Source organism: Megalops cyprinoides, chromosome 4, assembly GCF_013368585.1.
Source record: "Megalops cyprinoides isolate fMegCyp1 chromosome 4, fMegCyp1.pri, whole genome shotgun sequence".
Classification (NCBI taxonomy): Eukaryota; Metazoa; Chordata; class Actinopteri; order Elopiformes; family Megalopidae; genus Megalops; species Megalops cyprinoides.
Window position 1 is genome coordinate 22,366,104 of NC_050586.1, and position 71,147 is coordinate 22,437,250.

The following is a 71,147-nucleotide window of genomic DNA, read 5'->3' on the forward strand; positions in this document are numbered from 1 at the left end:
GCAAAGTATGTATTACAAACACAGTGTGGTCCATTTTCATTTGTCTGAGTAGCAGTTGTTAGAATAATGTAATTTAGCAACAATCATACTGAGGGCCAAATACAAAGAAAGTCTATGGCATTTTGGTGATCGCATAAGGTATGCCACTGTCTCTTATTGACATGTGTAAAACCATTCAAAGAAATGTATATTGTTGGTTTAATTTGCTCATTTAACTTGTATACCCTTCTCTATAACTGTATGGATGTATATGTACCTGAAGCATGCCAGTGGTAACCCACACATCTCTGACTATACCGCTCACTCATGGATTTTTATATTCATTACATACACTTACTAGCACTAATAAATATTTGTTTGAAATTCTTCCTCTTATTTCCTAAGAGCTCTGACTGTAATTACTGTTATGCCTTTCATGGTCTTCCTTTTAATTTCTCCATGGTTATAGTTGCCTACTGACATGTAATTATTAGCTAATCATGTTAGGAATCTAGAGCTTAAAATGAACATAAAATTATGTCCAGCTGAGAAATAGCCAAGGGGACGAGGAGGTTATAACAATTTAATAGCACGTGTACATACTCTTGCAGTAAATATAATAGAATAATTAACAATATTTGTACTGGAATTACTAGAAAAAAATTCACTGAAAAATGTTCTTAATATGAACAAGAATACTAAGAAGGTTACAGAAAATATAAAACTTGGGCACTTTCACAACTAGTTCTTTGACCATTTGGTATGAACTGAAGCATTATTTCTTCCATTGTGGCTATACATGAAAACTGTCACCCTGATGACATTAGTCCAGGATACAAAGTGAAACATTTGACATGAGACCACCGGAGAGGGGTGGTCTCTGACATTTTGGAAGTGAACTAGGTGCATTTGGTACATTTGGTCACCAAAAATGAACACAGCATGGAAGTTAACACATTCAGTTTCACTTGGAAACAAACAGCTCAAAAAGAGCACTCACTTGTGGACCAGCTGCCATATTCTTTCAGATGTTGCTTATGAACTGTTTCAAGAAAGACGGAGATGCAACATTCTGCTGCAGTTACTTTCCAAAAGCATCAGGTAGCACACAGGAATGCAGGAACACAGCATTTAGGGCATCTGTGTTCTCCATCACACCGGTATATTCTCCAGTCAACTCCCAACGCAAGTGAACCAAGTGCAACTGAAAAGCTGCAGTGCAAAACCAGCAGAATTCTAGACTGCATGTAGCAACATTGTTCAGAAATTAATCGTTTGAATTGTACTGGTCTGACATTAACTTTTTAGAGCCACATATCAATATTTAGCATGGAATCAGGTTAAACTGGCTGCAATCATATTTAAGATATTAATAAATGTGTATATGGTTTTGATATTTTGGGTACTTTTTATTTTAACTCATGGCAAAAATCATGACTGTATTTTCTCAGTGTTTTCAAGTTTAAAGATGCAGTACTAGTCTATTTGACAGACTGACTGACTTCTGTTGGCTGTTCCCCAGAATGAAGCAATACAAAATTCACACTGCTTTTCTCTCTACATCAATGGTAGCAAAGCATCCAGTGAACATTTTTGGCTTGTTCCTTCTTACCAATTATCTCCAAGAAAGCATTTTGTTATGTGTTTTCTTTATTGATAGGTAGGTCCTTAACTGCTGTCCAGGCAAGGTACACTGTTGCAATACAGTAATTACAGTTTAAAGCCAGGGGTCTCCTTGTGTATATACACATAGATATCCATCAACATGTATTTTGTTACATTCTTGGCATTCCCTGCAGCACAGACGTACTCGCACTCACTAGAGGAATGTTGCTTAACTTCAAGAAAAGAGTGTCGGTGCACTGATGTTTCTGCCCCCTCCTCCATATCCCAACAGCACATACACACGCAGACCATGAATGCCTTTTAAAGCATCTGGGACTGAACTTCCAGATGACCACCACAGGTGAAATGCACTTGGAGATGAAAACATCTGTCCATTTCTTCAAAGGTGACTCATAAGCATGTAACGCAGAGTTCCTCCAATGTGGTGATCATTATGTCAGGGGTTGTGGCTATGTTGCAATGTGGACACCTTGAAGGTCTGGATCTCCAGACTCCAGCCCAATGAGAAATTCCTTAATATCACTGTGCAAATGGGAAATGCCAAGTGGTCTAGACATTAACCACAGAGATGCGATTCTGGGTCCGTTGCAGTCAGACGATAGCTTTGAAGTCTCCCAGGCTGGGACCGTTGCAGTGTTGTGAGGTCGGGTCTGTTTGGCACATGTTCAGTCAATGCTAATATCTGATGGATGTAACTATTACTATCGTAACAGCTATTAACTATTTCTTGCAATGAATTATTTTAACCATATGTTTAAAATGACATTGTACAGAATTCATATTGGAGAACTGTACTAAAAAAACATGCACATTGATCTTCTCTTCATTCCATTTATTTGGGAGGGGAAAGTGATGAAAGCTGCAACAGTGGATTTAGAAATATTTATAAATGAGTGCATTTAGAATGTGGTGTCCTGGTTAACATAAAGCGCATGGCTGGTAATCCATAACTACATGGACTACCCCATTTCTGGTAAATTATTTATTATAATTATATAAATTATATATAAAGTATTTCTCTTCTGTTGATAAAAGTTGCAATTTCTTGGTAATATCCATTTTTTTAGCTGGCATTCCAGATTTCTCTGTGCAGATTTAGTGATTTGGGTCATTCTGATCTGTGTAATAGACTTCAAATTATTGATATGCCGTCTGTTAGACAGCACTCATTTATTGTGCACAGTTGTACTTAATTACTGTAATTGTTGTAAAGGCTAATAAAGCATTATATAATCATTTCAGACAGCAGTCTGTACCTCCTGCAACCTCCCACTGATGAGATGTACTTGAAGTTTCTTGTTCATTTAACCGCATAAGTATGTTTCATTAGCTACCAAAGGTATTACATCAGACACGGATGCTGCTCTACTACGTCTGCTTCAAGTTGATTTATCAATATGGTAAGGCTGTGCTTTCCTTCACCTTTTACTGTCTGGAGTACATACACATCCCTGTGAAAGGAGCTGTGCTTGTAGCAATGGAGCAAACCTGCTGGCAGATACCTTCTGTGAATACCCCAATTACATGCCATCCCACACACACACGCACACGTACACACACACACACACACTGGCACTGGACTACACCCCCCACCAACCCCCTCCCTCATCTCTACCAAGTCAGCGCAACTCTTTATTTTCCCAATATACAACAGTGGCAATAGATTTGTGTCAGCCATCACCTCTGAACCTGGCTTACCCTTTGTCGGCTCTGGGCAGGGTTTCCAAAAGGCAGGAAGGCCTGTCTTTGGCCCTACGCCTGATGGTCCCTGACAGCAGTCGTTTCTGGGATTATCCAGCCTGAAAAGCAGGGCATTCCTACCCGGCAGGGCCTTTGTCGTGGCTGGGGCACTGTTTGCTTACATGAAGACAGCTGTTCAAAGCGGTGTTCCACAGGATTCCAAAAACCAACAGGGGTACTTCCGATTGCTGTTTGCACCCCCAGTTGATAAAAACCATGTGGTGGTGGTTGTGGTTGTGGGGGGGTGGAGTTATTTGGGACGAATCAAAGTTAGGTGGTAGGACCTCAGCGGCCATGCAGCAGATCAGCACAGGGTCACCGGGGTGGCCCTGCCGCTGGAAGACTGAACGGTTGCTCCGCCCGCCACCCCCCCGTCCTCCCTGGACCAGCGCTGGGCAATGGGGAGAAAAGGGCCCCTGGGCCCTTTGTTCTCGTGAGCAGAGTAAATGACTCAGTGCTGAGAAAAGCTGCCCGTGGATTTGCACAGAATATTGCCCCAGCGCGCAGCGCACTGGGAGTTGATTTAGTGTGTGTGGGATGGAGGGCTCGAGCTGCAGTAATGCACGTCTGTGTAAACTTCGTACATGTGTATGCTTTGGGATAGGGGCCAGGGACTGGTCCCACCCACACCAGCTTTTAACGACATAAACCTTCTTGGTCTTCCCCTCCCACAAGAAAAAAGAATCATACAACTTGCTCTAATCTCCACATTGGATACATCTGCTCTTGCTATACCAAACTACAACTGCTGCAAACTACCTTTTTAGTCTTTTACTCACCTCAGCACCATGATTTTATTGGTGCTCAGTCACAGTGCACTTCATACCTCAAATATCGAAGGTAGAAAGTGTCACTGGCGGAAGCATGGAGAAGTGAGAAATCCAGGGTTCACAGCTGAAAAGCTTCCCAGGTTCACAGCATCTGACTGCTCTGCTGGCTGTCTCAAAGCGCTGCAGAGGCACTTTAAGGGTTGATAAGACAGAAAGCAGGACAGAAGAACATGTGAAGTTTGTAGAGACTTCTGGGCTTGCATGGGATGCCTCACCAGTAGCAAGACTGCCATCTATGTTGCGTACTTTTTAGGATTCAGATGCATGGAGGCCCTCACAGGTTAAAGAATATTGACAAAAGTTTGGTATGGTGAAAATGACAGATAACATACACAAATATCTCTTCTAACTGCAGTTTGTCTGAGACCAAGTTTGATCAACACCTGATTTTTTAAGTCATATATTAGCACATTAGAGAGCAGCAGTGTGGTGTAGTGGTAAGGAGCAGGACTTGTAACCGAAAGATTGCTGGTTTGATTCCCTGCTGGGGCACTGCTGTTGTGTCCTTAGGCAAGGTGCTTAAACCAGAACAGCCTCAGTAAATATCTAGCTGTATAAATGGATACCATGTAAAATTGTTACCTATGTAAGTCTCTCTGGATAAGAGTGACTGCTAAATGACACTCACATAACGTAACATAAAATAAAAGGAGCAACTCTTGGCCATATGGCTTTGTACTATCATGAACTCTACTCTTATAAGTATGGCACTGCTTAACAAAACAGTCTTTTCAATGGTACCGCATCCAGCACACCAAATTCTTACTAAACTACCCCCAGCATTCTGACTGTGCAACCCACAACTCAAACAAAAACATTCTGACGTGCCACGTGCCACCCACCCCTTAGAGCTGGCCAGAACCAGCTGTTGCGCGGTTCGCTCTTCGTGCCTCGCGCCTCCGTACGCAGTCTGCCGCAGCAGCTAATGAGAGCTTGAGCCATCCCAGTGAGCAGCTGGCCCGAGGTGGAAGAATGATAATGATAGCAGCCAGCCTCTCGGGAGCTGTCTGTCATCCTCTGAGAGAAAACCACATCTGTTACACAAGAATAAATAGTAAACATATACACAGAGCTTGAAGGGATACACATTACAATGCATAAGATTTCAAATGTAAATGATGAATAGCAAGCCATCTCAGATTGTTTTTCATTCAGTTTTGAAGAAAGAACTGAATGTTGCTACCAGTTGTTCCATTAAAGAGAACTGTTATGTGAAGGCAATTAAAGCAAACAAGACTGTTGACTGTATTTTTCACAAAATGTTTGTATAAATTTTATTTTGTTCATTCAGCTCATTAATTGGTTAGATTAACTATGACAAAGGGAACCATTTTTTCAATGAGTTTACTTCATTATGTGTTGAGCAGTTAGATTAGAGTTCAGGCCAGATTTTACACCATCCAATTTTCCTTCAGAGCGTTCTTCAACTGACTCCTGGCATAATTACGCCATCTAGTGGTATAGCCCAACGGCTCAGTCACTACTTTATCATGCAGATTGAACAAGGCACCAAGCGGACCGTGACGTTCGGGTGATTAGTTCATGAGCTATCAGAGGATTTCCGCACTAATTATCCAAAAGTACAGTTAAATACAGGGAATCCATTCCTATTTCTAACCTACTTTGGATTTGATAACAGAAACACATTTACACAAACAAGACTCTTTAACTGAGTTTATTTCCAACATATTCCAACTTATCCACTGAACAGATCTAGGTGATCTTATTTCTTTTCCTAACTCATTAGTGTTTGATGGCCATTGCAGAGATCAGCTATTCTACTATGAAAATGATCTCACTTTACAGGACTATACAGAGACAACCCTACTGACAATGTGGCAACATTGTCACAACACTAAAGCAATGGTGCACAGATATTGTGTTTACTGAGAAGGAAGAAGCTGATCTTTCTTAACCGCTGTGCTGGAATGGGGAATGGGGCACTGAAACCCATCTTTGTGACAAAACAGTCCACATGACCTGCTCATCCACAGACGTCTCTCCATTCCCAAAACTCAGTTGGCAGGTAATCGGTAACTGCAAAACTTTTCTATAATTCACAGTCACACCCACATCTCACATCCCAATCTCAAAACCAGCAATTAAGGAAATAAAACATAGGTGGCAATAGTCCGCAACATGTTCAACAAAAGAATGAGACATAAAGGCCAGGCAAGACACATGGGAACATCTGTCGCTGCTGTAAGTATTTCATTGGTCAAATCTGTGTCCATATACTTCCTGTGCTTGAAACAAAACCAACACATTTATCATGGCTTCCCATATTTTGTTCCATTTTAAACTCTAAACAACATAGTATGGATCCTCTTTTTCAGATAAAATGCAAGAATAATCAATGGCAGCAATTCTCCATGTAGTTTTCAACTATGCAGCTGTTTACAAAGTCACACTTTGAAGACAATTCTTGGTATCAGCACCAGAGGAGCCATCTACTTAATAGTGATACATATGCATAATAAAACGATGTGAAAATGCTATACAACACACATAAACTGGTCATGTCATGGAAACCGGGTATCACCATCTTTGTCCTCTGAATTTTGGCTCTGTGGGAAATGTCCTTGGGGAGCTTTTTTGTTTGGAGAGCTGCAGAAAAAAAAACCCATCAAAATAAATGCCAAACATGCTCTAAGTAAACAGGACACTTCAATATAGGCACCAGGAGTGGTCAGCACTACAAACCCTGGCTTCTTTCAGATGGCGTCTTATGTTGCAGTGACTTCACTGTGGAAACGCCACAAACTGTAACTTCACCTGTCTCTCAATGGGACCTGACAGAAGTATACTTGACAGATGACAAATGTGGGTCCTTCCTTCAGAGGGTGTGGGAATATAGTTGGTATAGTTCGACGCTGAGCGTGTGCACATCAATATACATTTCAAAACTTTATTAAAAGTATAAGGCTCTTGGAGGATATTCGGCACCGCATTCCAAAATGCGGCATGAACTACAGGCGGACCGCCATTTATTTGAGTTTCTTGAGCTGCTGATTTGTGCTGTTGATCTTCATGTCCATCCTGTCCACTTTGCCCAGGAGGTTGTCGATGGAGGCATCCTGGTCTTCGATCTCAGACTGCAGGCCCAGGCCCAGGTTCTTCAGTCGACTCAGCCCCGAGCACATTTCATCTGAACATCAAGAATAGTGCGAAGGACCAGTTACTAACCAGCTGTGGATATTTTACATATTAGAGCAAATACATGTACAGTTTCTGCAAGGCAGTTTCTTGAAAATTAGCTTTGCTCTTTTTTCCCCATCAATCTACCCCAAGACAGTGGTTTTCTCTACTGCTAAATGGCAAAAGTGGACAACCTTGCATTTAAAATGCACAATTACAATTAACAATGTTTAGCACTGTCTTATAGATGACGTTCCTTTAAAATGCATTAAGTCTGTATATCCCTCCAAACTATCACTGCATTTGAAATGTAGATTATGATTACAAACACCATTTACAAACACTACTTTTTAACATTCCCTTTGAACTGCAGGTTCTCACCCAAGTTGTCATCCAGTTGTTTGTGAGCAGTTCTAAGGTATTTGTTTTGGGAGTAGCCATTCTGACTGGATGGAAGGTCGTCTGGTGTTGACCCCAAAGCTCCAAATCCTATGGCATAAATCACAGATGCCTTGTTTCCATATACTTTTCTATCTTGTAGCTTATAAACACTGGGGCTGGTGGATTGATAGGTCTAATGTTGGCATCAACGCGTTACCTGATGTGTCCAGCTTCCTAAGGTTGGGGTGGCTTTCTTGATATTTGTGCTCTTGCTCTTTGCTCTCAGCCAGTGCATTCTGCAATCTGAAAAACAACAAAGCAAAATGACACAACTTCAAAATCATCTTTGGCTATATAAAACCAACTGGAGATGAATAACTTCAAATTTGCAAGAGGTATTCCTGTCACATCACAAAAATGCTCGGTTCCTGTCACATCACAAAAATTCTTGGTTTTTGGGCTCAACTTTCCAATACTAAATGACTTTATCCAGAGAAACACAGATTTATTTTGAACATCGATTTTTTGTGACTAAAGATTATGGTACGGGTGAGGCATTACATTTTCAGTAAGAGCATGGCTTGGCTACTGGGTGGGGGGGGGGGGGGGGGGGACAAATTTATGATCTTTGCTCTTATATATGCCTAGTATGCTACCATGCCATACCAAGTCATGAAAAATGTGCATAGTATTGGAAACTGTAAATGGGGAAGTATGAGTATAATCGTGGTGATGATACAATGACATGTTTACTTCTGGGAGAAGAGATAATTGTAGTGACCTACTTGCTGCTCGGCTGGTATTGCGCAGGTTGCTCTGGTGGGGGGGGCTTGGTCTCTGGCTTGGCCTTGAAGTAGTTGACAAACCCACCCCAGACACTCTTGATGGTATTGATGTGCCTCTGGCTTGTCTTCAGGTCCTCGTCCATGTTGTCCACCATCCTCTCTGTTCTCTTCAGGACCTCGCCTTGCCGCATCAGCTCCTAAAGCGTGGCAGACATTTCAACAAATGGGCCAATTAAAGCAAAGCAGTGGCACATGAGAGCCAGTAAAACAAAACCAGCGCTACACTGGAGCCACTCAAACCAAAACAATGCTACACGGAAGGCAATCAAACCAGTTCCAGTCAACATAATGGACGGATGGAGGCATGTGTTATGGTAGACTGCCTAGGGGGTGCATATTCAGGCATTTCACACCACAGAAATCAATAAATGAGTGGACCATGGAGTGGATCAGCTGTAACTCCATCAGCTGGTGAGGATCAAACATATTGATTTCAATTGAGTTCACTATGCATGCACGCATGTGTGTGTATATGCATACAATTGGGTTCAAATGGTTTAGCAATAATAACCTTACTATGTATATGCATATATATGCATCTCAATTAACAGTAGTAATATTCATTTTAAAATTAATACATTCCTATGAGGAAACAGCATGCTTTATTCACTAGAACAGTGGCTATCAGCAATATGGGCCTCTAAGGCAGTGCATGCATTTCATCTAATGTGCTAATGTCTATTTAATCAGGCAGCATATGTAAAGTATCCTTATCATGTAGCTACAAAGCCACTGAAATGCCATAAACAGGTTCAGTGCCTCTAAGGCTAAGCGTGTTTGCACAGGCTAATCACTCAACCTGTCACACTCTGAAGGTCAAGCTACTGTTGAGAGGCGTTACTGCTGCAGTAACATTCAGTGGCAATTCAATGGTTCTACAACATACTCACAGATTTGGGTCTAAAACATACTCACAGATCAAATAGTATGTAGGATGTGTGCAGTAGTACTAAGGTTGCACTATATGGAACAAATACTGTACCTAATACAAGCACTGAAAACACAGATGCACTGGATTTAAATGTTATGCAAGGATTATTCCTCATAAAATGTTATTCGTCACATTTTGTGAGAAAATTTTTAAAGATCTACCTGGAGCTCTCCGAATATGCTGGGTCATTCCATGCTAGCTCACCCAGAATTCAGTACCTCGGTGAGCTGGCATGGAATTACCCTGCTGACTTTAGAAATCATGGACATTTTTAATACTTCCCCAGGCAAATATCAGACAAAAGTGAAATACTGACCCAGACGGGAAAAATCACCCAAGGCTGCATTTTAACTCATCTTAACCAACATCTGCTGCACCCCATCTGATCTGCAGGAAGGTATGCTTTCCAGAAAAAAATGTCTAGACTCCCAGATGAGAGGCAGATATTTTAGGTAAGCTTCATTCTTTATCCTCTGGGCAATATTTTTGCAAAGTCAGATTTGAAACTCAAACCATCAGAACTGAGCCCGGGGTGATTTTTGTAGTCAGGATTAGCTTTCCATTTTTTTTTTAAGTGAGAGTTGTCAAGTTTGGTAAAAAAAAATTTAAAAATTTTAAAAAATACTGACATCAGCTGTAGTGGCTGACACCAAGCACGATAAGCTATACCAAGGTCCAGCTTCACGTAGAACTTCCTCTCCGGCAGCAAAAATTCCGTCTGCACTTTGGCTTCCTTTGGGATACTGCATGTTTTGCTACTCTGCCCCAGTGTTTTTTCCCAGTTCATTTCCTTCGTTTGAAAAGAGAATTCTACACTCACGTGATACATAAATCAAGTATACGTATTAAATTATAATGTAGCGGACTGAGTTCAAGCAGGTAACGTATTCTTTCCTGTATATATTCTGTATACATTACTTATTTATATTAACAGAAACAATGAACGCACTCAATATGAACGAAATCCCCTCAGGTGCATACTGTTTTTCGCTCATCTTAATTTAGACAACTGTCCGACTAATCTGCTCTTCAGTTAGTTGCATCCAATGTCCCCTACTGTCGAAACTTTTCAACATGAAAACAACAGGATACTCTTCAAACGCCCATACCTCTGCAGTCTCCGTGCCCATTTTTTCTGATTCGTATATAAGGCCGAGGGACCGGTAGCTGCTGTCGACTGCGGACTGCGCTGTCCGCATCACCTCCTGTTGCAGTTGTCTCTGGCGCCTCTCTGCCTCGCTCAGCCGGCTGTCCCTGGAGTCATCCCAGCCTCCGCCAGATCTGAAGTCCTCTACCCCATCGTCGTCGTCATCGTCAGCAAACGGATTGTGGCTTTTGGGGTACGCAGACATGGCTAGCTTGCTAACTGGTTACAGCTGGAAAGAAACCGTCACTTTCAACAACTGAACGCGCAAGCAGTTAAAGAGAATGCAATCTCCCCAGACAGCTTAGACATAAATCAAACGTAAGGTAGACTTTACACCAAAATTATTTGGATAGCTGTCCCACAGCCTGTCGATTTTTCACACAAATGCAGAGGAAATTATTTTTGCTAACAAATTAGGGGCAGTATTAGTATAGCTATCTTGCTAACTAATCACGGTTAGTTAACGCTAGTTACTTATCAACAGGTTTACCACAAATAATAGCTATTAGCTACCTAAGTACTTATGTAACGGTTAATAAAACATTTTCAAAGTCTACGATGCTTAGGACAGATTCCTAGTTCAAAGCAGGAACAAGGCTGGCCAGTTAGTTAGCTAACGTTAGCTACCTGAAAACACCCTTGTATGCCATCGAACAAAACAACATCTCCAGCGATTATTTAGCTTGATGATCAGCTATATTATTAATGTGCCTTGCTAGCTGGCTATATAAGTATTGTTACTGATGTGTCGCTGTTGAAATAAAACAATAAGCAACTATCTTATACTTACATCCAAACTCGCAGCTTTAGCCGAAAGCTCTAATGTGTCCAGTCTTCTCGCTGTCGTTGAGTCAGCTGACTTTCCTTGGTATTGTTTCCTGTCTCACTTTAGTGACGCAAAAGCTGGCGTGTCATTCGGGGCGGTTCATTCAGTGTGAGGTGCACAAATAACAATTCTGTCGCAGATAGATAATTACTTCAGATATTGTAATTCTAATGTTTGATAAACTGCTCATCGGTATTATATCCGAATCCACTTCACTTGTCAAAATCCTCATTATATGTAGATGGTAGCTTCTGAAAATGCAAACTAACATGCGAGATGACGTAAAGACATTTTAAAACATATGGGTATGTTGGGGAACGTCCAACAAGTAGACTCTTGGCTACTGTAAACTAGTCATGATAAACAGGTCGTGGTAAAATAAAATATCAATGGTACGTCATTGAGGATGCCCCCAAATTTGCATTACATCAGTTTGATGGAAAATCTCCCTCTTGCGATACATGGCCGAAAGTTCAAGATAACATAGGATCTACCTGGAAACATACAAAGAAAGCGACATTAATTCATATTCAGTGGTTGCTGTATGGACAAAATCAGTGGCATTGAGAACAACAACATGGCGCATAATTTGTTAACATTTTGTCCATGAGGACGAAATCAAAATACAGAAGTATTACTCACTATTTAACAAATAACATATTTTAAAAACATAACGCTCAATGTGAAAATACTTCATATGACTTAATACTTGCCAGTGTATTTATGTGTTGTTTGATTCTGATACAATGATCATTATCACTCAGCCTGTAAATACTGCGGTAGTTGATTATTTTCACTTAAAACCGAGGAATGTAGTTTTTAAGGCTTTGTTTGCTTTTTTCTACGAATTTCGCCGCGTACTGCTTGAACCACTAGGCTCTCCGTATTATTGCTTCCTTATCCACCCAACTTTTTTTTTTTAGATCAATTTGCCACTGTTGCTTGATGGAGAGGAAAATATGTCGGTGAAAGGGGGTGGAACGAGAGGGTTTTACTTTAACACAGTTTTATCCCTTGCGCGGTCTTTGGCAGCACATCGGCCAGCTCCGATTGATAAGGTGTGTATTTTTTGAATGTCTTGTGTAAATCAGTTCAACATAATTTTTCTCGCGATCTCCGCCATCGACAAATTGGCTGTTCTGCTTGACAAGTGCCCACCCATAGTTGGGATGCTAGGCTAGCTAGCACGCACGTAAAAACTGTTTGTTTTACATAACTAGCGAGCCAACTGGTTATACATTTATATCTACACAATGTGATATTATAAAAATATCATTGCTGTGGATATCCGACTAATGACCACTAATAACTGTTAAAGCCTTCTTTTAACGAGGGAATAGTGACAGTTAGCTAGACCAGCTACAAAGCTAGTTGGATAGACTGGCGACAGCTAGCTAGCTGTACAGTCTGATAACTATGGGCAGAATTTATTGATTGGCTAGCTGGCTGGCAGACTAGAATTTACTGTCATTAGTTAGCAATTTAGCTAAGACAGCCAGCAGACGGTAAGTTCATTAAGATGATGATATGTAAACAAAAGTAACATTCGCTAATTAGTTACACACCCCCACACTTGAACAGGAGCGTATTCATGTATGTGCGTGGCAGCAGCAAACCTTCATGTGTTGCCGCTGTAGGTTCAGAAGCTACAATGCATGTGCCCTGTGGATTTGCGTGGCGTATATCAACTGGACGAACGGCGCAGAGATGCTGTAATCGCGCTTGGCATTTTTCTGGTGGAGTCGGACTTACAGGTAATCAGTTTTCACTAAGACGGCTCAGTCATTAACGCTCTGCTCCAATGTAAAGTTACGCCTGTCAGCTGAAAGCCACATATTGCTTTACCAAGAGGAAACCTTTGGCAGACCCCCGATGTGTTGGTGGAAATGAGCAGGCATATGCAAAATGGCTAATACCGATTTTTGTTTGCAGTCCAAAGACACCATTGTTCCCTACTTACTGGGACTGCTTAAGGGGTTGCCGCGGGTTCAATGGATTGAGGAGAGCACAGGAAGGAAGGGGAGAGGTAAAAAAAAAAAAAAAAGATTATGACGTTTTTCATACGTCGAGCAGCAAAATGTTTGTTTCACTCAATCGGGGATTAATGTAGCCTTTTGTTTTCCCCCACTTTGCACTGACACTTTTTAAGGTACATGAGTATTAACATGCTATATGCACATTAAACACGGGCTTTGTTCATCGTGCAGAAGCACTCCCCATTGCAGAGAACTTCAGCTTCTGCCTAGTGACCCTTCTCTCAGACGTTGCCCAGAAAGATGCATCCTCACGAGGACAGGTATGATCACTGTTTTTTTTTTACCTGCATCAGTTTGGATTCCTCCTGTGATGTCCTGCTACAGCATTTCTAATGGCGTGGCAATAGTTGGGTTGTACAAGTTTGTGCCCCAATGAATTTAAATTGTTTCAGCAGAGGTCTGAACATTTAAAAATTGCTTTGTGTACTCTGCCGTTGTAAAGTGTGCTTTGCTAATAAGAAATGCAGTTCAAGACTGGAAGGGAACTCCTGATATGCTCTCTCTCTCTCCAGATTTTGGAAGCTATTATGGATGTCATGCAGGCACTTCTGGAAATGTGTCAAGCACCTGAGAACCATGATAAAGGTAAGAAACCATGCATTTATGCACACATCCATTTTATGAAGTCAAGTGCACTTTTTCATTCAAGGAACTGTTTTGTAAGACATAACAACAAAAGTAAAACAAGAAAGGGAAAACTACCTCTTTCTTCCAGAGTACCTGTGCAGATATGCCGTGCCTTGCCTGCTTGGTGTGACCCGAGCCTTCGGCCGCTTCAGCAACACAGATGAGTCACTGCTCTCCAAGTTGTTCCCTCGAGGGACGCAGCAGACCCTGCGCGTCTCTGACGAGCTTGAGGGTGTCCGCCGCCGCTCCTTCAACGATTTCCGCTCCATCCTGCCCAGCTCCCTGCTCACCGTCTGCCAGGGAGACACGCTCCGACGCAAGACCAGCAGCGTGTCCAACCTTTCCCAGGTGCGGCTCGCCATCCCCCACCTCACCACCAGGGGCTGTACTCCATACAGCAGTTCACACTACATCCTCGTAATAGGCAGCTGACAGGGAAGTCATGAAACCTCATCATTTTACCTAACTGGTCTGCCGTGCAAACAGTTTGAGCATTTCTGGCACTTTGTGATGGGATAGTGAGGCTTTATGAATATAGAATGGAAGGAGGTTTCATATTGTCAGTGGTTTGCCAATTTGAAAAAATCCTAGTGTTTTTTGTGGGCTTCACATCTATGCTTTGCAAAACATCAGCTGTGTTTCTGGGTGTTTGTCTAGCTTGACTTGAACACCTGGGCTCAGACTTTTTTAATATAATATACACAGCTGTGTTTTTCCTGATATTGTTATCTTTTTGTTCAGGCCAAACTAAAAGCACATCTCTTGAAATTCAAAAAAATATTGTGCTTTCATTTTTCAAAATGGAAAATTTAAAAAAGTGTGTTTTTGTAAACCAGTCTTGCCAGACTTTGGTCTTCACCACACAGAACAAGTGTTTTTCTTTTTGGTAAGAATTGCTTTGTCTAAACTTTTTGAGTCCAAGTAGATGCATGATTTTCTGTATGGCCCTTCAGGTAAAGCTCAACCTTCCACTTAATGCATGTGCTTTATTGTGTAGGTCAGTCCAGATCGTGGAGGGCCTTCCCCAAGTTCCCCATCTGGACCGTCCACTCAGTATTTTGAAGGTAAGCCAGTTGAGTGTGTGACTGTGACGTAAAGGCTAAGTTAAAAGTCAAAGTTAAAGGTTGGTTAAAAGGCTTAAAAGTCATAAAGTTCTCTGTTAAAAGTCTACATTTTTATATATTCACAAAATTCTGCCGTGCATCCTGTTTTTGATAAACAGGGTTTAGAATTGCCTTTTGTGCATGTTTTCAGTGAGAAGAAATAGGCTTTCTTTCATTATTTTTGGTTGACAGAAGGAGAGGTACTTTAGTGATATCAGTGTCATATTAGGAAGGACTGATTGTAGTCATGACTTTGCTCCTGTCCTCCAGGGACAAAGGTTCCACTGCTTTTCACTGTAATCTGTCTTTAATATTATTATTAAATGAATCACCTGTCTAGTTAGGAACTCAATTCATCAGCTGTTCCTAGCATAATCACTTGCTAATTGAAAGCACTCTTGGAACACCTAGCAGCATGTAAAATATTTGCTTATGGCTGTCTTTTATGTTTTCAAATATGTTTTACCATTTAATTTATAATCTGTTGCTGAATTTATTACATTTATTATTTTCGATTGGACTGTAAATGAAATATATTTTCATTATTTTAGATGACAGCGCAGGATAGGCTGAATGGGCTGTTCTCATCAGTATGAAGGCCCAAAAATATAGGGGTGGCCTAGTGCAGCAGTTATTTGTCATAATTTATGGTAAACTGTCAACACCATTTCCAGGAAATTTCACATTCTGAATCACTGCAAGCAACTCCGCTTGGAAGTGTGCCATCGTAGTCTGCCAAAGTCAAAACATGGCAAAGCATCACTGAATGTGCAGTTTAAGAGCAATGTTACAGTTGTCAGTTACTTTTTTCCTCCTGATGTTTAGGTTTAAAATGGAGTAAGTGTTTGCACATTCTCGTCTTCGAAACCCATAACATCTTGTAGTCTTGATTTATTTTGACTTGTCTTGTCAGTCTGAAAATGCCTAAAAATAGCCATGAGTTTCTTGCTGCTGTTCTATTCCTCCAGGGCAAAGAGGCCAACACTGCAAAAAGGATTCTGCACTTGCAGAAAGAATTACATAAAATGAAACGTTTACTTGGGGTATTCATTTTGAAACAATGGAACTGGCTCTAATTATGCAGATTGAAATAAAAGTCTCTCATTGCGGAGTCTCCACAGTTGTCGGTTAATCCTCCTCGGTTTTTATTTCATTGTGCAGGAGTTCAGGATTAGCAGCAGTGAGCTAATCACTGTGTGGAGACTTTGTTACATTTATGACAGATTAAAATTTTTCAAAGCATTAAATCAGATTCCAGGGGACTGAAACACACCAATGTATAACATAGTCTGCTTGTGGTGTAGGTCGCATGGGGGGATATGAAGGGAATCTTTTGTGTGATTTGTGGGGTCAGACCTAATCTATATCAAAATGACAGGGCCCTTTTCTCAGCGGTCAGATTATTTTGTCCTTGACCGTGTAACAGATGGCTCAAGAAGCTCACATTTCTTATTAGACCAGGATTCCTCAGTGCTAGGTTCTTTCATTCTGTAACACTCACTGCTGAGCAGAAACATCATGGTGGTGATTAATTGAGCTATATTTCTAAACATGTGGTCAGAGTTCAAATGTACAGGCATTGCGGTCCTCGTGGCAAAAGGTTGGATAGCCTTGGGTTGGATGGGTTTCATTTAAATGGGTCTGTCCTTGTCCCTGCTCTCTCTTTGTTCCTCAGTCCTGTAGATGTTATTGTCCTCTGTTAGGTTCCCTCGGTTCCATTGGTACAACGATAGCACTTCTGTATTCCTTTATCACACCCACCAATGCTAAAGCCTCATTTTGCCACCCTCTTGTAATGAATGAAGTAGCAGCCAAGTTTTCCATCTGCTCCTTCTAAGACATTCTGGGTCTGTCTCTCCACAGGCTCCTATCTCCCAGATGGCAGTGCTTTGGACCCAGACTACTACTTCTCCACTATCAGCTCCAGTTTCTCTGTCTCACCCCTCTTCACTGGCAGCAGCAACAAGGAATTTGACATCCCCATGGATGTGCTGAAGCTCCTCCTACACATGGTGCGAGGCCCCACCCCTTCTGAGTGCATGGGTCCCAGGGATTTTTTTTTGACAGGGCTTGAAAAGTGCACGTGATCATATATTGGAAGGCCTATGTACTGTATGCAGGGTTTAGAAGATTGCGGAGATCAATCTCTTCTTGGAACAGAAATGGGATATTGTAGATGCCCCATTCTTACCAGCAGTATACTTGCATATCTCTCTCTTTTCTGAACTGTCCTCAATGTGTTGGGTCCTCTCTCAACTTTCATGTCACATGAGTCAAAGGGGTTTAGTCTTAATGTTGAACAAACATTTTCTCTTTATCTCACTGATGGTGTATAAATCTTGTGCAGGTAAAGCGGTTTGTTTCGGAACCTTTTCTGAAAACTCTGGACACAACAATGGTGGAAGTGATGGAGGTATGTGCTTTCAGGTCTTCTTTTGACCTTAGTGACCACAGGAGTTCTGACAGAATGTTTACGTGACGGAGCGTTTACACTCTGCATCTACTCTGTCACAGATGAATCCTGGTATCAGTTTGTACTACAGAACCTTCAGTGATCCCCTGTATGTGGATATGTTTAAAATGCTGAGGGACACCTTGTATTACATGAAAGGTAAGAAGATTATATACAATCATTCAATTTCTCAAGGATTTTTCTGACTCTTTTGAGTGCCTTACGATCTGTGAGTTGTTTTCAAGCATGTTTGATATTTTCATTAAGGGTAGTAGGAGTAGGGTTTTACAAGCAATGAGTGATTTCCAAGAGCCAATGGAAAAAACAACTGATAAATTGATAAAAGTTCACATAAAACACACATTATGTATGTCCTGTAGAGCCACAGCAAAATCAGCCATGGAATAGGGAAAATAAAATACAGAAGAGGAAGTGGGACTGAAAATGCTTGCAAATATGAAGAATTAATTATTAATCACTGTATGTGCCCTAGGCTTAAGGAAGCCAGTGATTGTTAAATCTTCAAAACACAGTTGTCCTATTGTTTCCAATGTGTAGTTACAAGCTACATTGTCACTATGCGTCATTTGGTGGCACTGGTTGAGGGTGTGCTCATTGTCTGGTGTTGTCAAGTGTACCAATTTATTTTTAATGTCGTGAATCTGAAACATTGACTGTCATTATTTTATGAAAGATATTCCCAGTTAGCACAACACTGTCACAGTTCACCAAATTTTTGCGCAGTGTTTCGTTGTATTAGTAGATGTGACTTATTTCCATTCTTTGCTTGGTGGCAGACCTGCAGACATCCTTCGTGAAAGAAGTACATGACTTTGTGCTGGAGCAGTTCAGCAGTAGCCAGTCAGAGCTGCAGAAGATCCTGCATGATGTGGAACACCTGCACAGTGAGCTGAGCCCTCTAAAGCTGCGCTGCCAGGCCAGCGCCGCCTGCGTGGACCTCATGGTGTGGGCAGTCAAGGACGAGCAAGGTAAGGCGCTACTCCAGTCATGTGACCGCAAAAACAGTAAGAGAGGAATGCCCATGGTCGTCTTCAGTGGTGTCACAGGGTGTCTCAACACAAACCCTGAGTTCAGAGACAGGAAGAGAAGGTAGGGTTTAGCAGTGATTTCTATGGGCTCTTTTGTGGGAGCAGAGCTCCACAGGTGGTGCACAGATTCACTGATGATAAAGTATGTGGGTATATAGGTGGGTCAGGGAACAGGATGAACAATCCACATTATATATCTGCTGAATGACTTTGATGAAAGGGTTGTGAATCACATCTGTATTACATTGATCCATAAAAACAAGCTGTGTAACTTCTCCCTTATGTGTTGGTTCAAGAACATAAAGACAGGTTTGGCAGGCTTCCCACAGTTCTGTTTACTGGAATCACATAATGTACCAAGTGCACAAATGTGGTTAAGTACCATTGTGATGGAGTGCCGTCACTACGGTTGAGTATGTGCTCTGACTACCATACCAACGAGCCTGGCTCTTTGGCGTTGCGGTCAGAGTCACATGTTTGGTACCCCATAGACCCGGGTTCGAGGCTGGGTGGGGTGACTGCTCTCGCCCTTCGCTACAACCATGTATAAAAATTATTATTATATCTTGTCAGTTTCTGTTCTGCCACTCACCTGAGGGCGTTGCAGCCTCTTGTGTCCCACAATTCAATTCTGTTATGCACAGTAGTGCAGCAGTGACCTGCCTTTATTGCATGCCACAGTATGTACTTAGCAGCCTCTTAATGAAAGTAACTGCTGAGATTTCCCTCTTGTCTTGAACTTTCTTTGACTGAAACCAGGACAGAGAAATAACACGGTTCCAACCCTTGTCCTCATTACATTGGCAATTGGGAGTCAGTTAATTAATTTTATCTATGAATATTAAACAAGCACCCCAAAACTTCTCTCTAACATTTGCTTTACCAGGTGCTGAGAACCTCTGCACCAAACTCTCTGAGAAACTGCAGTCCAAGACCTCCAGCAAAATCATCATTGCACACATGCCCCTGCTCATCTGTTGCCTACAGGTGGGTCTTCTCTCTCCATTGCCTTGACCAGATATCTCCATGGTGATATGGGAACCACTGGACAGAAGGCATTTGGGTATTAAGCATTGTGCTTATTCTGCCACCATATTGTAACATTTCTCAGTCAGAGAGAGACCTTGTACTAGGATGTAGTTGTCACTTGCTTGACACTTTGGCAACTACATTTACAAGTTGGTGGAAATCAGATATTATGGCAGTAATTACAGCAGTAAGTCAAGTGAGGCTGTAATTTATCATGACTACTGATACTGATTGGGGGCACTGGTATATATGAGGCAAAACCAGGTACCCGTAACTCAGAAGCTATGTCAGCATTCATGTGAATGTGTGAATTCAGTTGATAATGACATCAGATGATAGAACTGATATTAATGAGTTGACAATGACATTGTATGCTAGTAGCAATGAATTGTGGGATGATGATATCAGATGATAGTAGTAACGATAATGGACCTTGCCTCGTCTGTAGGGTCTGGGGCGGCTGTGTGAGCGGTTCCCTGTGGTGGCACACTCTGTCACTATGTCTCTGAGGGACTTCCTGGTTGTGCCCTCCCCTGTCCTGGTGAAGCTCTACAAGTACCACAGTCAGTACAGCACAGGTGAGACCACCCTCCCTGTCTGCCTCAAACATGAGACATCAGTGGCACCTAAAATGTGGACTTGTGGTTGTTCTGGAATAGTCTACAGAACCCTACAGTGGCCTTGCACAAAACTATTAAATGTTTAAAATGATTTCTGGATTTAATATTGAAGCTCAATGTGAAGACACTTGTAAGAAGACTTTATAACTTTTAACTATTATAACTTGTGTTTAGACACACACACACACACTTCTGATTGAAAGACAGGAATTACTAATCATTTTAGTGATGTGAATTGAACAGAATATGCAGTTCAGTTCACAGAAAATGCAGCTCGCTTACTATCATTCAATCTAATCACAATGTGGTTATTCCTAAACTGGGAATGAAGGACAAACAAAGGAAAGATATATTCTCATCTGAAAAAATCAGAATCTTAAAAGGTAGATTTATTCTTATGATCATGTACTATCAGGTCTATAAGGGATTACTGGCCTGAGCAGTATACCCACTCAAAAAAGTTCATTGGTGACCGATATTTGCTGTCAACAGCATCCATAATACTTTGTGAGTATTATGTCTCAAAAGTATTTCCCATTGAAATCCCATCTTCAAGGTCAGCCAGTTTATCATGAATTTGACTATTGTAGCAATAAAATAATTCTTTAGATTGAGTAGATTGAGTAACAACTGAGAGAAAAGTAGCAACCTTAAATTTTTTGCTTAAATTTAAGGATAAAGCACGTTGCAGTTTGTACAGAAAGGCTGAAAAAAGTATATGATCTGGAAAAGTTGCAGGGCATTTTGGCTAAACTGTTTTTATGCAGGGCAGTTTGACTCAAGTGCATCATCAGAAAATGCAGTCACACACCAGTGGCTCTTTAATCTTAAAATGTTGTAGGGGAACCATCTAGAATATGAAAAATGGCAACCCCCTCAGGCTTATTCTTTCTTCCTCAGTAGGTACTGGAGAAATCAAAATCAGTGTGACCAATGAGCACTCGCAGTCCACCCTCAATGTGCTGTCCAACAAGAAGGGACAGCCTTCTATGTATGAGCAGCTGAGGGACATCTCTATCGATAATATCTGCAGGTGAGTATCCCCCCATGCTCTAGCCCCTCCTGTGCTCTGGTCACTCCCATTTTCTTTCCCCTCCCATGCTTTACCTTCTCCCATCTATCTAGCACCTCTCACACTCTACCTCTCTGCTGCACGGCTCTAAAAGCTGCCTTCCCTCCACTTCCCAGTAAAGACCAAATGGGCACACAAATATGAATTCATTAGACTGACATATTTATCATATCAACATATGTATGTATGTAATATTTAAATTCCATAAAGCTGCTCAATGCGATTGGTCTGCCTTGTCTGTTTTAGGTGCAGTTTGAGTCTGTGATTGACTGTGTTCTTCATCCCCAGGTGTCTGAAAGCAGGGCTAACCATGGACCCTGTGATTGTGGAGGCCTTTTTGGCCAGCCTCTCCAATCGCCTCTACATCTCCCAGGAGAATGACAAGTAAGTTAGGCCCCAGATTTATTCTTATTCGAGAATTTGGCACCTACAGATTCACAGCTAATCTGGTGTGTAACCCCGTATCACAAAATTATTGTCAAAATAAATTTCCAGAGAAATATAAGGAAGAAATGAAATGTAGTGTACACACACTGATGTGAATTAAGAGAGTAGTTAATTTAATTACTGTGATGGGAATAATGATTGTCATCAGTCAACTCCAGTGATTATTGTGTTGATGGTCATAGTAAGGACCAATAAGGATAATATTGGTGATGACAGTGATGATTAAAACAATGTTGATGATGGTGATGGTGATTCTCAGGGATGCCCACCTGATCCCGGATCACACCATTCGTGCGCTGGGTCACATCGCGGTGGCCCTGCGTGACACACCCCGGGTGATGGAGCCCATCTTGCAGATTCTGCAGCAGAAATTCTGCCAGCCACCCTCCCAGCTGGACGTGCTGATCATAGACCAGCTGGGCTGCATGGTCATCACCGGCAATGTAGGTCGCCAGTGCAAAACAGCCAGCCTTGGGGGCTCCAGCCACATTCATACACCTCTATACACAATCCATACTCTTATCTTACTGGATAAGGACTTATCCTCCATTCACCTAGTAGCAACCCCAGTGTAGACCTGTCTTCATTCATTGAGATACAGTCCTGATCCACACTTGCCTTCATTCACCTAGATGTAATCCTGCTACAGATTTGACCTCATTTACACAGCACCAGACTTGCCTTCAGTCATTAAGAGGTTGCCTTCACTCGTCCTGATGTTAGTCCTTCACGTAGCTCTTGGTGTTGCATGCTCTGTATGCTGTTTTTTATAAGCTAGTTAAAAACTTTGAACCCACAATGCAGTCTTCAGGAATCACATACTCCAAGGACCCTTATTTATGTCGTCAATCAGCACTTAACTCTCGTAATCATGTAACGCAGCTTCTCCTCTTGGAGATGAAGTGACTTACTCTTTTTCAGAATTGTACCCAGTGCATTGCAGCTGTTTTGAGTACAACAGTTGTGTAACTCTTAGAATGATTACACAGTAATACTGCTTGAGTTCACTGCATAGCTAATGGCCTCCACCAAAGGGCAGATTGTCAGCATGTTACTTCACAGCACATAATGCAATGTTTGGTGACACATTGTCTCATGTTGTTTTTCCATTCCAGCAATATATTTACCAGGAAGTGTGGAACCTGTTTCAGCAGATCAGTGTAAAAGCCAGCTCAGTGGTTTACTCAGCCACCAAAGACTACAAGGATGTTGGATACAGGTGACATTGTGACAAGCTTTCCACACCACTGGGCATTTTTAGCCGGGTTTAAAAATAGTCTCATTAGCACAGTGAATGATATCCCCCATTCCACCGCCATTGTTGCCACTTCCTACCCTCCACGTGATTGGCCAGCTTGGTTTGACTTCTGTTGCGTCACTTGGTGATTTCTGTCCTACTTGGGTAGAAATCCATCTGTAGCCTCACAGAGCAACCCACAGACCAGCCCCAAAATTGCAGCAGAGGGCAGTTCTGATATGGTCACACAGTGCAGCAATCTTGGCTATCATAAATGAATTGTTGCAGGTGAACATTGGGTTGGGAGAAACTGTACATTGGCAGTATGATTCCTGAGTTTATGCTCGCCATCATACTTGCATTCCCTGAATAATTAAATATTTTATTATGAAGACAACGTCTGTTCCTGTCATTCTAGCCTTTGTTGTGAATGAGACCAATCCATAAATCAAATTAGACTTCACTCTGCAAATTCTCACTGTATCTCCCAACGATTAGGTGGGAGATCTGGGAAGAACTGACATCGGAATGATCATGATTTAAGGGGAAGTGAGAGTGAAAATTCAATGATACAGGCTCCTGTTGAGGATTAAAAAGTTTTAGTGCATTTTTTGTTGACATTGGTGTGTGTGTATGTACGTGTATGTGTGTGTTTGTACAGACACTGCTCATTGGCTGTGATCAATGCGCTGGCCAATATCGCCGCTAACCTGCAGGGGGAGCAGATGGTGGACGAGCTCCTGGTCAACCTGCTGGAGCTGTTTGTGCAGCTGGGCCTGGAGGGCAAGAGGGCCAGCGAGAGGGCCAGTGACAAAGGCCCTGCCCTCAAGGTGGGCCTGCTTAGCCCACCGTCTGCCTTGCATTTGCACTATTACAGGCACTGATACAACCACTGGCCATACTGGCTCTGCAAGCAGCATCGCACAGCAGCTCTTCAGACACACTGCAGTGCTGTTACATTACATTACATTTGCTTAGCACATGCTCTTATCCAGAACAACTTCAGTAGCTTGCAGTTTTTTTCATGTTGTCCGTTTACTAAGCTGGATATTTAGTATGGAAATCAAGTACCATGCTAAAGGTACAACAGCAGTGGTAACCTAGGAATCGGACCGGCAACCTTCAGGTTACGCGCCCTGCTCCTTACCGCTATACCACTCTGCTGCCCAGCTGATGCACTGGCGCTTTGACTATTACTACACTGTTACAGTTGCTATTTTCTGCATGAATTATCAGTCATACAGGAGAGGATGTAGTGCATTGCATAAATATGTTTCTGTGGTTGCAGCGTTTGTTTTTGTATTTTTTTTTTTACCTTCTCTTTTTGAGAGGACATCTGAGAAACACCTTAGAGATTATTGGTTTTTAGGGGGTTCTCCCCCTCGCACCACGCATAAGAATGTAAAGTAATTGCTGTGATTTATCTGAGAATGGCAGCAGTGTGAACTTGTGAGTTGGGCCATGGGGTCAGATTCCTCTTGGAATTCCTTTTGAGTGTCTCTAAAAGGAATATGGCTGTACAAATGCAAGAGTGGCTTGTGAAAAGGACAGCAGTTTAATGTAAACTGCCATGTGCGGGGTTGAACTTAAGTACAATCACTAATAGTACTTAAGTGCTTGTATCTTGTGCAGGGTTGTACACACTCAAACAAAATTGTCTGCCATTTTTTCCAGGCCTCCAGCAGCGCTGGGAATCTGGGAGTCCTTATTCCAGTCATTGCTGTGGTAAGAATATGTTGCACGTTTTTGTCTGTTTTTGCTTTCCTGTTTTTATTTTTCAGCACAATGGGGCTCTTCACAATCTGGTACTTGGCAGTGCTTTTAGTGTTGTGCTGTTTGGCGTCAAGTGACTGATGACAAATAGATAACATTATGCCATGTACGGAACAGACAGTCCTGGTCCTTTGGCTTCCGGTTGCTCCCCGCAGGGCCTGGCTCAGTTCTGGAAGTTAACTCTGTGAACTGCCCCAGCTGACCCACTGTACAATGGAACAGATTCTCCTAGGCCACCACACAGGCTCAGCCAAATTAGCTCCAATTAAATTAATTATTATTCTAATTAATATTGAAAGCCATCCCATAGAATATGTCCTCATTGTTACATTACATTTGGTCATTGTCAACCAAAGATTTTATTTCAGAGGGGGGTTCTTTTACTATCTGCTGAAAATTGCTGTTGATATTATTATTCACACATTTTTTGATTAATGCCAAACTCACTGAAAATTTGAATGATTGAAATATTGTCATATAAAAACAAGGGGACAATTGCTGTAATTCAGTCTGTTGCATTCTTGTAAATGCTCTCAAATCAATTCTGTCTGACATGTATCTGAGTTGGTTTTTAACCAATGTGACAAATATTTGCTCAGCTTGCACAACAAAATGTTGACTCTCTGGGCAGTTAATGTAGAGCTTACCTGACCTCACTTTGAAGAAATTAACCTGTTTTTTTTTTTTTGGAAATTTGGTCAATTGGTCTTGTGGTGAAAAGGAGATGCACCTTTTTATGAACCGCAATCATATTGTTGCTGACAAGATCCGTGTGCTTTGTTTTTCACAAAATGTTTATTTCTAAAGCTTGAAAATGGTGGATCTTTGCATACACAAAATCAAATGAACCATACACACTCTTTCACCATACACAGAATTACAGATGTGTTTATTGGTGAACTTTTGTGAATGAAAGTATCTGACTTTCTCACATTTACTTTTCGGTAAATGATGCTGATAATGCAGCATAATGTTTATATGGCTTATTTATTATGCAAACACTGAGACTCGTCCTCACTTGCCAAGAACATCAAACAGGATGTGCTCAATTGCTTTAGTTAACCGACACCTCTCTCAAAATATCTGTCACTCAAGTTGCAAGTTCTGCAACGTTAGTGTATCGTCATGACAACGTTACTTGCCAACTGGGTATGTGAATCTCCTCAGTAGCACCGGAGAGATGGAACATTAACAGATAACAAACAGTTCTGACCCCTTTCTTCAGACTGAGGTTCACAGGATTTGCTTGTGGGGTTTGGCGCAGTTAGTTTTTCGAGGGGTCCACCACCCGGCCCATGAAAACCAGACAGTCGGTGCGGTGTTCGTAGATGAGGAAGAGGAATGGCCGGTCCACCACAAAGCGGATCTGGGTGGACAGTGGCATGAACCCAACTTGAGTTAATGCTGCAGCCTCCGTCCCCTCTTCATTCACTGTGATCGTGCCCTGATGTTTAAACTGTGGATGGAGATCAACAATGACAAATTAGAAATGGCACATTTGCAACAAATTTACACAGGGTTACTGCATTTCCGTAAGAAAATGTGAACATTAGTATTGTACAATACGTATATTTTCAGTGGACTGGACTAAATATTAATTTAGGTTAATTGTATTTATATAGATTCTGGTCTAACAGTCACCCAGTGATTGGTGGCTTTATGACAAAATAAAATCCATAGATACTGTTTGGTTGCAACAGCCTACTGTTAACACAACAACCTCAGAAAGGCAGTGTCCTTGGTGTGGGGTTTTTATATTCAGTTAATCCCCTTCCCCGTGGCTCATTTTCTAAAACTTGACAGTGAATTTTTTACAGTAGAAGATAATAATTAGGAAAACAGCATTACCCAGTCAATTGCGATTTCCTCTGAGGTCATCCTTGAGAAGTCTCCCTTAGCCTCAAACAAATCTGTCAGCCCCAGCTCTTTCAGGTTGTCAATGAGGTCATACTTTTGTTCTAGTTTAAACTTGGGAAATACAATCTCTCGTGTTCTGGAAGAAAAGGACAGAATTATTTTAAGTCAGTTGGTCATTGGTCGTTAGTTATTTCTATTTTACTTGGTTATTTGTTTCTACTTTCACTGGCCAACGAAGTCCTTATGTTCATGGCATATCAGTGTTTGTCTCTTAAGCTCTGAACTGAATTTTGCTAGACCAGTGAGTTTCATGGATTGTAACAATACTGGCAAATAAATACTGTCTGTGTAATGACGTTATTTCAGTTATTTTGTCTTTTGCTACGAAAACACACCTGTTAGTCATGTTATTCAGCCACTTGTTGACCGCAGAGGCGGAGAGCTCCTTCTCCAGTGTCCGCATGCCGGAGATCTTTCGGGGCACTACCACCAGCATGGAGATGTTGCCCACATAGGGCAGCTGCAGAATGTCGCACTGCAGCTCGTGGTCGGCAGCTGCAAGGTAGTTCCCCTTGCTCTGCATCATGGGCACCCGCACCTGCTGTTTCTCACTGATGCGGAAGTTCCGATAGTGTGTCATGTCTTTGGGGAACTTTTGTTCCCATGTTCCTGGTGTTTGACATTAAGAACAATTATTATCAGAGTCATTTCTTTGCCTGGTTTAGTTTTGTTCGGAGCTTCTGATTTCCCTCTGCAGCCTGAGCTCTCAAACCATAGCTTGGAGTCATAACAGAGCCAAAGTCAACTGTACGCTAGTACATGTGGATGCCTTGGTGCTGTACAAATTGTAGCTGTGTTAAAGTAATTTTGTGGGTTTTTTTTTCTATAGAAACTCCCTATTGCAGCCATTGGTTGGCAACACCATTGTTGTTAGTTATAGAGGTTGATAAGACACATTTTTCTCTAAAGCTGGGCTCAATGTTTTTGCAGGGAGGCCTGTCTGGTTTTGTGGCTCACTTTAAATGGCCAATACAGAACTTGGAAAAGAAGTTGATTTGGTTCTGATTAGCCCAGAATTGGATCTTTACAGGCTGTAAACCTGCAGATATCCTGTCTGCTCATTTCCTGAGATTGAATGGCATGGTCCCAGGGGTTTTGAGGATTTCCTTACCTTTAAAGTAGAGGTAGTTGAGGAGCATCATCACCATGAGGGGGTCGACGCTCTTCAGAGGCTCCTTGATCAAGCCCTTCGTCAGCTTCTGAATCCGGCGGTTGGCTTTTTCCAGGAAGCTTGGGTCGCGGAAGTCCACGGACTGAGGCTCAGCGAAGTAGTAGGCCTTGGCGTCACTCCTGAAGGCCTCGTCCACGGTCACATTTCGCCTCACGTAGAGGTCATTGACAGATCGCAGTGTGTAGCCGAAGTTGCGGCGGAACAGGCGGTGCGTGAGCTTGCGGAAGAGCTTGTGGACGGTGAGGTCCTCATAATGGGAGCTAGCGTTGACGAACTCAGCGAAGCCCATGGCCTGGAAGAGCTGCTCGTGGGTGTCGGGCCCCGTGCCCAGGTCCATCATGCCCATGGCGATGGAGATGCCCGCCGGCGCCAGCAGGATGTTGTCGGTCTGGTTAAGGTCGTTGCGCAGGCTCCGGTAGAGGCGGAAGCCGAAGTTGGCATTGACGATGTTGAGCCGCTGGATGCGGCTCCGCCCGTGGAAGAGGCGCAGCAGCCGGGCTCGTCGCACCTTGGGGTCAGAGGGCTCGGCGAAGATGTCCACGTCGGGTGGCGGGGTGGCGATCTCGTCAATGGCGTCTCCCTCGCTGTAATCGTCGTCGCCCTCCGCCAGGATCTTGTCAAAGTCGAGGTAGTCCTCGTCCTCGAAGTCCTCGGTGGGCAGGTCGTTGGTGACAGTGTTCTCCTTGTGGAAGTCGATGGGAATGCTCTCCATGTCTAACTCCCCTCCCTGGGACAGGCCCCGTGCGTTCGCTGCTGGCAACTGGGTGGGGTCATAGATGCTGAAGTGCCCGGCGAGGTCCTTCACTCCAGCATGGGTGGGAGATAGGAAGAGATAGGACACTGCCACAATGATGAGGTACCGCATCCTGAGAAGACTGACCACACAGAAGATCATTCAGGATCATTCTTAGCACTTCTTTCCGGAGACTATATTGCATTACTGTCATTTAGCTTATCCAGAGCGACTTACATAGGTTACAGTTTATCCAGCTATACAGCTGGATATTTACTGAGGCAATTGAGGGTGAAGTACTTTGCTCAAGGATACAACAGCAGTGCCCCAGCAGGGAGTCCAACCAGCAACCTTGTCTTACCACTACTCCACACACTGGTTTAACTTCATCTTTAAACGTTTCCCATGTAACATTAAATATCCCGTAATTCGGTGTTCTTTGTCACTTAAATATCCCCACACCTGTATGAACTGTGAAATGGCAAAAAGTAAATTGAACGACGCGCTCACACAACCATATTCACCTTTTACTCCCCAAAGAGCAACGGTTTGGTTAACACACCTTCCTTTGTTTTGTTTTCTTTTAAAAATGGGCTGTCAGTATTTTTACACCTTTGATTTTTGCACTTAATATTTTGAAGCTTAAAATAGGAATTCCTTTCTGTTTGCCAGGTCTTACTTGACGTAACAAACTATATTCATTTCCCTTAGGTAAAGCTTACCTCCATTGGTGCCCTAAACATAAACCATGTAAATGATCCATCTAACTGCATGTAATTAAACAGTAAACAGTTCATTCCTAAAATTTCAGATGAATTTTCATAACGGCTTACCTGTGTGATCTGGGTGATGCGGAGGGGCTGCTGTGCTGTGCCTGTTTGCAAACTCTAGGCAAAAGAGCTGTAACATTTAAGTGAACTTTGATGTCTGTTTCCCAAAGCAAACACTGTCCAGTTCAAACAGTGGGCAAAAATGCCGCGTCAGTTCAAAATCTTTAACTCTTCCGTCAGCTCTGTGCTGCACCTTTTGGATGTGGTGCACCACTGTCCCCCCAGCCGTTGCTTTACTTTGTGTTCATATTTGTATGCATAAGTTATCACTGCATATTGGGGGGTTGTGAGTGATCCTCAGTGCTGACTTGGTTCAGACGTGTTGGCTTCTGTGTCTTTCCGCCCCAGCTGACCAGGAGGCTGCCACCTATCAAAGAGGCCAAGCCCAGGCTGCAGAAGCTCTTCCGGGACTTCTGGCTCTACTCCGTGGTGATGGGCTTTGCTGTGGAGGGCTCAGGTAGGGGGAGAGACTCGTGAACCTTTCCACTCTCTGCTTTTGAACACTTTGTTGGGAAAGGAAAATAATTTAATGTTTATTTAGCAGGCCAGTGTAAAGGCTAGGTGTGACCTGAGGCCAGAATCCACGTTTGCTTGACATTTTAACAATGTTTTTTTCAATAAGACAGAAAACTTCCCACTCATACACCTGTCACGTTGCATGTGGAGAACCTTATTTTGAATCATTTGGTGTGATCTGCACTGGCTTTGTTGTTTCCCGTCCATTTTGAGCTGAGTTGAATTTGGCATCTGTTGTAGCCCTGCCCCTAGATTTGGTCTCTCTTGAAGCCACGTTCCCAAATTCGGCCTACTTCCGGATTTAGTCTTTGTTGAAACTCCACTCCCCTCTGAGCGGAAACAAGGTCAGAGAGAATAGGAGGGTGCAGGTGTAGAAGGGAGAAGGTGTGGAGATTAAGCAGGGATTTCTTGTGCACCCTTGTAGGGCTGTGGCCAGAAGAGTGGTACGAAGGCGTGTGCGAAATTGCCACCAAGTCCCCCCTGCTCACTTTCCCCAGTGGGGAACCCCTCCGATCAGAGCTGCAGTACAACTCCGCCCTCAAGAACGACACCGTCACAGCAGTAAGGGCTCTCTGCTCCCATCTCACCAAGCCCACTCTCTGGGTTCAGTGCATATATTCACCACTAAGTGTTACATTTACATTTACATTTAGTCTAGAGTGACTTACATAGGTTACAGTTTTTAACATGTTATCCATTTATACAGCTGGATGTTTTGCTGAGTCAATTCTGGGTTCCTTGCCCAAGGGTACAATAGCAGTGCCCCTGTGGGGAATTGAACCAGTAATCCTTGGGTTATGAACCCCACACCATACCACTACAGCACACTATATTACAAAAGCCATTTGCCTTGTATAGTACAACACTTACCTTGTACCTTGTGATGACAATCCCAAGAGTAGTTAGTGAAACCTATTGAAATGAGCAAGCAGGAATAGCTCTTACAAAGCTGTATCGTGTGTGTGTGCTGACACTTAAAGTGACTCAGACTCATTTGCAAAGAAAACCTTGCAGGTGAAATCCTGACTCACAGATGAACTGTCTGTGAATCCTGACTCCCCTCAGGCTGAACTGAATGAGCTGCGGAGCACCATCATCAACCTGCTAGACCCTCCCCCCGAAGTGGCTGCTCTCATTAACAAGCTGGACTTCGCCATGTCCACCTACTTACTGTCTGTCTATCGGCTGGAGTACATGCGGTGAGGGCCTGCAGACTCGCGCTCCATGGGAAATTAGTTAAGAGTTACCAAACACTGTCTAGAATGACAAATTACATTTAAAGAGAACTACATTTAATTGTAGTTGTACTTAATGTGTACGCTATTCAAAAGGAGTGAGAGTGAGAAGCACCACAGTCTTCACCACTGGTGGTGAGGCTTTGCCTTATAAATACAGAATTAGTTCAGTGGAGAAAGGTTGTGTTTGATTGTTGTCAAATTGAAGTTTTTCAGTGTTTATAGCGTCCTGCCTTTTTTTAATCGTGTCGTCTGTATGTAATGTTGTTAGGAATTACATCAGTGTTTATATTTCATTTTCACTGCTATGACATACAATTACTTTAAATGAGTAGAAACAATCTAGTAATCCCTATGGTTTTTGTCCATGTGGGGCAATGCTGTTTGGTGCTTAAGCTGAATTACCTAAGTTACTTACCTGAGCTATACTAGTTATGCTGTTGAAGCCGGATGCAGAATATGTAATGAAGTAGCATTATAACTCACCATGAACAAGGGCATTTGCCAAGGAAATCAGAAGCATGACAGTACGTGCCATATGTCACGCTCAGGGTGCTCCGCTCCTCTGATCCCGACCGCTTCCAGGTGATGTTCCGCTATTTTGAGGACAAAGCCATCCAGAAGGACAAGTCAGGTAAGTGAATTGGCAGCTTGGGAGAAGTCATACTGGGTGAATTCTATCATGCATTATTTTTATATTATATATTATTTTATATTTTATATATATATTTTTATATTATATATATTATATATGAAATGGACTGTTAACTTGATATATTCTGACCGTAATTGTCTTCTTATTCTCTTTGGGTGTAAGAGCCAGATTACTGTAAACTAATTCTACATCTGGCATTTTGAGAAGGTATTTTTCTAAATACCACTAAAATTGTGGTGATTAGTGGTCATAGCATGGCTTCAGTACAGTTTTACAGATGCCAACACTATTGAAGAGATGCAATGAATTGAATTTCATATAGTGTTTGAGACCTCGCCTGTATTTTCCCTGCATCAAATCCATGATTTAGCAGCCACTGACGCTGTTGTCTCTGTGACTGCCAGGGATGATGCAGTGTGTCATAGCTGTGGGTGACAAGGTCTTTGAGGTCTTCCTGCAAATGATGGCCGACAAGGTAGGAAAGCAGCCAGAGGGACACATGTGCTTGGAACACGGTGCTGTCTCTCTCCTACTCCCCCCTTACTCTCCCTCGCTTCTTCCTGCAGCCCAAGACCAAAGAGCACGAGGAGGAATTGGAACGCCACGCCCAGTTCTTGCTGGTCAACTTCAACCACACGCACAAGAGGATCCGAAGGGTGGCCGACAAGTACCTCTCCGGCCTGGCTGAGACGTGAGTGCAACACACAGGGGGATCACATTCACACAAGCACATTCACTCTTTCATATGGCAGCACTGAAAGTCATTATTCATTTGACTGCTTTTTGGTTCAGGCTGGGGCCATGAGGATTTCTGTGTAGTTGCATTTACACAACCAGCAGTCCAGAATGATCTTTTTGTGCAGCGACCACCATGTCTTTAATTTGAGTAACTAATGTCCCTGTTGTCCTAGTTGTTTCTAAGTGAATTTGAGCGATTCTGATTGTTTTATCGTACTGTATTTCCATCACCACCCCTCTCTCGCTGTCTCTCTCTCTCTCTCTCTCTCCAGTTTCCCTCATCTGCTTTGGAGTGGCCGAGTCTTGAAGACAATGCTGGACATCCTCCAGACATTGTCCCTATCACTCAGTGCCGTATGTATCTTTCAACTGTACTGTTCTGCTACAGGGGATCTGCTCTGCCTCTGGATGGAGCAGTGTACCTCAGGGCCTGTTAAGATATTCTTATAGTTTTTCATGAAATTTAACATGTGCTGTAAACAGTTTATATGAGGACTACTGCAGTTGTTATATGTGATTGAAGTAACCTGTGCTGTAATACTAATGTCCATTATGCTCTTTTCAGCAGTTCAGTGTCAAATGAAGACTTGCTCATGTAGTGTTTTTGTACATCAGTATCGTATGTCCAATATTTCATGGATACTGGTTGGCTAAGATGACACGGAATTAAATAGTGGATCTGTCACCTCACCTTATGGTCCCAGACCAGGGGTGCAGAATGTCCCCTGTGAAATATCCCCATAAAGCTCAAACATGAATGTGGTTTGTGCCTATTCTACTCATCACCACACCAGTCCAGTATCCACAGGTGATGGTTGTTTCCCTCTGGCCAGGACATCCACAAGGACCAGCCGTACTATGACATTCCAGACACTCCTTACCGGATTACTGTGCCAGACACATATGAAGCCAGAGAGGTACTGTTCACCGTTTACGGCAGCTGATCATTACACTTGATGGTGGTTTTGTTGCATTATGTGATCTGCCATGGTTAGCTACAGACTACATACTGTATTTCTTTCCAGTCAAATGCTTAGTGTGTAACTTTTGACAGCTCCCAAATGGAGAATAGTGGTATATTAGTAGATTTCTCCTGAAGCAGTGGTGGTTATTTGCCAGTCAGAATAGTATGGGTTTGGGGTATCACATCTTGCTTCTGTTTTGGATCTAATGGAGGTTATGTCTTTACCTTGGTCATGGGTTTGTACCCTCAGGAGTAAGACAGTCTGTGACTTATCAGCTCCCTTCCTAGATGGAAGTAATTCATAGTTCTGATTTCTTGTTATAGTACTAACATTCTCAGAGCTGGAGAGGGGACCTTACATGGTCCAGTTTGCAGTTAGTTGAATTAGCTGGTTTAGTACTTTGCTGGGGGTTAGGTCTGCAGCCAGTGTCCCTCCAGGATCCATGACACTATACGTGAACACAAGTGTAATCTCAGTGTGTACCAGTATATTTTCCATGCAGGGCAGTAATATTGTCTGCTACTCTCTCGGTTCAGAGCATCGTGAAGGACTTTGCAGCACGCTGTGGGGAGATCCTGAAGGAAGCGATGAAGTGGGCCTCCTCCGTAACCAAGTCCCACCTTCAAGTAAGAGCTCGCTTTCAGAAAAGCTGGTCTGCCACTGCGAAAAGACTGCCTCACAAATTGCACTTTCTGAAACTCCCAGACTGGTAGCAGTTGGCATTGAAAGTTGCTTTCAGCTGTGAACACTTCTCAGTAGGCAGCGTTGTGTGCCTGTGCCAAGCAGATTAGTACAGTGCATTGTTGGTCTTCAGATCAATTTGTGACGGATGTGTTCATAATCCGCATCTCTACTAAGCCAGCTGGATCCTTTGGGGATCAAAGCCTACCTCGGTATTTAATGGGCTGTGGAGGGAACATGCCAAATCCATTATTATATTAAATTATGGAGAGCTGAAGAGCACTTCACAAAGGCTCCAAAAGAACAGCATGTTGTGGGATAGAAATGGCATTTAAAAAGACCCTGCAACACAATAATCAATGTTCCAACTGTAGCCCCCCGACTCTAACCTCTGATGTGAACAAGGTACAAACTATGTATCGCCAACTCAGACACCCTTGTGAAGAATGATTGTTCTCTGTGTGCCCTCTGTTGCTCTCTTATGGTCATTCTCTGCAATGACATGTCTATGTGTGTCTGTTCACTCCAGGAGTACTTGAATAAGCACCAGAACTGGGTGTCAGGCCTCTCCCAGCACACCGGCCTTGCCATGGCTACAGAGAGTATCCTGCACTTTGCTGGCTACAACCGCCAGAGCACCACGTTAGGGGTGAGTGGTGCAGGGTTCTTCCCAGTAGCTGCCCACACTCATGCTGACAGACACAGTTTTCAACAACAAGTTCAATTGCACACTTGGATGCATATACATGACACTTAAGAATCCATACTGAAATACCTGCATACACAGTCACAGTGCTACAAACAGCGTTCCCCCTGCCATATCATATTGGAAGAACTGTTAATAAGATTTTTAACTTAAATTGCATCCCTGTTTCTATCTAAATAATATACACACGCTCACAGTCACTCAGCCACATGCACAGCACAGACTTGCACTATAGACACAGCTGCTCATATGTGCATACCCACACCCACATTAAATCATGGCCCTACAGTGCAGACTACAGCACAGTCAGGGTTTGCTGCCTGCTATAATTAGGGACTGTCAATTCTTCATTGAATAGGCCGTGCTTGACACAGTGCATGCTGGGAAAGGGTGCATGTTCAGCTTTCGATCTTTGCTTCAGTCAAGTGGAACTACTGTCACGTTTGACTGCCAAATGTGGGTGGAGGACCGGTTTACAGAGATGGTTTTCACAGAAGCCTCTTGAATTATTCTGCACAAAGTAATTTTAGCATGGATAATAATTTATTAATTTTATTTCCTTAATTTTCACCTGGGTTTGATATGGTAGCATCTAACAGATGCTTGAAATCTATTCAGAGCATTATGGAAAAAGTCAGTACTTTTTAAATTCAAACAAGGAAATATTTTGTTTGGATTTCTCTTATGTTGCGGATATAATATATCGAAGTAGCAGTGCACACACATATAATATTAGGCAGATCCATTTGTATCTACTAGGTGTGTGCTCAGTTCATCAGACCAAATACTTTCCCTTGGTTTAATGTACCCAATCTGTTGACTTCTTTGGTAGACCTCAGAAGTAATCTCAAACTTCAGTTTGAACTTATTGTATATCTCAAGTGAGACTAAGTTTTTTCATCATTCATCAAAAACTAAAGGTACCCTTAAAGAAGCTCAAAGAATTGACTAAAAGCATGTCTCTGAAAGAAGCATTATCAATTATCCAGTCACACACTGGTCACAGGTAGGTGGGTACTTTATCATCCTCAGAAATGGCAGTGATTTGTCATGGGAGCTATTTTGAAATCGTTTTTTGTTTTCAAACACCCAAGTAGTACTTGGTGTCTGTCATGATACTGTATTTCATGATACTGATGTCCTCTCAACGGTAGATGGCTGAAGCTATTGGACAGCAGATAAAGGTAAGCGGTCGGGTTAGGTTTAGATTACGAGTAGAAAAATAACAAGCGTTTTTACAAGACAAACAAGGTTTGATTCTCGTATTCAGAATCCTAGAAATGGATGATTCTTCTGCTAATAACAACACACAATCAAAATACAATCATTATGAGATTAACAGTATGAATGAATGTCTATTATAGTCTGTGTAGAGACAGTGTGATCAAATGTACTTACAAAAGCTGTCCTGGATGTTCTTGATAGTGAGTTAAATCCTGATCTGCTGTAGCTAAATTCTTAAATTGTGGTCATTTGTCAGATGTTGAAGTTGTTGAGATTAAGTGAGACAATTGGATGTTTACTACCCAATCAAATAGGATTGCGGAATGGGAAAATGACACAGGAAAGAAGTGCTGACTGTGGGTAGACTTACTACAGGACGAGTATGGGGGGGGGCAAAGTAATGTTCGCTGGTACCTACCTGAAAGCATTGTCACAATGTTTCTCTAACATTGTGCAAACATTATGTGTAAGCTTTATGGGGGTTTATGAATGGGTTGATGCAGGGTTGGGGGTGTAGGCATTGGGGCTGCTTGGGATTTGAGGGGCTGGGTTTTCAGAAGAGGGTCTGCTTCCGCCAGTGTCCTTTGCCATTTCCATGAGTCCAGTGGGTCCTGTGTGCATGTGTGTGTGTGTGTGTGTGTGTGCTGTGTGTGTGTGCGTGTTTGACCGCTGCTTCATCTGCCTGTTTTATATTCCATCTCCGCCCCTTCCCATTGTTGACTGCCTTGATGACTGTGACTGTGCTCCTGTCGCCTCCGCGTCACGTCCTCCCTCCCCTCGCCCCGCACTGTGCCTCCCCCTCCACCAGGCTGCCTTCCCTCAGGTTGGTCTGAAGCAGCACCCTGGTCTCTCCACCCCCCTGGGGCTGAGCAAGGCCTTGCCCCCCTCTGCTGGGCCTGGGCTATGTGCTTTTCTGTCTGAACGCTCACAGCGTCTCGCCCCTCCCCCTCCAAGGGAGGGGCCGAGGTGGTCAGTCACCCATTGACCCTCTGTGATCACGCACCCACACCAGACCACCAGTTTTACAGCATTTCTACATCTGTGGACAAGACACTCAAAGATTCCTTTCTAATTAAATAGTTCAATACAGTAATAGGATTTAGTTTGACATAATGTCACAGAAACAGGGAATGTCACAGAAAAAAGTCAGACAGCATGGAACGTGAAAGGAATCTGGAAACTGAAAATATCTGGGGTTTGTTCAAGCAGATGCACAGACCACAGCTGAGTGGTTGCAATGCTGATATAAGGATAGTCTGATGATATAAGGACACAGATAATCTGTGATAGCATGTTCCATACTGTCTAACAGAATTCTGTCTATACAGTGCACTCTGGCTATATGACATGCTGATGTAAAACCACTGGGACCAAGTCATTCTTATACTAGTGCTGTTTAAATAATCAGCTTCTAAAGGTGTCATGAGTGGGTCAGTCAGGTTAAGGCACTCGTTTCATTCTGTAGGGAGTTTGGTTCCGTCAGCTGGGGTCTCCTCGTCTCACTGCACCACAGTGCCAGTACCATGTACTGTTATGCACTGCAGTGCCCTCCTGTGGTACAGTTTGGGGTTTATAGTGTGAAAAACAGCTGTAGGCTGCATGCAAGTGTATCGGAGGATTGCATTCTTTCTGCTTCACTGCTCCTGTGTGTGTCAAGGGGATGTTATGGTATACATATGTCATCTAGTAAGAATCAAGCAATCATAAATATCTGCTTAATAAATAATAAATTATTTATTTATTTTTCAAGCAAGTGCAGCTCAACATAAAAAGTGGTAGAAAGCCATCAGGGCTGTCACTTTGTTTAGATTATATCAGAAGGTAATTGTTGAAGCACATAGCACATAAACTATACTGAACTTTTTTTCTTCAAATTAGCTTAAGTAACTGGATGGCAATTAGCATGGCAGGAGAAAAAGCTGTTTTCTGCAGATGAAAAAATACTGCCTTCTTGAACTTTCCATTGTTTAAGAAAGCAGCTTAAAAACAGGCAATCACAGCCTGTTTGTAAACATTGTGAAAGACCATGCCCATGAGTGAGAAAGAAGGAAATGAAGGAAAAAGTGAATATAGTTATTGACAACAAATTCAGAGCCTGCAAGGACATTTAGCCAGGACATTTTTCAGTTATATAAGGGAGAACCTTTAAAGCATAAACTCATATTTTATCCATTTGTTTGGAACTCTTTTGAGAATTATTTATTAATAATTATCAGATAGTCTTGGATGTATGTGATTCTTATAGGCAGAGTGCACTGTATTATCAGTATGATTGTATTGCTTGTGGATTAGCTTGCAAGGTAGTGACAGCCCCTGTCATTGCATAAACTTTTTACTACTCCTTTCTTGTTTTTACTGAGGCAGTTTCAACACTTTGAGCACTTTGAGCTCCTGCCAGGGGTTACCATAGAAATTGGGAGAGTCATAGGGCGGTTGACAGTTGAGTTAGCCTGCTAGCTGTCTGATCACTAAGCAGGAGCTGTATTGAGGGGCTGTCTTGTTGTCTGGAGAGTGTGCTCCATCACTGATGTGGGCTCCTTTCACTTCCAGACCACTCAGCTGACCGAAAGGCCAGCCTGCGTCAAGAAGGATTACTCCAACTTCATGGCCTCCCTCAACCTCCGGAACCGCTACACAGGAGAGGTACAGGCGCTGTGCTCCCCTTTATCAGCACATTGGCGCGTATCCTGTTGAATGGGCAGAAAACATGCTGTAATGCAATATAGAAGTAAGCTGTGTGTGTTTCTGCCAGGTGGCTGGGATGATCCAGTTCTCCGAGGCCACAAGGAGCACCTCGGACCTCAACAAGCTGATGATCCGGCAGATGGACGAGGCGCTGGAGGCAGGACAGCCCGAGGCCTTTACCCAGGCCATGTTCAAGCTGGCTGCGCTGCTCATTAGCAGCAAAGGCAAGCCACGCCATTGATTGCACCCCCACACACAACCCCCCCCCCCCCCCCCCCACTGCCTGTTTCCAGAAATATCTCAGCCTCTGTTTCCTGTTTCTCTCTCCACCCCTCTCCATAGACTGTGACCCCCAGCTCCTGCACCACCTCTGCTGGGCACCCCTCAAGATGTTCACCGAGCACGGCATGGAGGCTGCCATAGCCTGCTGGGAGTGGTTCCTGGCTGCCAGGAATGGCGTGGAAGTGCCGGTATTCCCCCTCAAACTGATTCTTAACTCGACAAAATCTCAGTAGACCTGAACCAAATCAAAACACTCTGACTTTATTATAATAGAAGTTCAAAAACGGATTTTGACCTTTAACATACAGTGCAGCTTCATGTTAGGAGATGGCTGTCAGAGTTCTGGTCATACATATGATTCACTTCAAGCCTAAAGGCTATTATATGTGCTGCACTCAATAAGCAAAATTAAATCTGTCATTAGAAACCCTTTTCATTAAGTGAAATGTTGACACTGTGGTAATTACAAACCACACAAGATGCAATAGAAAATGCAGGAGCTTCATTTAATGTATATGATGCATGCTAAAATCAGGCTGGCATCGTGGGAAGTGTGCAAGGGTGACAGCATTAACTGATGGGTCAGTGCCTGTATGAGGGACGCAAAGGGTAACCTCATGGCTTTGTGCTGGCAGTTTATGCGTGAGATGGCGGGGGCCTGGCAGATGACCGTGGAGCTGAAGATGGGCTTGTTCTCAGAGGCGAAGGTGGAGGCCGACCCCCTGGCCATATCTGAGGAGAGTCAGCCCTTGCCCTGCCCACCAGAGGTCACTCCTCACTTCATCTGGATTGAGGTGAGCTGTGTACAAAGCAGTAATCTGTAGCCCCCTTCCATTTGATTCAGCCTTCCCAAAACCAGGTAACCCAGCAGAACATGAACACAGAAGCAGTCACACAGAAATAGAATTAGGCTGCTCAGAGGAATTGTTTGTATTTTTTACTTTAAATATTAAGAGGAGTTTATGTAAGTTAGTTCATGAAGGAATAAGCAATTATGACTACCACTGCTCTTTGAAGAAATTATCAAAAGAATAATTGTGTCGAAGTATTTTTGTACTTTTCACCTGCACACTGATGGTCATCCTCAGCCGTGTTGCCTCACATGTCCCGTTTCCTCCTCGCCAGTTCTTAGTGCAGCGGTTTGAAATTGCCAAGTACTGTAGCGCGGACCAGGTGGAGATCTTCGCCAGCCTCCTTCAGAGGTCTCTGTCGCTCAGTGTGGGCGGCCCCAAGAGCAGCCTGAACCGGCATGTGGCTGCCATCGGGCCCCGCTTCAGGTATTGCTCAAACGCTCACAGTGATTGCAAAGTGTGTGTGCCATCATACCTTTGCATTTGTGAACAGCTCAATATGAGCACACACATAGTGACTCAGTGGGAAATGTGAGGGTTGCGTCTAGTGTACTGATTGTGGCAAGCAATATTTCAGAGTTTCAGGACTTCAGTGGTAACACAAAGTCCCTCTAAAAGAACCGGACCAAGTGGCTCTCCATATTTGCACAGCTCTGTCCACCCACACTGCTGTGACTCCCCTGTCTTTCCCCCCTGCCCTCAGGCTGCTGACGCTTGGCCTTGCACTGCTCCACGCCGATGTGGTCACCAACGCCACCATCCGCAATGTGCTACGTGAGAAGATCTACTCCACTGCCTTTGATTACTTCAGGTATTCTCCAGCCAAACAGTGGCAAAGTCCCAGCCCATATTGTCAGAGGTGTCTCTTTTGGTATGGTTTGAATCATTCTTGAACTCTGGGTATTGTAATCTGTACTGGCATTGCAACTTTCTGAATTTGCCAGCTTTTTCCTTAATTTTGTGAACACACTGAGACAAATTTGCATTTTGAGGACAGTGAAAGTCCTCTCCACAAACACAGAAAAACACACAAGTACATGTAACCTGTACCCAACAGACAAATGTCTCAAGTTCCACAGTTATTTTTAAGCATTAGCTGGCATTAAACTTTGAAACAGCAGGTATATTTGTCTCCACTAGAGGTCCTCCTGGATCCATCTGAGGACCCACGATCCAAAACCAGCCCTGACTTGTTTTTATATCCAGGTGCCAGGGAATTTTTGTAGAAGTGGTATGTCCAAACATTGAAGCATGGACTAAGCACTATTTAAATTGTACAACTTTTGGCCATTTTGGATTTCATTCAAGTGGGCAAGTTTGACATAACAACTGCACATTTACCCAATCCATATGTTTTACCATTTATAGTGAACACTTACCATTCTTAGTGTTGTGTATTTTTGTAAAACCTTCAAAACTTCATCTATGTTCACATTCACACTTAAATAAATGTGCGAGCGCACACACACATACACACATATAAATACACCCATCATATACATGCATACATACACATATGCACATGCACACCATGATTAGATTAAATCTCTAACAGATTTCAAAAAAAGTTCCAGCATTGAGTAGTTTATGACAGAGCTCCATGTAGTTGGAGCAGTGGATTTTTCCTTAAGAGTTTCAAAGTCGAGATGAGATAACCAGGACTTATTCAGTGACTATTTCATGTAAACCAGGACTGTAAATTTTTGTTCTTAGGTGCTGTGAGAGAAGCTTGTAAGAATCTGTCACCCAAGGACAGTGTATTTCCACATCATCATTTAAAAGAAACACAGCTGGTGATGGCTGACTGTTTTGAGTGAATCCAGATTAAATGTTTGAAATCTCCTTCCAAAAGTACGTTAAGAGAATGTGTTATGTTGGATCCTGATTTCATAGCAATGTTAATGGTATGTACGGAATGGTAAACCTTCTAAACAACATGCATAAACTGGAGGTGCTTCAATATGAAACAAGGCAGCAGGAACATTGCCATATTCTTGTGGACATTGAAGAACCGATAGACTAAATCTCTGCATTTTCCCAAAAAAGATAAGATCTATTGCCACAGAGTTGATTTGTTTGAAATAACTATGTGGTGAACAGTGTTGTGTATTTGACCTCAGTTGAATGATGGAGTTTGAAATTAGGCAATACTAGCTGACCACACTCATCTGGAAGCTGTAGAACAGACAGATAAAGACTTGGCCTTTCACCTGCTCAGTGAGTCAGTCAGTTTAAATAAACAAAACAGTGTTGTGGATTTGGACCGGAAAAATTGGCTCTCTTTTTATAGTTTTTGCATCTACAGTTTTAATTGCCTTGATATGTATATGTATGCTTTAGTCCTTCAGGTTCTCATTGACATGTTCTCCCTTTGTTTTCTAGCATATCATCTAAGTTTCCCACACAGGGAGAGAAGCGTCTCCGAGAAGACATCAGCATTATGATTAAGTTCTATGCCAGCATGCTGTCGGACAAGAAGTACCTCGCTGCCAACCAACTGGTGCCACCAGGTAAGTACAAATTATCCTTATCTAAGCCCTTGCTCTGAATGCTTATCATTTAAAGTTCTCAGAAAATCCCCATTATCTCTTACTCCGGGCCCTAAGCCCATGGTAAAGTGGTTCCTTTGCCCTCTGCCAACCTCAACCACCTGTCACAAACAGGGTAATTGGCTTTCCATCCACTTGTTGCAGACCTCAGTCAGCGTAAGGCTAAACGTGTTTCCAAGTATAAAGTGTCATGCACAGGCCCTTCTGAGTGAAAAGTGTGGGGTTTTGGTTTTATCGTGTCTTTACCAAGCAGGCCTATACAAAATTAAGAAGAATATAATTACATGTTAACTATTCAGGTTTTTCTTAGCAATGTTAGCTGTAATGTTTGGTGTATATAATTGGACTGTTCTGTCGAACCCAATACACCATCCCAGCAGCCTCTCTGTTTACACTGTTAAAGAGCAGAACCATATGAACCATTTGATGGATATTTTATATGGCAGTGGAGTTTGTAAAAAGGCTTAACTTTGCAGTGTTATAAAATACATATAAAATTTGGCTAACTTTTGCCTGTTAAAATGATGTTAGGCGTTAGGCTTTAAGTGACTGTGGGACGTTGGTGGGACTTTTCCATGGAAACATGATTGGTAAGCTGGAGCTGAAAATGAGTGCAGGTTTAGAAGAAGCCCATTTTGCCAGCGCCTTCTGGGAATGCTCTTTGGGTCCAGCCGCTGTAAGTCCTTTAAAGCATGGCATGACATGTGTTGGCAGACAACCAGGACCTGTCGGTGAACAGCCTGTCCGTGATGACGGTGACCGACTCCAGGAACAGTCTGGACGTGGCTGTGGGATCGCGCCAGCAGACCACCCAGGGCTGGATCAACACCTACCCGCTGTCCAGCGGCATGTCCACCATCTCCAAGAAATCAGGTGCCCACAGAAACACTCCCACACACCAGCTGTTGTGTTGCTGTAAAGCAATAGAAACAAGGTTACCAGAGGGTTTCTATCTTATGACAGAGCGGATGTTTCATTTTAATTGGAGCAACATCAGGTGAAGTGAGGAACGGGACTTGTAACTTAGAAGTTACTGGTTTCATTTAAGGACGGAGCATTGTCGTTATACAATTGATTGAAGTTCCTCATCCCGATGGATGATATGTGCACTGGAAGTCACTGGATAAGAGCATCTGCTAAGTAGCTAACATTATCTTACAGTTGCTTGAGAGTTATTTGAAAATGCAATAGTGTGGTCCATCTTTAATTGGACGCAATAAGTGCAATTTAAACACACATTGGTAGAGACACAATGGTCTTTTACATTATTGTGAAAGATTAGTTTGGTTATTTATTTTTTTTTTTTTACAAGATCAGGAGGCAACATTCACTCATAATCCTCTAAGCTCTGATACATTTAGGTGCTATACATTATTATCAGTGCTTCTTCTCGGATCAGATCAGGATATTATCTTTCCAAGACCTGATATTCAAGCACATGTAATTTGAAACGTGGTTGTTGAACACTGGAGTAGCCCCATCTTGCTCTTTTAATTAGACTCAAATGGTGTACACATATTTCACAGGGCTAGAGGAATCAGACTACATGTCATCGCAACTTGTTATTGGTCAGTTAGGTCACATGACTTTCCTGGGCCGTTTGTGTGTTGGCATCTAGGTCTGTTAGGTCTGTGCAGGTGCTGTGTCCAGCTCTGTTTGACCCATGACCCACAGGTAGACATGGTAACTGTGTGTCTCCCCAAGGCTTGTCAAAGAAAAGCAACAGAGGGACCCAGCTTCACAAGTACTATATGAAACGCAGGACCTTGCTGCTGGCCTTGCTGGTAAGACCACCTCTCTACCCTGGAACCCCTCTAGCCCATGTGGTACAAAAGGAGTGTGTATAATTGTCCTTTTTCCCAACCCCTGTGCATTTGGCAGGCCAGTGAGATCGAGCGCCTGACCACCTGGTACAACCCTCTGTCCACCCAAGAGCTGGCCATCTCCACAGAGCAGTCAGTAGAAACTAGCATAGCCAACTGGAGGTCCAAGTACATCAACTTGAGTGAGAAGCAGTGGAAGGACAATGTCAACCTGGCCTGGAGCATCTCACCCTACCTGGCCTTGCAGCTGCCTGCTAGGTACTGTGCACACTCCCTGCTGCAGTTCTTGCCTCCGCCTCACAGGGGGCGACATTTAGAGACTACAGTGTTCAGTTGAATGTCCACTGGCTGCCTGTAATGAAATTACTTTACCGCACTATCATCATTAAAGGTTTGAAAATTAAATGGAAACAAAATTGTCTTTGATATGGGTTGTGCCATGCACAAACCAAGTAGTAGATTGCAATCCTGATTGATACACTGTTGGTACGTCCAGCTGAACACCATCCTTGAATTTAATGTTTCAGAGAAAATATGCAGGTGCCCTTTATAATATCACTGGAAGGAAAAATAGAAGCATCATAATGTGGTTAAATTCCATTTGTCCTGCTGTCTCATCATTAGGTTTAAGAATGCGGAAGCCATCGTGATGGAAGTGACACGCCTTGTACGCCTGGACCCTGCTGCGGTCAGTGATGTCCCTGAGGCGGTCAAGGTGAGGCACTTGCACACCAGGAAAAAAAAACAACTGTCTGTATGGGAACCTGGCTGCTACCCAGAAAGTTATAAATTCATATCCCATGTGGACACTGTTTCTTTCCAGAACTGACAAAGGAAAAAGTTTCCTGGCATAAGCAAATCCTGCCTTTTCTGCAAACAGAACTGATCTTTTAAAGTAAGCATAGAACATGTCTGCCAGATGGCAAAAGCATTTGCTGCTTGAGATGGAGAACTTTGGTTGTCTTTCTTTGTTTTTCATCACACTGTGGTCTTCTCTCCACTTACTAGTTTGGTAGCTACATGTGAATAGAAATGACAAAAACAGTAAAGATACAGGAGGAAACTAAAATATCCTTTTCCACCAACCCTGTTAGCTGGCCGTTTGTAGGTGAGGATGTGCTAGTTAATTTTAGTTGTGCTTCCATAATTAACTGCACTTGAAGACAATGTGGTTTATTTATTAGGCTGAGCTGTGTCCCCTCAGGTCACTGAGTCACAGGTCAGTGTGGCCAGTGGAAAGGACCATAGATATGCTGGACCTGAGAATCTGTAAACCACAGTTAAAGTGAACCTCTAGTATCTTTTTTTGACGAGCATACCATCAGTTTACAATTGTTAATATTTAATGTCTATATGTACACTAATTTTACAGCAGTGAAGCTTATCTAACCTATTCAAACTAAGTGTATTGCTAAAGCAGCTGTAAAAAGAGTCTGCACTCAGATAAGATATAAAGCTGATTAAGAGGTTTATTTATATTTTATTAGCTTTTATTTGGAAATATGAGAACTTTGGAAGAGATGGGAAGTGAATGTGGTATAAGACAAGCTAGTTCTCTCACATCTACACTTACTGTCAGGCCACTTTTTCCACAAGACATTACAATCCTCAGTCTTTAATTGTACTCGCAAAGGGAGAATGTCGTCAGTTTGAGCACCTGTTTATTTTGCACTGGACTCCCCTAGTCCTTTTTGCTTACTTCTGCCTGGTTTGCCTCCATTAATGAGTGTCTGCCTATATGTTTATGGGCGATGAGGGAGATCTGTTTTCCATCACGCTCGCCCGTGTGTGCATGCGGAGAAGCGCAGCAGAGCCAGAATGGCTCCCAGCGTGGCTCGACACCAGGGCCCTGCGCGTGCAAGCAGGGAGCACCGCACGACATCTCTGTTTGTTCCACAGCGTTCTGACAAGTCCCACCACGGTGCATCCAGTCAGGAGCTAATCCCTCCCAACACACAGGAGTGTTCTGCCAGTCCCTCCTTCTCGGGGGTGTCAAACTCAGTTTCTTGAGGGTCACTGCGTGTACTGGTTATTCTGCAGTCAGTTATTCTCTTAATTTCTCAGAAGAACATGCAGGAATCATAACACCTTGCGTAATACGTCACGTCCCAAGTGTTCTGTCCTTCACTGTCATAGTGCTGCGTGTTTTGGAGAACGGATCACCAGAAACATACACAGGTAGTCAACTAATTGGACCAATTAAGTTGAGGTAATGGGCTGGAAGGAAATTGTTTGGAATAAACACAAGCAAACATTCGGCCCTCCTGGCACTGACACCCCCCTCGAACAGTACATGGCCCACTGTTCGTACATTAGTGAAATACTGGGTTCTTGTTCGTTGCTATGAAAAGATTGCAGGATTCTTTCATTGAATCTGTGTCCATTCTCAGTACTGACAGTGTTTCTCTCAGGAGCATTGGTCAAAAGCTGGGGATGCCCACACCCGATGGTTGGTCAAAAGCAGTTTGTGGCCGACTGTCATCTGTAGTCACTGCTGTTTGTCTTATGTAGTCTGTAGTTTGCCATCACAGATGGCTGTCATACCCGATTCAACAAGCAGAATCTGTGTCAGCTGTTGTCAAGACTATGAAGGACTGGCAGCAGACCCTGACTGACTCTACCATTAGGTTAGTTTGTCTGACCAACATGTGTGTCTCTCCCCAAAGGAGAGAATGGACTTCCCAAAGTCTTATGATACGCACACTGTGGCTTATCTGGGCCTTGAAGGGTGAGTCATCAGCATGAACTGTAGTGACATAAAGCAGAGTAATGTTTTTGTTTGTTTGTTTGAGCGCAGTTCCTGGTAACGTGGCACACCATCGATGCCGACTCGCCTGAGCTGAGCCACATCTTGTGCTGGGCGCCCGCTGACCCCCCGACGGGCCTCTCGTACTTCTCCAGCATGTACCCGCCCCACCCCCTCACCGCCCAGTACGGCGTCAAAGTGCTGCGCTCCTTCCCCCCAGTAAGTCCAGGCCCCCCCCCCCATCTCTGGCCAGCACGCGCCCCACAGCACCACAGCAGCGCACTGTGGCACAGTGGTTACAACATGCTTTTGTCTGCACCATAAACAGACATGTGTTGCTGGAATGTATTTCATGAAATTTAAGTCCACTCCTAGGTTCATTTTTAATTGTTAAGTTAAAGCCAGTCATGTGTAACATTCAGTGTGTCATACATGTAGATAAAAATGTTCAATTCTCTTACATTGTAATACTCCAATCAATGTACTTATATTGTACAAATCTGTAACATCTCTCAGACAGTTGCTCATATATTGCCAGTTGACAGTTGTTCATATTTTGAGCTTTTCCAGGGCCTGTTATCTCCTCCTTGTGTACATATTTTTGCTTATGACACAAAGGGAAGAGTATTTGAGTGTTATGAAATACATATAAATATATTCAGACTTTTTAGATTATTTGATAAATTTCATTGTAGGGCATTGATGTTATTTTCAGGGTTTGTTATGTTGGTCACAGACCACCCCCCAGTAGGAAAGCTAAGTGTCTGATCGTTGCAGGATGGGATAGAGAGTACCTCCTCACTGCCTCTGCCTATGCTTAACTCTTTTTCCCCAGGATGCCATTTTATTCTACATTCCTCAAATTGTTCAAGCTCTGCGCTATGATAAGGTGAGACTCGTGGCTCATTACACTTTTCAGTGCCTACCACATTTAGTCTTATTCCTCCATTTCTGTGTGTATTGAAACCTTTGACTCCACAATGCTTTCCGATGCTGCACATATACTAATTTAGTGTCTGGAATTTGAATATTTAGATTCATCGCGTAATTTATCATTACACATGGCATATTTTACACAATATTATAAAATGTTCTGAAAGTATCGTAGAAGTGTGTACATGTTACACATGTATTTACACAAATATATCCAGAATTGAAGAGACAGTAGTAAACTGGAATAAAAACTATTGCCTGTAATATTATTGTTATGTGTATCAGTATTATGTTGTTTTAGCATATGTTGCTCTTATCTTAAAATATGATACAGTTACAACATGGTAAAACAAGACAAGTCTTTCTAAAAACAACAGCATAGAGGGATTTGATGGGCCACAGTGGTCAATTGTACGTCATGCTTGAATTCATCCCCGTGCACTTCTGTAGGCTCAAAGTTATGATTGTGATTAAACCACTTATTTTCCCATGGAGTTGGATTAAGTAGTCAGAAGAATCCGAGAGTCCAAAGCTCCGGTTGGACTGCTCTGGTTTGTGGATAATGTACATTGCCACATTTCTGTCTTGTTTGCTACAGATGGGATATGTGCGAGAGTACATTCTGTGGGCAGCCCAGAAATCTCAGCTTCTGGCCCACCAGTTCATCTGGAACATGAAGACAAACATCTACCTGGACGAGGAGGGCCACCAGAAAGACCGTGAGTTGCTTTAGCCCCTGTCCAAAATGTTTTGGGGGGAAAAAAAGCCAGTGGAATGTGTTTGGATATACCACACAGTCTTGCTTGACAAGATTTGTGTGGTGTCCCCTGGGACATGAAACCAAACTGAAGTTTCAGTTGCAAATGGCCTCGTCTCACATCAGTTCTGAATGCGAGTCATTCGGGCTGTAAATGCTGAGAATTAGCGTACCCTTTATGTGTGATAAAATGAGACTTAAAAGATGCTCCTGCCCTGTTTGTCCCGTTCTGTGCAGCTGACATTGGGGAGCTGCTGGAACAAATGGTGGAGGAGATCACCGGCTCCCTGTCGGGCCCAGCCAAGGACTTCTACCAGCGCGAGTTCGACTTCTTCAACAAGATCACCAACGTGTCTGCCATTATCAAGTATGAGCATGGCCACAACCCCCCCGTCCCCGCCCCCCCCGCAGTTCGCCTACCCCGCAGGGTCTGGCACACCCCGGCATACCTCTCCCCGTCTCAACAGATAGCCTGCCCCTGATAGCGCACGAGTCAAGATGTCAGCTTGAGTTTGACAGACTTGAGCGGGTAGCTTGAAGTTACAGGTGTTTAGGGTTAATAAGGCGGGCTTCTCTGACCTCCTGTGCAGCTGCTCCCATAGGATACCTGAGCCTGCCACGTAGAGCGGTGGGGCTTTTCTATTGGGGCAGCATTCCTGGCATGTCTCAGCCTGCAACTTGATGGGAGACTGTGACTAGTCAGAGCATGTCTGAACACCAGGACCAACACAATGTGGAGTCCACTGAATGTTCCTAGGGTGGTGTTAAGCCTGACATTCCACTCACTCCACTTTTACAATTAATGTGTGTTTAATTTGATGGCACTAGTTTTGACCGTACCCCCTGCCCAAAGCATTTTGCTGTTGAGATGTAGTTTGAAGAATGCCATTGTATGCCATTTTCAAGAGAGCTGACAGTAGCTTTTCTGTATAGTGATCAATGCCTTGCCTTACCCGTGACATTTAGTTCATTTATCTAATTACAACTTGAAACTGACTGGAAGTTGTTAAAGTCACAAAGTCAAAGGAAATGCCCAGCCCGAGAATTGCTTTGGTTTCAAGGGTTTCATGTTCAGCATTGTAAAGGAAACTGCAGCATCCCAAATACTTTATCTGGGGTTTAATTTTCACGTCTTTTAACAGATTTAACAGATCTCAGAGTAGAGTACCTGTCAAGTTAAAGCTGCTTTTGATTGCTTACTCCTTCCATCCCCCCTTATTTATGCTGTGTCAGTGTAACCAAGTCAGTCCCAGTACCCTCATTACTGATGCAGTTGTGTGTTGACTGGTTGACTTTGTTGATGGGAGTTTTGCACCTGTTATTGTGAATCTGACGCAATGCGTTGGTGACTTGGGAGCCCTGTACGTGCATGTCTGTGGTTGATTAGAGTAGATTTGACAGGCCCCATTAAAGCTGAAGAGGAGACTCTTTAATACCAGCCCCCCCTTAATCCTGGGGGTGTAATTATAGTGCCACTTGCCTCATTAGAGCAATAATTGAAGCTGATTACAGGCAGTCAGGTGGAAAAAAGCACCAACCAGACAAGGCGCTGAAACTGAGTCCTCTCATTACTGTCCTCATCTTGGGTCAACTGCAAATAATTTTTTTTTGTGAAATACATCAATACTTCACCCTTTTCTTTGAGTGTGTCTGAATGAAGCCTGGTATATGTTATGTGTCTAAGAAGGATGTAGTCGCTGAGCCCAAAATGGTGCTCAGCTAGCATACCAATATCTTGCGGTATCAAGGCTTATTTGTGCATGATCTGTACACCCAATAAGATGTCACCCCCAGGTTTTATATATTTATATATTTGGATAGTTTTTACGTCTTATGTCATTTTAGGTGATGTGTCACATCAACTAGCATTGTGTGATTTTAAATATGTACTGTTTTTATGCCATGGTTTCACTTGTACATGTTAAATGTGTATTACTTTTCAGTAAAAGGTACTGTATGACTTAAAGTGATGTGTAGTAGAATTGGAATGGGCTTATAAAGCTCAGTTGTCAATACTGGTGGTGTTGTGAATGCACACACAATGTGTACCTACATTAGACCATGCGGACCATGGGACTTTTGCCTGAACTTGCACTGGTGTTTTTTTCCAGGCCTGTCCCTAAAGGCGATGAGAGAAAAAGAGCTTGTCTCAAAGCTCTCTCTGACATTAAAGTGCAACCCGGTGAGTGACACTGTGCTGTAATCATATCTACATACTGTGAATTAATCCATAAGGCTGTGTTCACAGTGAGGTTCCCTGTACCTCCTAGAACCGTCTGCTTGAATCATGCAGGGGGCTATAACCCAGCTGTGTGGGTAAAGGAATAAGCTTTCTAGTATTTTTGCATCTGTCCAAGGCACATTGCAAAGTCCTGGTGTATAATTCTGTTGTTACCCCTCAGGTTGCTATTTACCCAGTAATCCAGAGGCCATAGTGCTGGACATTGACTACAAGTCTGGAACACCTATGCAGAGGTATAGTGAAATTAGACCCCTGATTGATATTGGCAATTGGTTAATTTACATTGAAATTTAAATCTCATGTTTACATGGCCATGTGATAATGTCCTATCATTCCGGTCCTGTCCTAGGACACTGTATGCAGGTGTTTTTTTTTTTTTTCCTTCAAATTTTCCCCTATTTTACAACAGTACTATTTATTTTGCTTCACCTATTTACCTGTGCTATAGACCTTTGTTGTCATTAACATTGTCTTACTAGCATTGTATTATATCCTAGTTAGATGGCTAGCAAGTTATATTTTTGCTTGATATAATTAAGTTTTTAGCCAGGTACGACAAGTAAAGATTATATTGTCTAACTAATGTAGGTAGTGGTTCGTGTCATAAAGTTGTATATTCAGATTTTTAGATTAAAATATGTAGATTCATTCTTTTATGCTTTTAATTCTGTTTTGATATCTTTGGTTTATGATATTGTCCCAGCCTTGAAATCAAACAATAATTCCTTTCCTGTCATCCATATATAATCTAGTGTTAGGAATAAAAATATAAATAGTTGTAATATATGATCAACAGCATGCTCATAGGTATTTGCACCTATGTGAGCAGTTTACAGTTTGTGTTATAAGTGAACAGGTATCTTTGTGGATGTTTGCATTAACTGCCTGTTTCTGGTCTGCCCAGCGCTGCCAAGGCCCCTTACCTGGCCAAGTTCAAAGTGAAGCGTTGCGGAGTCAGCGAGCTGGAGAAGGAAGGTGGGTAGAGATTCAGTAACAGTAAATTCAGGTTCACCTGCAGATAGCCAGCAGGGCTAAGCATGAACTAAGTAATGAAAAACAGTCACAACAGAATGTGGTAAACATCAATCTTGTCAACATTTGTGCATGATGGGAATGAAGTGATTGCTTCCTGCAGGCGCTTTTTTGTTTTCTAAGGTATTTATACACTTGGCAAAATAAATGTGCGCAACCTGCGCACATTTATTTGCAACACGCAATATTTGCAACGCTGTGTTATTATTTTGGATGCATTGGGACGTCACCGTCATTCTTCCACGTTGTCACCGGTGTGCAGTGTCCCCTGTAGGTTGTAGGAAATGTCATGTGGTTAATCCTGATGCCACCCAACAGGTCTGAGCTGCCGCTCCGACTCATTGGATGAGGCCGAGGAGAGCGAGGACAAGTCCCGCAGGGTCTGCTGGCAGGCGGCCATCTTCAAAGTCGGGGATGACTGCAGACAGGTAGGTGGCTTCCCCTGCAGCCCTCGAGGTCAGGGCTCCGGTCGATGACACGTTGGGGCATGGCATCCCTGTGCGCTCTCCAAGCTCTGCTGGACTGTTTAAGAGTCTTATTTTTGTTTTAAGATCCTGATTAACGCTGCTTGCGGACCTAATGGTTATTTTGCAAGCTTAAGTCCGTATTAACTCACCGGTTAACTTGATATTAACATCCTGGATGACTGGGTGGACATGTTGATCACCATGCTCTAATGACAGGGTTGCCATGTTGAGCACAGTGTTCTGTCACTGTCCATTACCCCTGTGTACTTGTAGGACATGCTGGCTCTTCAGGTCATTGGCCTGTTCAAGAACATCTTCCAGCTGGTGGGGCTGGACCTGTTCGTGTTCCCCTACAGAGTGGTGGCCACTGCCCCTGGGGTAAGAGTCCTTTTTCTGGCTGCCAGCTTCCCAAACATTTCAATACTGCAGGTGTAACATGCTATGGCCTAAGAGCATATAGTCAACTTGGCCAAAAACTTGTTTAATCTGTCCTAAATGAGTACAACAAATGTTTCTCAAACTCATTAGAGCTCAAGTAACACATGTATAACCAGTGAGTGCTATCAAATGGGATATAGAAGTATTACTGTTTAAATCAGCTTTTCACAATATTAGCTGTTTGCATTGAAGACTGTAACTAAATCAAATTAATACTGGTAAGCATGTGCTAAAAAGTTCATTTACATGTTATGTAACATAGAAATTAGTTTCTTCTGTGTAAAGGGTGTGTTTTGGCTACATTCTGTCAGAAAGAGAATCGATTTTTTTTTTCTTAAATTTCCCTCAATTCAGTGTGGCGTTATTGAGTGCATTCCAGACTGCAAATCCCGGGACCAGCTTGGCCGACAGACGGACTTTGGGATGTATGACTACTTCCGGAATCAGTACGGAGACGAGTCCACACTTGCTTTCCAGAAGGTAACTGTGCTGCCATTACTCTGCTCAAGCGCCGTATGTGCCCAACTGACAACAGAGTTCTGCTGACCAGCAGGCTTTGAGCTCTGAAACGAACTCCCAGCCGCCATGTTGTTTAGGTCAATATTACTATTGGAAGAATCCACATGGTACCACCTGTCCATCTGGCTGCTGTTTCTGCTGGCAAAGACCATGCTGTGTATTGAATGTTTGATTTCCCAGAGGAAAGAAGGTATAGCAACAGTGTGGTGTAGTGGTAAGGAGTAGGGTACGTAACGTATGGGCAAGGTACTTCACGTCGATTGCATCAGAACTTGCCAAGCTGGTAAGTTAAAAATAAAAATTGTACACTATGTAAGTCACTCTGCATAAGAATGTCCTCTAAGCAAAATGTAATGCAAAAGGGGGGGTCAGTAACCATTATTCCAAAATGAAACCTTATTCTTCGGGGCACCCCAAAAGAGCATTGTGTTTTTGTTGTTGTTTGCATCAGTAGGGGTGGCAGTGTAGCATATTGGTAAGGAGCGGGCCCTGTAACCAAAAGGTTGCTGGGTTGATTCCCTGCTGGGGCACTGCTGCTGTACGCTCGGGCAAGCTGCTTAACCCAGAATTGCCTCAGTAAACCCAGCTGTATAAATGGATAACGTAAAAATTGTAACCTGTGAGTCACTTGGGATAAGAGTGTTTTCTAAATGACAGTAAGGTATTGTAATGTAGTGCATAGTACATTCTATAGTCATGAATGTGCCTTGCGAGTAGATGATTCTGAAGTGCTTTCCAGCTGGTAGGTAGGGAATGTGACTGCTCTGCTCCTCTTTTGAAGGCCCGGTACAACTTCATCCGCAGCATGGCGGCGTACAGCCTGCTGCTGTTCCTGCTACAGATCAAGGACCGGCACAACGGCAACATCATGCTGGACAGCAAGGGCCACCTCATCCACATCGGTCAGTGTCCCCACCTCACAACCAACACACAGCACCCTCACTCCACCCTCAGGGTGCGAGTGGGCACAGGGTGACGCAGTTAATAATGTTGCAGCAGTGTCAGAGCCTGACCTCAGTTTTCCTTGAAGACTGGGAGAAGACTGGTTTTGTCCTAATGCTGTCTAGTGTGTGGAAGGTGGGAGCTTGCTTTGCAGTGAATGGTGTATGTCAGTGGCCTTTTTGCATAAGAGGGTAGAAACTGGCTTTCCATCTTTCTCTTTAGCGTAGAGTGTCTAAAACAGCAGCTTCACTTATTTCCCCTCATCTCATTACTGTTCTTACTTGGCTCTGTTTGTGTGCTTGTAGACTTTGGTTTCATGTTTGAGAGCTCTCCTGGAGGGAACCTGGGGTGGGAGCCCGACATCAAGCTGACCGATGAGATGGTGATGATCATGGGTGGCAAAATGGAGGCCACGCCTTTCAAGTGGTTCATGGAGATGTGCGTGCGGGGTTACCTGGCAGTCAGGTGAGTGGGCTGCACCCACAGTCCCACATAGGTAAACCAGGGTCCAACCCAACCCCCTTTGACAAGTTCTCTTTTTTTTTTATCCATCTTTGTCTGTACACAGTAAATGGACCACATTCACTAGCCCCACCCCCATTTTCTGCTTTAAAGTAGTTCTCAGTGAAATGTACTGTATGTGTTCCTCTCAATGTTTTTATCCAAATTATGTCTAAACTTTTGCCCTAAACTTAATTTTCTTTGATTTACATTGCCATTACGCTGGAATGAGATGGCTAATCTGGTTAAAATGATTTGCTGTGAGATTAAAGGCTTTCTACTGATTGGATTAGGGTGAACAGAGATCCAGTGGGTGTGCTTTTGAATATGAAGTGTAAAAGGAGATAAGGAGCTGCTTATTCAGCTGTTTTTGTGTCCTGTCTAATCCCTGGATCTATTGCTGACTTAAGTGAGAATTTACACATGGTGTAAAGAAGGTGAGTTTTTGTGTCCCCGGTTTTCTACTTTTCTGGTGTGCTGGGTTTCTGAGGTTACACCATGTCTGCTCCCCATCGCTCAGTACCTTCCTACTGCACCACAATCAGATACCCATCACAAAAGCATTCTATAATGTACCTGAATGCATCCTTTTGGGTGTTTCAGACACTATTTATTAATTGCTGGAAACAAAGAAAAAATAGTTTGTTGTAAATGATGTTATTACATTACAGTAAAATTATTCTTAAATTTCAAAATAATCTACTTTATAAATTATTAGTATATTCACACACTGTACTTCCCCTAGTAAACACATCAGAATTTCTCTAGACGTGGCAAAAATCTTTGCTCATATAATTTTCTACTTTGTGAGAATATTCTGTTGGAGCTTGAACTGGAAGAAAGGAAGTAAATTCAATGCTTTTGTAGAAGAAGGGGAGCCTAGCTTTAAATTGATATACTGCTTTTGTTGCGAAGGTATGCATTAACCGGTGCCCACTCTTAGGCCCAGAGATGCGTGATTCTGTAGGCTTTCTAGTTACTCACAAGCTAGCGGTTGGATTATCCCTGGATTAGCAGGTGATTCAAATTTCCACTTCCTGCAGATCACGAGCAGCTATTAAAGGAACCTCTCTGATTAAGATTGGTCTGCTGGCCTTAACTGCCTGGCTCTCTGGGTCAGGAGAGGTAGTGTTGGGGTGTGTGAATCAACTTATTGCGAGACCTCATGAGCTGATTACATTAGTCTCTTGTCCTCTCTCTCCATGCTATCTCTTGTTCCCCCCTGCAGTAGAAAGTAATGGGTTATTTTTACGTTGAGACGAATTAACTCTACGGGAAAACAAATCGTAAAAGGCTTTAGAGTACTTCTACAGTACAAGCTCAATAAATATCAGTTTTACGTGATGGAGTGCTGGTATTGTTTATTTTTTCTATTTCCTGTAAAAACTCAGTGTACTCTTCCCTTGTATGTACTTGAGTATAGACTTGAATCACAAAGTAGTCAACATGAATGATGGCCATATTCTCATGAAACTGGGGTTTACAAAAAGTGTGTTCCAATTCTCTGTTTATTTGGTTCTGTTATCAGTGATTTGAGCTATAATTGTGCAACAAGCTGCCATTATTGCACCGCTCTTCCCGTTTTCCAAGAGGATGGGCATGTTTATGAAAATGGAAAGTTTAACTCTGTACTGTGTCTCTGTACCCATCCCTGAAAATCACCTCTTTCCCATCCCTTTTCTCTGCCCTGGCGCTCACTCCACAGGCCTTACATGGATGCAGTCGTCTCCCTGGTGACACTAATGCTGGACACTGGGCTGCCGTGCTTTCGCGGACAGACCATAAAACTGCTCAAGTGAGTGAGGCACGTCACCATGGTGATGTCATCCAGCAGACGCAGGTTCCCCTGCTTCTCACATATGTTTTTCAGGCACATGCACCATTATTAACACAGACAGCAAACACTGGATGTGCATGGCTTCTAACCATAGCTGGAATTCACCAATGGATGGTCAGTTTTTTTTTTTTTTTTTTAGAGTTTAGGCCCCTGTCAGTGCAACACTCTGCACGTGGGTTACCGACCGTTTTACGGTTTCCTCGCTGTGATGAACGGCTCAGATGTAATTGCAGTAGAATTTACAAGAACTTCTGTCATTTCATCACGCAACACTCCATTGCCAGCTTTCTGTTAATCCGTTGCGATGGGCACTATGCTAAATTAAAGCTTCCCGGTGGAGATTTTTACTGTCGTGTTTATTTACAGGCAGAGGTTCAACCCCAGTCTGAGTGAGAAGGAGGCCGCTGCCTTCATCATCAAAGTGATCCAGAGCTGCTTCCTCAGCAGCAGGTCAGTTCTCACATTTGGTGGACTCAGTACCCCAGTAGATATTTTACATATTTTCCCCATCAGAAACCCCACGCGATGTGGTAATATCATGCATGTGCCTCTCAACCTGTATCCATTCAGATGTATAACACCACTTTACAATACCATAAAGTATTCAATACTGTATGTACTGTAGTCCTTTTTGACAGCTCTTGAAGTTGAAACCTAATTGCTGTCTTAATCTGTCTACAGTTGGGCTATTGTCTTTATATTTTATAATTATGGCATGTTTATGTTGTGATTGCATTAAGTATTGCTCAGTTGTGTTGTATTTTTTAGTATGAGACTAATTGTTGCCTGTATCAGTATGCCTGTATTTGTATTCAGCTATAAATGTAGTCTGTAGACCATGAGACTGTGCTGGCTAGGGTGGCTTAGCTGGAATTCAGTGGTTTACACCGTTGTTTTGAGGGTTGTGTCCATGCTGTTGGTTGTGTGATTTTACCTGTACCCCCACCATGGCACTTCCCCAGTATTTCACTAATATTGTGATCATGGTTTAGGGGTAGGAATGTGCTGAAATCACAGAAATATGTAACATTTAAGGTCATCTGTGAGGGAAAAATCTTGGCATGTAATTTGTAACCGTCATACAACATTCCATGTTTATATATTAATTGGTTATAATACAAGTATTCTATAAATTATTGAGGTAGAGACCTAGTTAATTCACAGAAATATGTAATTTTTTAAGCTTTAAATATTTCATATAAATGGCTGACAATCAAAGTGTGCCATAATAATTATTTATCGAAGGACAGCATATCTGGTAATTCCGGCAGCTGACACCTCGTCTCATACGCTGAGATTGCTAGGTCTGCGTCCTCAGAATTTTCTGGAATTATCAGGCAGCATTCTGCCAATTTGCCCAGATGATGAAATGTCTGAGACAGTGTGAAAACACAGACGGTTGTGCAGCGCTCAGGCGTTACTTTGTAGAGTGCAGGTATGCAGCCTATTTGCTGTCATGTCCTCTCACGCTCTCCGTTTTGAGTCAAAACAAAGGAGTTGTGCTCCATAGCTGGAAAAATGTGCACAGCTCTGAAAAAGCAGGTGAACTACTGATTCCTGTCTCAACTTAGTAGCTTCAGGCTTGCAGTGGCAATTATCAGCAACATTGTTTGGCAGGTCTTACAGTGCCATATCTTCCTTGTAATGTAGATCAGGAATTGTTGCGTATGAGTGATAGATAAGTAAATCCATTGAAAATCATATGATTAATGTGGTTTACCTGGAGTACAATTTGACTTCATTAAAGCAGGAACTAACTGTTAATGTGTTTCAGCCACTGCAATGGTTTTTGGCTGTTCTTTTGTCATAGATACTTTTTTGATTTTAGTGCTGTTCAACCAGCAGTGTTGATTTGCACAAAATATGGAAAATGATTAACTATGTCCCTAGTCTGAAGGAAGTACATGTTGGGGTTTTACAGGGTGTTTTTTCCACAGTTTTTGCAAGAAAAATGACTCCGCCATTCTGTTGTTTTTTTTTCTTCCAGGAGCAAAACCTATGACATGATTCAGTACTACCAGAACCAGATCCCGTACTGAGGTGGTGTGATGAAGGTTCCCCTGCAGCTTCCCCCATCCCACCTTGCCTGCTTTTTCGTGATTATGAAATCCGAGCTGTTACACTGTCACACTAGCATCTGGAATTATGTGCACTTTAAAGATGAAACTGTTTACTCAAGTCAGACTGCATGTTAAGTTAATGGGCATTTTTAAAGAGGACACGTTTCAGCTTTTAAGCATTATTTTGTTTGCCAATGTGTGCATTCTGGAACACTGATTTCTTGTTAGAAGAAAAATATGTTTTGATTGTACTTGAAAATTCTTAATTTCATGTAGTCTGAATTTTCTATGACCACGGACCTAACTGTGCTCTGTATAGTACTGCTTTTACCTGGAAAAACTCAGAAGCCTCTTAATCTATTGTGTCATTTTCCCAGATTGCATTTTCCTTAACCATATGTGCTTCAAGTGATCGAGTGCGGTCTTTCTCAGTCCTGGTGCTCGGGACCCACTGCTGAATGCTGATTTTCATACCGTCTGAGCTCTCAGTTTCTTAGGTTTGATCAGGCTGTTAAATGAGTACAGGCCTCAGTTTTACTTCACTTCAGTTCTCTTTTACAAATATGAGTTGTGAGGAAGATGGACATGTGAAGTTATTTCTATTCATTTGATACTCAAATTAGTAGCAAATTAGTAATACAAATAATTATTAATCTTGATTGATTAGTTATACAGTGGCCTAGAACAAGATCTTGAACAACTAATTGTACTATGTTTCTCTATTTGCACAACTGTACTGAATTCATTCAGCTAAATAGTTCTAAAAATATGTTTATGTTGAACAAACAAATTTTCTTTTTTCATATTAGAACAGACACAAATGTACCAGCATATTTCATTCACAAAGAATTTTTATAAGACTAAATGTAGAGATAAATAAATATAGGTATTTATTCAAATAGAGATCAATACTCATTTAATGGCTCAAACAAACCTGATTAATTGAGATCTTAACTCGAATGAAAACCAGTATACACAGGCCCCAGGACGAGGTCTGGGAAACAATAATATAATGTAAAGATTGTTATTGCTTTTATGTGTGTGTATGTTAGTGTGATTATGACAAAGGAATGAATGAATGTGTCTGTTTTCTATTTCCCATTCTCCTGAAATCCATATGCTCTTGAGAATATTTAATATGATAAATATCCTAAATAAAATGTTTAAAAATTAACCACAGGTGTCTTTGTGGGATATATACCTGATATAAAACTAACTGTTCACCAGACAACAGTTAACCGTCATAATGAAAAACAAATGTATGAACGCCTGTGGTGTCAGTTACTGTTTTTATTTTTTTATTTATTTTTTTTTTCTAGTCATATAAACTTTGTAGGAGTATAGGAAGTGAGTATCATTGGCTGAGGGCTGATGGTAATATTGCAGTTACGTCTCAAGAACAGAAGGTGGCGCATAGACAATTGTGAGATTAGTAAATCTTGATATTAGAGCAAACATAATCAGTTCAGCATCAGGTTAAAACTGTGTGCCATCTAGAATACGTGACAAAAGTCTTTGCCAGAGTTGTATTTTCAATCCGCACTTCTATTGAAATTGTATTAATGACCTCAAGGAATCAAATACTGTTAAATCACCCTTTTGAAAGGAATGGGTCAGTTTCTGTCCATTAAAACAACCTTCTGTGGGTTATCAGGTTTTCCCACAAAGACTTTCACCTGTCAGTTATTTTTTTTATTTCTTAATTAGGAGTAGAAGTAAAGACCTTCAAACCCCATATTTATAAAACAGCATTGCTGCAGCTGCTTACCTGTGTGAGCTTTTTTGTGTTTTAACCAAGCACAAACATTGTCTGAATCAAAACATGGAAAATCGGTATTAACACCTATCTCTTCTAATATCCTATGGAAAAGCTTGGTCTAAAAGTGATTCAGATCACAGTTATTTTACATGCATAACTAATTAGCGTTTGATATGAACTCTGTGTTTTCTGTCAATAAATCAATACATCTTACTGAACACCAGGGAGAGTCTTTGGTTCCATGCCAAGTCAGTGGCCCTCAGAAGGCGGTTTTTGGTTTTTGTCTTGATACATGCAATGAAACCGATTCTCTTGATCTTGTATCCCATTTAACCATATTTATTTCTGATCAAATGAAATGAGACAGTGTAGAAGGGCCTCTATAAAGTGTTGTACAATAGGGTACAAATTATAATTAAAGTGAAACTTTCATGGATTTTCTTTCATGTATAAACATTCACATTGGCAAAGTAATCATTAACAGTAAACTTAAACACTTAAATCTTGAGAACAAAAATGATTTACAGTTCACATGTTTTCAAATTGGTTATAATAAATTATAATAAACATGGTTTTGGTATCTGTACTTATGTATTTAGTTTAGTCTAGGGGAAGCGCCTAAACTGGGAAAATACCTGTGAAGTCTTCATTTGCATGAACGTTGTTCTGTTAAGCAGCCCATGAAAACCGTCACTGAATATCACCAGAGACCTGGGTCTTCCCTGAAAACAGGGTACACAAGACGCTTAAACATTTTTTCATGAATTCCACTCACGACAGTTCATCTCACAAATACAGTAAGACCGTACTTTTACGTGTTTACTAAAGCTATCTCTGGGGCTTTCTGTATATCAACGCATACAAAAAAGGACAAAATGCCATATATTTGCATATAGACAATTCCAATTAATGAGAATTAACATTTTGGTATTCATTTTATTGGTGCATGCCCACTTTATATTCAGAATGTTTAATATGATGTTGCATTGGCCAGGGAAATACTCTCAAACCAAACCCAGGGAATTTTTGTAAAGATCCTCATATCATATTGTTTTATAGGTCAGTTAACTGTGAGATGTAACTTTCATGAATTATCAGGTATTCTAAAAACATGACCATTATGCTGTTTCAAAGATCACTGTGGTCTAAAAACATCATTTTATGTTTACTGGGAAATAAAAATGGGGACTGTCAATGTGGGACAACAATGTCGGAAGTTCGTTTGACTGTGTGTTAAAGATACACACAGTTCTGAATATGAGGGTACATACATGTTTCTGGTTCACATAATTAAAATTTTTAAGATGTATACAGAATGGTAGTTGAAATTAATGTAAATATCATAAGATATAGAGTCAAGAGAGATTTAGAAAGTAAATGAGGTGTTATTGCTGTGTTCATGGTTTAATATCCAGGATTGGGAGACCACCAATTACACACTGTGAAAGACAAAGATGACCAAAACTAGCATTATTGTGCATTTCTTGGGCTAAATACTATGCTTTGTTGCTGTGTTCATCTGGCAGGAGCTCTAGACATAGGCAGCCAAATTCCTGCACACATTGCCCTCCGGCAAGCGTGTGTCCTTTCATCAGGGGAGGCCTAATTAGCGTATTTACATATTTGGATACAAACACAGCCTGTGCTAATTAGTTTAATTAGCGGGAAGGTTTTAATGATTTGTTTAACAACAACAACCTGACAAAAGGATTACCCAGGGACAGGGGAAATGCTAATTTAGTGGGGGAAAAGGGGGGGGGGGGTGTTGAAGAGCAAACACTGGCCTCATACTTCCCTCTGTGATGTCTCCATCAAACCTTGTGAATGTTTACACCGTCGGTTTATCAAACCAGAGCACCTTCCTTCTCCTCTGTCTCTTTCTCTTTCTCTCATTCTCTCCTTCACCCCCTATCCTGCCAAGTGGTTTTCCCCTCTAAGCAGACTCATTTGGTGAGTCCCTTCCCCCCATCCCCCTTCCCTGTGCATTTAATTAGGGTCCTCTCCGGTGAGGGCCCTCCCTCTCCAAGAGCGGGAGCCTCTGGTGATGTTCACTTGTTATGCAGCGCCCCCGTCTCCGCTGTGGCCCGCGGATGAATTATTCACCAGCAGCACCAATGACTTCAAAGGGGGTGGGGGGTGGGGGGGGAGCTGGGAGAGACAGGAGAGGCACTGAGCCTGCGCTGCATCCCAAGACAAGTGGGCCCTGGGAAATGCAGAGACAGCAAAGAATCAATAGGTGCAGCTCTATGCCCAGGGCCTCCTGTGCTCCTGATGGGTCGGCAAATTGGGATTGGCAGAGGAGGAGGGAGAGCCAACCTCCTGGGGAAGAGAGCCCACGTGCCTTCTCCCAGACAGACCTTTTCCAGTTCATGAATACTGCAACGCTGGTATGATTAATTTAATGTCAATTTAAAAAAGCAGAGCCCTTGTTTATTTATGACTGGATTTCTAGGTACAATATTTGGTTAATATTTCATTGCAACAGTTGCCCAGGGGTAGACTTTGATGTTTCATGGGGTGCGAGCAAGTAGCTGTTGCACCAGGCTGCCTATTCCGTGGTTGATGTTTTTTTCTACACTGTAATCCCCGCTCCAGGAGGCATCTCTGAAACACCCTATGGTGCTGTAAACCTTGGTGATCGGGCACATCTTTGCATTCAGATTCCGCATCATATCTGGACCGATAATCTCTCTGTTTCAGACCCTCTCCAGAGAATAATGAAGTGCTTTTGCATGCTGTAGCTGCAGGTTCTGACCTGATTTTTGTCTGCTTGTACAAATCAGCAAAAAGTTAATCATATAAAAGAGTTTGTTTCTTACACAGTTTCGTGTAAAAAACGTTTCATTTCTGGGAGTGTAGAAGATGATGCCACAGATGACTACATCTGATATTGTTTGGCCAGTGTACAGGAAAAAGCTTTGTTTTGAAGCTTTGTTTTTTATGTTATAGTAATCTCAGAATAATAACAGATTAGAGCATTAATTTCAAAATTAAGTTCAAAACAATCTCGACAGATGCTTTCATTAAATACACAGTATTTTCACTCTGTAACTGAGGCAAATCCATTTAATACACCACTATTACATTAGTAATGTAATAATGTAATACACCAGGACATTGTAAAGAATTTAAAGAGCAAAATATAGCAAGGTGCATTTAAATTTGTATAAAGAGAAATATGACATGCGTTGGTGTGGATGCGGACATACCAACTCCCTGCCAGGCCAGTGTAGTTGTAAAATGTGCATTGTGTTGAAATGGGAGAGGAGCTCAGCTAGTATTTTGACTTTCTCAATTTTCTGTGCCACTCTAAGACAATGAATGGACCCATTGTGGTCAGTGGCAATGTGTAATTGAAAAACACTGACACGTGCTCACAGCTCGCTGCGGCTATGACTTGAGAAGTTGGCTATGACAAAATGCTTCAGGCCTTGGACAAGGACTCTGGGCTGATACGTGATGTTCCCTTAGTTTTGTTGTGATGGGTTACTCAAGGCTCATCATATGACAGCATTGCTGTTGGGGCACAGAAACATTGCTGGAGTAGTATGTGTTCACTGGGTACAATGGAACTGAATGTTTCACCTTGTAGAGGTTTCTAAGAGAAAGGCTTGGCATTCCAAGGCCTAGCTCCATTTGCGGTTGCCATGTGCATGCAGCGCACTGCTGAGTGCGGAGCACTGTGAGCCACTAACAGGCGCAATACATGTGGACTGACTGGTCCACGCAATCATTCCTGAGCTAGATTCCAAAACACCCCCACCCTTAACATATTTGGCTGTACCTTTACTGGCCTTTTACAGAGCCATAAAATCCAGAAGAGAGGTATTCACAATTTGAAAATGCCTTTTGATATTTGTACAATATCATAAATGGTTGACAGAGGACTCAGAATCCGGAATGTCAGTAAGTCAGTAAAGTGAGTGAATCAGTAACAACAGTGTTATTTATACATTGCCAAAGCTTACACGACGTTTGGAAAATGGACTTTTAATGGAGAGGGTACCTACTATGGTTTTCTTCCTAATGGATCAACCAAGTCAGCAATCCATCAGTCATGCCAGCCTTACTGGTCTCCTAGTGAGTTTCTGATAATATAACCCTCCCATGTGCAAAAGTCAACGAGGGTCTTGTGACACATTCTCCCGGAAAGTGGAGGGCTCATGGCCTCCATGTGCCTCACAATAATGAACTCTTCCCTATGAAGGCTCAATAAAAAGTGGAGCAGGAGGAGAAAGGACTTGTTGTGTGGAGCTATCTGAGACAGTTGGACCTATTGATGACAAGCTAATCGGAGCGGTGTAGCTGTGAATAGCTGTGCTTATCCATCTCGGGTGTGGAAAATGAATTGGATGCTAAGCACAAGGGACTGAAAGGCACCGCTGTCCTGTGGATCGGAGGAAGGCAGCTTGCATTGCCACAAAAGAAGGTGAACAACAGTCAGTCTGATACTTGCTTATTTACTCAGTGCCCCAGTAATTAGCAGTGCCTTTCTAATAAAAGGCAGCTAAAGGTGGCGCTTGACAGAAACTGACCCACCCACAAGGTGAGTGAAATTTTGGACATGACCCAGACTAATTGACAGGTAAGGCAGATTTGTTATCAGTTGCATTGTTCTTGATTGCTAGTTTTAGGGATTCTGAGATTGAATCCTTTCACACCTTGTCACTTTTAGCCCACAACTGAGCTGCTCATCTCACATCACTATACAGCATTGGAGCACACCATACCATACACCACAATAAAACTATACACTCTCCAGCAAAATATGACATTTGAAAACAATTTCAAGCAAAAAAAAACTTTCACACATGACATTCGCCAAAGCAAGCTCATGATCCATTCCATTCAGTTTATCATACCAAAACATATGACTACACTAACCCAATAGTTACTTAGTTACTGTACTATGCTGTAATCCGTATGTCCTAGGACCTCAAATACGGCACATACACTCCAAATCATATCTATGAGATGAACAGTATTGGTAAACTCCCTCCTCACCCAGGCCTGACTGGTTTGATGGCTTTTCAGATGAACTAGCCCTGCATTTCTGCCACTGTCTGTCGACTGGGGGAGGCCCCCTCCGTCTTAAACCTTTATCAGCAATCGTTTTTTTCAAAGAATTGCAACAGCTTCACCCAGAGAGCCTACAAATCTACACATGCTCAATAAGGTCACCAAAGTCTGATCAAACACCCCTACCTTCAACTCATACTCAGCAGCAGTCATTGGTCATCCCTGTCATTTTTTAGGAGGAGCATTTCAGTTCTGGGAAATTGCTTAAAAAATACTAATTAAGAAGGGGTTGGAGGGCTTTGAAAAGTCATGAGAATGGAATTTTTCAGAAGGAAGAATTGAGAACATAAAATGCTGGTGGGTTGGTAACACACTGAGGAAGAAGGAGAGAACTTTGATCGAAGAGGATCTTCTTGGGAATGAAGAGACAGACAGAAGACAAGGCCAAAATATGCAGTGGAGCAAGAAAACAGGTACTGAAAAAAATCACGTCGTCAGTTGCAGTTCTTCAAAGTCAGACAATGAGAATAGATTAGTATAACCTTTTGCATGCTCATGAAAAGAATGTTCCAGTTCTTATTGTTGTAGTTGTTGTACACCTCAAGTGACAGTCAAACAGTGCTTGTTGACAAATTCAGGCCTTGACCTGCATAGACTGGACATGGCAGAGTCTGGGAGGGTGCTTTCTCTGATTTTACATCCAGGGTCTGGGTTGTTGAAAAGGCTGTATGTTTCCTTCTTATCACGTGACCTTTGGATTGTTTGGACAACTGCCCAAGACACAAGTCACTGAGATATGGAATGAGTAGGAAATTCACTGCCATCACAAAACTGTCCTATAGGACTATCCCACAGGACATCATTTGTATGGAGGGCATGCCTTTCAACAATTTTGTCTTCATTTTTTTATTCTTTTCAGACTGAGGGAGCAACATGTTCAGGGTACATCCAACACTTCTGATGTTACATCCTGCATGAATTCACTTCATTTCTAGGGCAAAATTGCCCACCCAGAGCAACTGAAGAGGAATGAACTTCTTGCCCCCTGGTCACATGGAATGCTGCAACCAATGAACAGTCAGACCACGCCTCTGGAGGGAATCTGGCTGAGGCCAGTCCCTGGTCTGGTGCATGTTCAGTCTCGCATTCATGCTTTGGTGCAAGAATAGACACTCAGATCACTACAATGACCTGTAGTTCTATTTTCCTGTGTCTATCCATTTGCATTTGGCTAACTAGTAAGTACACAGATAAGACCCCAGCATGAATAAAATGAAAATAGTCTCTTTCATTCACCCACACAGCAAATAATGTCTCTGTCCACCTGGGAATGTTCAACATTTATATTTAAAATAATCATGGCAGACTGTCTAGTTCTCACTCTGACAGGCTGCTTCCTCCTTGATTTCCTTTACACTCCTTTCTGCCAGCCACAGTGCAACCACATCTTGGCCACATCAGATACTTAGTAGCCCACTGTATCTGGAGGTACCCCGCCTCACATACAGCAGACTCTAAGTGAAAACAGTTTTATAAATTAGACCGCCTTCAGGTGCACCTGGACACGTGTGAGAGGAAATAGGCTTGACATAAGAGTAAAAACTGCCAAAAATGGGAACAAGGGAAAGGGACTAAACCCTTGATGCGATCAGATTCAGGGGCCCAAAAAGGATTCAGAGGGAATGTACTCAGGAAAGATGAAGAATGGACATACTGTAGGCTCGACTGCTGAGATTTGGCTCTGCCCATTTACAACTATGTAAATCCCAGTTTTTGGGATGGTGGAGGAGTTGTAAGTGGTAAACCAAACCTGAGCATCCAGAGTTGGGGACAATTCCGTCAATTCAGGTAATGAATTGAAATTTACTTCCTGAATCGAAAATTGTCCATCATTCTCTATGAATATTTTCCAATGGATGTATTGAATTTCAGTTAATTTCCTGAACTGACTGAATTGAAATGTAATTGACACCAACCGTGGTATCCATGCACCCCACTGTTATCTGTTTGATGCGTACTGTACTTTTTTATGTTCTTGCTCAGTTTATGACTCAGATTTAAGTGGAATTTATAGGCATTTTAAAATGTCAGCCATTTATGTTACTGTGCGTATATGTCCTTGAATAAACAGTAACAGAAATTAGACCTGCTGAGCTACTGTGGAGTGTGCATGCTTAGCAATTCATTAGGGTAATATGTCTTGTGCTGCCGTTCTCACTAAGCTGAATTCATGAATGAGCTGCAGTGTAAAAAAAAAAAAGACACAAAATAAACATACCCCAGAGCACATTCACACTAGAGATTTGTTTAGAGCTGAGTATGGTCCATTTGGAGAGTAATGTGAATATCATAAATCAATTGGAAAAGAAACTGAAAGAATCAAAGTCCAAACTACCCAAGTCCTCTTGGAAAATATTTCGCATTTGTGAATTGTATAGTGTATATCATCAATACTGCCTCAATGTCAAGATTATTTTCAGTGGGTCAGTTATGCTTCCTGTGCAATAAGTAAGGAAGTCAGTGCGGTGCTTGCTTGATACAAAGCATGCATGAGCAGCAGCATGGGGTAGTAACTTTCCCGTCCAGCAGAGGGCTTGAACATTTTCACAGGTTGGCTGTTGGACTTTGATAGAGCATTTCCTTCTTAAAGGATTACTTCAGATTTACAATCGTCTCAGTGTCCGATCTAAAAATGACTTCTGTATCTAATCATAATCTATACTCATAACTTTATTGTTTAGTGCCCCCTAAAGCTGTTTTCAGTCACACATTTATTCTTATTTTCTAAGGAATGTCATTTTGCTACAAAAATTACAAAGAGCAGACACAAAGGACTATAAATGGGTTTCCATGGCTGTTTTTCACATACAAAGCCAGATGTTTCTCCAAAACAGATGTTTTCTGTTCTTTTGAGACCTGTTCCAACACACAGCTTCCACATATAATATAATCTTTTCACGATACCATAGATATTCTAATCACAAAACACTACAGAGCCTGACCCACCCACACTCAGAGCATTGTGGCAGAGGGCCTCTGGGCCTGGTGGTGACGTCTTACTTGGCCATTTAAGACTGAGACTCAAACGGTGGCAGCGTGGGGGCATCTGGGTGATAATGCCTCGGGGGAGAGAAAGCCGCTGCCCGGGGGGAGGAGGGCGAGTGGGCAAGCACTCAACAGCTTGCGTCTATCAGGGCCAAGAGGGTCCCTTTTCATCCAGCCCCTTCACAATGAGCGGCCCATTGACAGGGTGCATCTCATTACGGGCTAACAGGGTTTCGCTCCCACCGCAGGGCAGCTGCTGCCGCTCGGACACATTCACAGGCTCAAGTGCGGCACAAAGGGAGCTGTGGAGAAGGTGCGCTGAGGACACGCAGATGGGAGTGGGCCTGGGAGCGCTGGCAGGAGGGCGGGGAGGCGCAGGACGAGGGGGGGTGTTAGCGCACGCGATTTTGCAGTGAGACAGAGAGTCGAGGGTTATGACGATTGGAACGGGGAGAGGACAGGTTGGGGACGGGGGGGGGCGGATAACACGGAGTGGTGTCTGACCCCAGGGGCTGCCTTCTATTGAGGGGTTGGTAAACCCCCATGGCAGGAAGGTCTGAAGGGGGCAGCAGGGACATCGACCCTGGAAAACGAGAGACAACACACAAGCAGCTGTCGGGTGGCAGCGCGGTTAATGACGAGTGTAGACAATGGCCCCCACCCGGCGCTTGCTGGGAATAATTTGAGGGTCTGGGGGTGCCGCGCAGAAAGGACGAGACGAAGAGCAATGTCAGGGAACAGCATGAAAATAAGAGTCCTCGCCGGGCCCCAACGGGGTTCCTGTCAAAACAGCAAAATCTGACATGTGGGTAGAGAGGACTCTTCATCCAGTCACTCAGAAATTTAAGCTGGTGCTGAATTTTTTGAAAGAGAAATCAAAACTGAGCTGCAAAAATTCCCACATTTATGTTTATTGTGAGAACTGCGTGATTCTTTTTAGCTGCCTCTTTGTCTTCCACAAATATTGCAGAGAGCCTTGGAGGCATGGAATTTAGCGTGTAAATTTTAATTACTGCTTTGCGGTTGTGAAAAGTGTCCATGCATTAAATTGGAATGAGACATTTTTTTGCTCTGCAGGGGGTTGGGGAACTGGTTACAGTATATGAATTAAGCCATCTTGCAGCAAAACCTAATACGTTAGGGTGCCATGACAGAGAGAATTGCCAAGGCAGCGCAGAAAGACAAGCAGAAGGACAACATTTCAGCATGTGTTTAAGTCATGAACCTTTGCGTGTTAGAACACAGTTCGTAAATACTTTATATTGGATGAGTTCCAGTTTCTTCCTGTCAGTGAAAACTGAAGTTAGTTCATGCTACCTTGCAGAAATTAAGATTTATGTAGAATTTTTGATATGGATACTTGAGAATAAGGTTAAAATTTAAGAACCCTTTTGAGCTGCTGCAAAGATCAAGTTGCTTTTAAGTTCTGGTAAAATGCTAATTTTGATTATGAAAATATAGATACATAATTTCTGCACACACATGCTTCAGAAAATACACCCATGAATCTAATACTGTGTATCTTATACAATGCAATAAACAGGCAGTATCTGAAGCAGATACACACACAGTAGAGAATATTCATTAGTACTGACACTGTCAACATGACAGTGCTTTGGCTCTACCCATAAAGAAAGGTATGCTATTTACATGGCATCCCACCTGAGAACCTCGGCTTTCTTCATGGCATAGAAATAGGGATAAAGTACTCAGTTCAACATGGCTCCCATGACAGGTTGTTTATGCAAAGCCACACAATCCCATACAAACAGTGAGGGCAGACAACATGCAAAGACAACAGCAGGAAGACAAGTAGCCTGATCCGGTGATTTGACGGGCAGTCCTTGTAATCAGATTAGAACCACTCTGGGCAGTGTATGGCATCCTGTCACGCTGTGCCCTACCTTTGATTCCTAACAAGAACCTTCCAGTAGAAATCTACCCACAGTTCAGCTCGCTAATCTCCATGTAGCATGGCCAGGGCAAGACCCTGACTGTGACTGCTTAAACAGGTGATTTGCATTTCTAATTTTCATTTCTGTATATTTAGCTGATGCCCTATCCATTCCAACAATGTGAAAGAAAAAAACTGCCCCTCCATATGCCTTTGCAATCTGAGAAATCATGACACACTACTGCATGTGATTGTCCTTTTTTAGATATACAGATATATTACAGTCATCCCAGTAGAAACTGGGTTGAAGACAGAACATGGAAATAGAAGAGGTCACGATGAAGTGCTGCCATGGTAACCTCAGAGCCTCCACAGCTGCCTCTCCTGAACAATGCTCAGAACATTATCAGAAGAGAAAGCTGTGAGACGTAGATTTCCGTGTGCATGACAATACATCTGGAGTCCGTGCAGAGAAACTTTGTTCACACTGAAGTATAGGTGATAGGA

At 42.6% G+C, this 71,147-nt stretch overlaps 3 protein-coding genes across 4 annotated transcripts; 1 reads left to right on the top strand and 2 right to left on the bottom strand.

The window, feature by feature from the left end:
* Window positions 1-5,836: 5,836 nt before the first annotated feature.
* snap29 (synaptosome associated protein 29) lies at window positions 5,837-11,483 on the bottom strand. The gene is made up of 6 exons (XM_036527174.1): window positions 11,408-11,483; window positions 10,580-10,846; window positions 8,480-8,676; window positions 7,912-7,997; window positions 7,695-7,802; window positions 5,837-7,323 (listed from the first exon to the last, which is right to left on the bottom strand). Exons 2-6 carry the CDS (start codon window positions 10,820-10,822, stop codon window positions 7,163-7,165), a joined length of 795 nt encoding a protein of 264 aa, XP_036383067.1. The 5' UTR covers window positions 10,823-10,846; window positions 11,408-11,483; the 3' UTR covers window positions 5,837-7,162.
* A 908-nt stretch (window positions 11,484-12,391) lies between these two features.
* Window positions 12,392-59,597, top strand: pi4kab (phosphatidylinositol 4-kinase, catalytic, alpha b). Of its 2 annotated transcripts, none has more exons than XM_036527758.1 (55): window positions 12,392-12,501; window positions 13,081-13,197; window positions 13,376-13,469; window positions 13,651-13,739; window positions 13,992-14,064; window positions 14,195-14,454; window positions 15,104-15,170; window positions 17,073-17,221; window positions 17,557-17,622; window positions 17,724-17,820; window positions 18,459-18,650; window positions 19,597-19,697; window positions 20,188-20,317; window positions 21,260-21,392; window positions 21,720-21,815; window positions 22,138-22,321; window positions 22,994-23,097; window positions 23,777-23,945; window positions 24,790-24,840; window positions 29,888-29,996; window positions 30,480-30,616; window positions 31,121-31,254; window positions 31,842-31,924; window positions 32,350-32,420; window positions 32,512-32,636; window positions 32,956-33,037; window positions 33,517-33,600; window positions 34,185-34,274; window positions 34,859-34,978; window positions 38,810-38,902; window positions 39,012-39,168; window positions 39,287-39,414; window positions 39,862-40,020; window positions 40,352-40,503; window positions 40,781-40,888; window positions 42,460-42,587; window positions 43,341-43,499; window positions 44,331-44,410; window positions 44,508-44,707; window positions 45,074-45,164; window positions 47,247-47,414; window positions 48,031-48,084; window positions 48,727-48,847; window positions 49,123-49,252; window positions 50,997-51,067; window positions 51,288-51,360; window positions 52,032-52,102; window positions 52,478-52,587; window positions 52,900-53,004; window positions 53,419-53,544; window positions 54,365-54,485; window positions 54,831-54,990; window positions 56,732-56,821; window positions 57,230-57,313; window positions 58,851-59,597. In XM_036527758.1, exons 1-55 carry the CDS (start codon window positions 12,403-12,405, stop codon window positions 58,900-58,902), a joined length of 6,297 nt encoding a protein of 2,098 aa, XP_036383651.1. In that variant the 5' UTR covers window positions 12,392-12,402; the 3' UTR covers window positions 58,903-59,597. The 2 variants fall into 2 exon arrangements, with proteins under 2 accessions (XP_036383651.1, XP_036383652.1); XM_036527759.1 differs by having other exon boundaries at window positions 12,403-12,501; window positions 21,263-21,392; window positions 58,851-58,902.
* On the bottom strand, window positions 25,759-29,639 carry serpind1 (serpin peptidase inhibitor, clade D (heparin cofactor), member 1). The gene is made up of 5 exons (XM_036527760.1): window positions 29,543-29,639; window positions 27,917-28,851; window positions 27,141-27,414; window positions 26,737-26,881; window positions 25,759-26,344 (listed from the first exon to the last, which is right to left on the bottom strand). The coding sequence occupies exons 2-5, from the start codon at window positions 28,839-28,841 to the stop codon at window positions 26,153-26,155; spliced, it is 1,536 nt and encodes a 511-aa protein (XP_036383653.1). The 5' UTR covers window positions 28,842-28,851; window positions 29,543-29,639; the 3' UTR covers window positions 25,759-26,152.
* Window positions 59,598-71,147: the final 11,550 nt, after the last annotated feature.

Excerpts from the sequence above, each read along its gene's own strand:
- snap29 (XM_036527174.1), bottom strand. The coding sequence starts at position 10,822 with ATGTCTGCGTACCCCAAAAGCCACAATCCGTTTGCTGACGATGACGAC. Across the intron at positions 8,677-10,579 it reads TGGGCACGGAGACTGCAGAG|GAGCTGATGCGGCAAGGCGA; the intron begins GTATGGGCGTTT and ends GCCACGCTTTAG. Across the intron at positions 7,998-8,479 it reads CAATACCAGCCGAGCAGCAA|ATTGCAGAATGCACTGGCTG; the intron begins GTAGGTCACTAC and ends GTTGTTTTTCAG.
- pi4kab (XM_036527758.1), top strand. The coding sequence starts at position 12,403 with ATGTCGGTGAAAGGGGGTGGAACGAGAGGGTTTTACTTTAACACAGTT. Across the intron at positions 12,502-13,080 it reads GGCCAGCTCCGATTGATAAG|GTTCAGAAGCTACAATGCAT; the intron begins GTGTGTATTTTT and ends TTGCCGCTGTAG. Across the intron at positions 14,455-15,103 it reads GCGTGTCCAACCTTTCCCAG|GTCAGTCCAGATCGTGGAGG; the intron begins GTGCGGCTCGCC and ends TTTATTGTGTAG.
- serpind1 (XM_036527760.1), bottom strand. The coding sequence starts at position 28,841 with ATGCGGTACCTCATCATTGTGGCAGTGTCCTATCTCTTCCTATCTCCC. Across the intron at positions 27,415-27,916 it reads CAACTACCTCTACTTTAAAG|GAACATGGGAACAAAAGTTC; the intron begins GTAAGGAAATCC and ends GTCAAACACCAG. Across the intron at positions 26,345-26,736 it reads AGGAAATCGCAATTGACTGG|TTTAAACATCAGGGCACGAT; the intron begins GTAATGCTGTTT and ends CTCCATCCACAG.